The sequence below is a fragment of the Triticum urartu genome, chromosome 6A, assembly GCF_056163025.1.
Source record: "Triticum urartu cultivar PI428250 chromosome 6A, HENAU_Tu73, whole genome shotgun sequence".
In the NCBI taxonomy this organism is placed as follows: domain Eukaryota; kingdom Viridiplantae; phylum Streptophyta; class Magnoliopsida; order Poales; family Poaceae; genus Triticum; species Triticum urartu.
Genome location: NC_141878.1, coordinates 514,638,163 through 514,709,383, shown reverse-complemented (window position 1 = coordinate 514,709,383; position 71,221 = coordinate 514,638,163). Strand labels below are relative to the sequence as shown.

General features: G+C 52.0%; 3 protein-coding genes and 1 pseudogene across 3 annotated transcripts; 2 read left to right on the top strand and 2 right to left on the bottom strand.

Annotated features, from left to right (window-relative positions):
• The first annotated feature begins 15,408 nt into the window (after positions 1-15,408).
• On the top strand, positions 15,409-17,994 carry LOC125514549 (protein FAR1-RELATED SEQUENCE 5). The gene is made up of 2 exons (XM_048679888.2): positions 15,409-15,797; positions 16,285-17,994. Exon 2 carries the CDS (start codon positions 16,304-16,306, stop codon positions 17,714-17,716), a length of 1,413 nt encoding a protein of 470 aa, XP_048535845.1. The 5' UTR covers positions 15,409-15,797; positions 16,285-16,303; the 3' UTR covers positions 17,717-17,994.
• A 962-nt stretch (positions 17,995-18,956) lies between these two features.
• On the bottom strand, positions 18,957-58,666 carry LOC147966005 (uncharacterized). Its single transcript, XM_087530688.1, has 2 exons — positions 58,232-58,666; positions 18,957-19,145 (listed from the first exon to the last, which is right to left on the bottom strand). Exons 1-2 carry the CDS (start codon positions 58,664-58,666, stop codon positions 18,957-18,959), a joined length of 624 nt encoding a protein of 207 aa, XP_087386814.1.
• A 591-nt stretch (positions 58,667-59,257) lies between these two features.
• On the top strand, positions 59,258-59,782 carry LOC125516880 (protein NEN4 pseudogene; annotated as a pseudogene).
• A 1,293-nt stretch (positions 59,783-61,075) lies between these two features.
• On the bottom strand, positions 61,076-63,655 carry LOC125514548 (protein FAR1-RELATED SEQUENCE 5-like). Its single transcript, XM_048679887.2, has 2 exons — positions 63,261-63,655; positions 61,076-62,773 (listed from the first exon to the last, which is right to left on the bottom strand). The coding sequence occupies exon 2, from the start codon at positions 62,752-62,754 to the stop codon at positions 61,342-61,344; it is 1,413 nt and encodes a 470-aa protein (XP_048535844.1). The 5' UTR covers positions 62,755-62,773; positions 63,261-63,655; the 3' UTR covers positions 61,076-61,341.
• Between the last annotated feature and the right edge of the window lie 7,566 nt (positions 63,656-71,221).

Genomic DNA, 71,221 nt, shown 5'->3' with positions numbered 1-71,221 from the left:
CCACACCGCGCTCGCCAAGCAGCCCCTTCGTCTCCTTCCGCTACGATCATCGGAGCGCCCAGCATGAGCCGTCGTCGTCAACCCACCTCCTGCTGCTCCGACGCCATCTGTCCTCCCCGAGCATGCTGCCTAACCCTACAGCCGCGACGTGAGCCACATCCCTCGATTCCCCTTGTCTCTCCTTCCCTCCCCGACGCCTTAGGTCGCTGACCTCACTGGACCCGCGCTCACGGTGAGCGTGCGCTCACTTTGCGCTCCGCCAAAACCCCCGTCGTGCGCCTCACGCGCGCGTCCACCGCTCTCCCCCCGTTGCTGCCTGGCTGCCGAGCCGCGTCCCACTACTACCTCGCCGTTGCAGCCCCGCGACCTGCCGTGCACCCTGGCCCTTGCCCGCGACCGCCCAGGCCGGCCTCAACCCCCGCGTCCCCCTGTCGTTGCCGTTTTACGCTTGCCGCTGCTCATTGTTCACCCTGCCTGCTGCCATGGCCGCATCCTCCTGCCGCCCCGTCGCCGCGCATCTTGGCCACAGTCCGCGCCCGGACGCGCCCTCGCAACGCGCTCGCCGCGCCCGGTTGCGTGTGTCGCGCGCCCCTCGCACATCCAGGCCTAGCGCCCGGTCGCGCCTCTTCCCCCTGCCCCCTGTTGCGAACTGCGGCTGTTGCTGCTGTGTTTCACCGCTGCCGCTGGCAACTTGTCCCGGGCGCCTCCCCTGGCCTGCTGGCTCTAGCCGCCGCCCCCCCTTTTGTTGCTGCCGCAACGCGCTCACGAGCCCTCGTCAGCCACGAGCCCACTCACCCCAGCCGCTCCCCGCCGACCTGCTGCTGCCCCGCGGCGCAGCCTGGACCCGGCGCCCCCGGGGCTCCATTCGCCCGCCCCCTTTGCAACTGTTGACCCGGCTGGCCCCCTGGGCCACTTACGAGTGGGGCCCGCCCCCTGTTAAAATGAAAACGTAAAAAATGAATTAAAAAGAAATAAAAATAAATAAATAATAAAAATAAAAATACTTAGTTAATTAATTAATAATTAATTAACTAAAGAATTAATTAACTTAATTAATTTTTTACTTAAGCTAAACAACTAATTAAGCTTAACTAATTAACCTAAACCCTAATTAACCTAAACAGTCAATGACAATGGGACCCACATGTCAGTTTGACTAGGTCAACTGACTAGTTGACTGCTGACATCACCCTGACATCATGCTGACGTCATAATTGCATTTTCTAATTAAATTAATTCTGTTAATTCTAAAAATGGATTAAATCTTTAAAAATTAATATAAAATAATCCGTAGCTCGGATGGAAAAACTTTGTACATGAAAGTTGCTTAGAACGACGAGACGAATCCGGATACGCAACCCGTTCGTCCACCACACATCCCTAACCTATTGAGCTCGCAACTTTCCCCCTCCGGTTCATCTGTCCGAAAACGTGAAACACCGGGAATACTTTCCCGGATGTTTTCCCCCTTCGTCGGTATCACCTACTACCGCGTTAGGGCACACCAAGCATCACGCTTTGTCATGTCATGCATCGCTATGCATCTGTCTTCTTAATATTTATTGTTTCTTCCCCCCTCTTCTCTCGCTAGACACCGAGACCGATGCCGCTGCTACCCAGTACGACTACGGTGTTGACGACCCCTCTCTCTTGCTAGAGCAACCAGGCAAGCCCCCCCCCCCCATTTGATCACCAGATATCGCCTATTCTTCTCTCTACTGCTTGCATTAGAGTAGTGAAGTATGTTACTGCTTTTCGTTATCCTATCCTGATGCATAGCCTGTCCTTGCTACTAATGTTGTTACCTTTACCTGCAATCCTAAATGCTTAGTATAGGATACTAGTGTTCCATCAGTGGCCCTACACTCTTGTCCGTCTGTCATGCTATACTACTGGGTCGTGATCACTTCGGGAGGTGATCACGGGCATATGATATATACTTTATACTGTTACATTACTTATGATACTGTTCGGAGATGGGGGCTAGAGAGGCAGGTGGCTCCATCCAGTTAGTGGTGGGCCTGAGTTCTCGATGGCCCCCGACTGTTACTTTGAGGCGAAGCGACAGGGAAGGTTGAGACCACCTAGGACAGAGGTGGGCCTAGCCCTGGTCGGCATTCGCGGATACTTTAATTAACACCCTTACGAGATCTTGGTATTTGATCTGAGTCTGGCCACTGGCCTATACGCGCTAACCAACTACGCGGGAACAGTTATGGGCACTCAACGTCGTGGTATCAGCCGAAGCCTTTGTCGTCAGCGACTGAGCGGCGTGCGCCGGGTTGGACCGTGTAACGCAACTTACTTTGTAATAGAGGTTGCTAGGTCTGCTCTCCGGGCGCGTACGCAACGTGCAGGTGTGCAATGGGTGATGGGCCCAGACCCCTGCGCCATAGGATTTAGACCGGCGTGCTGACCTCTCTGTTGTGCTTAGGTAGGGCTGCGACGTGTTGATCTTCCGAGGCCGGGCATGACCCAGGAAAGTGTGTCCGGACAAAGGGGATCGAGCGTGTTGGGAAATGTGGTGCACCCCTGCAGGGAAGTTAATCTATTTGAATAGTCATGATCTTCGGTAACAGGATGACTTGGAGTTGTACCTTGACCTTATGACAACTAGAACCGGATACTTAATAAAATACATCCTTCCAAGTGATAGATACAACCGGTGATTGCTCTCCCACAGGGCGATGAGAGGAGGATCGCCGGGTAGGAGTATGCCATGTGATGCTACTTGGTGAATTTACCTTCTGCTCTCTTCTACATGCTGCAAGATGGAGGTGGCCAGAAGCGTAGTCTTTGATAGGACTTGCTATCCCCTCTTATTCTGGCATTCTGCAGTTCAGTCCACATATGATACCCTTATTCCATTTGATACCAATGCATATGTAGTGTAGCTCCTTGCTTGCGAGTACTTCGGATGAGTACTCACGATTGCTTTGCTCTCTCTTTTCCCCCTTTTTATACCTGATTGCTGCAACCAGACGATGAAGCCCAGGAGCCAGACGCCACTGTCGATGACGACTACTACTACTCGGGAGGTGCCTACTACTACGTGCAGCCCGCTGACGATGACCAGGAGTAGTTTAGGAGGATCCCAGGCAGGAGGCCTGCGCCTCTTTCGATCTGTACCACAGTTTGTGCTAGCCTTCTTAAGGCAAACTTGTTTAACTTATGTCTGTACTCAGATATTGTTGCTTCCGCTGTCTCGTCTATGATCGAGCTCTTGTATTCGAGCCCTCGAGGCCCCTGGCTTGTAATATGATGCTTGTATGACTTATTTTATTTGTAGAGTTGTGTTGTGATATTTTCCCGTGAGTCTCTGATCTTGATCGTACATGTTTGTGTGTATGATTAGTGTATGATTGAATCGGGGGCGTCACATGTCCTTTACCTCAAAAGGATTGGGTTACCTTGCTGCACTTTTGCTACTACTATCGTTACTTGCTCGTTACAAATTACCTTACTATCAAACTACTCTGTTACTTACAATTTCAGCACTTGCAGACATTACCTTACTGAAAACCACATGTCATTTCCTTCTGCTCCTCGTTGGGTTCGACACTCTTACTTATCTAAAAGAGCTACAATTGGTCCCCTATACTTGTGGGTCATCAGGCGCTTGTCGTGCTGCGAAGAAGAGAGAGGACCTGCGCCACATCGACGGTAGGCCTAATGGACCCAACTAGTTTAGTGCACATACCATGTGATTGATGCACAATGCAAATGGACTTGATTCCCCCATATACCCCTTCTGCAAGTTATCTACATTGAAAATGAAATGACAGCGAAGACAATAGCTCTATTTTAACTATATTATTACTTTATTTTATCAGTGGCACTAGCTATGCCAAAACATTGCTTCAAATTATTAGTGACATTAGATTAAGATGCAAAAAACGATATCATTATTGCATTCTCATAGCAGTGCCAAAATAGTAGCACAAGATTACTAGCCGAATTCAGAGTCAAAATCAACAAAAAAGGAACGTACCCAATCATGGGAATCATAACTGCAGACAATGCCATTGTAGACCGGTTGACACCAGTCACCAACATGGATGATTCAATTCATGCGATCTTTTTGTGCAGTTCACCTAAAATGAAGCAATGTTTGCATCATGCAGTTAGCAAGAAGTACTTGGTCCCATGAGCTGACAGCTAGCAAGAATCACTAAAATTGAGCAACATTGAGGTTGTTTGTCATGCTCATGGAAGGTGCAACTATACTTTACTTATGTTTTTGTGCAGTTCCGCTAAAAGCAAGTGCCATTGTGGTGACGGTTACGACTAATCTTGCAAAGGCTAATAAACTATTGCACGAGATAATCGACAGAGTTAGACGAAGAGGTTAGGAACTCCAATAATCCTTTGTGCAGTTCCACTAAAATTGAGAGACGTTGCCCATGTGACATTTTAGTAGAATTGCATAAGACACTTTAAAAAAACAAAATGTGTTTTGTATAGTTCACCAAATGGTCACAATAGCAACGAGGTGAAATGGATATCCCTATCTGCACAAAAAGATAGAAAAAAATAATTACTAGTCAATAACAAGATATGAAACATGCACGAAATGAAAAGAAGTATCTTCCTTATCTTCATGGCAATCGTGTAAGGACAGTAGAAACTTTTAAGCGGCACCATTGTTTCATATTACCGGAAACGTTATGATAAACAATGACATCGATCAAATATGTCATTACTTTAATGGTGGCATTGCTTTATTTTATCGGCTACATTAGATTAACAGCAGCTAAAGAGTTAGTATAAGGGCATGGGACAGTGGGGACACCAGGACATTCACCAACGTACAAAAGCAACTTACTTATCATAATGGAAAATATATCAGGAGAGTATCATTTGTAAAACGGTTTAATTACATCATATTACTAGAGGCATTAGATTAACAATTACATTGGTTAGACATGTCCTTACTTTAACAATTGGATTGCTTCATTTTACAATCATCATTACATTAACAGCAACAAAAAATTGGTATAAGGGCATGCGACAGTGGACGCATCAGCACCATGTACCTAGAAGGAGGCATAATGTGGTGAGGCCAAGTTTGTTGCCCCGAGCAACAAACATCCCATCAATAATAGATCTCTTTAACCACCTTTTACTATGTGAGGACATCAAATTTAATCCTGGACATACTCTTTTGACTTGTCCCCCAGCCGCTACTTTATTTCCTTTTTCAACCAATAATAGATATGTTCCTTATCCAGTTTGTACTGCGTTTGTTCCTTTATTTTCCTTTTCAATCAAGAGACCGGTTGGGTAGCTAGTCTCTACTACTCCCCCCTTTATTACCTCTTTGAATCAAGTCCTAGATTCATGCTACAACTCCCCTCCTTTCTTCCCTGTTTGAACCAAGTCATAGATTCGACTATATGAAGTAGCTTTACCTCTAATAGTAGTAAAAAATTAGGTGGCTCCACCTGCATACATGTGAGGAGATGGACCATTAGTGCAAGGCCATTTTTGAAGGAAGTTATACCTGAGGGTTGTCAGGATGTGGCTAGGAGGGCGGCGGGAGGCCAGATCTGGCCACAATACGGCAGGGGGAAAGAAGGGGTCGGAGGCCCTCCCGAGCCGGTGCTGTGTCGGAGAGAATGGCACGGGTAACCGATCGGGACGCGTTGGGAGTTGTCTGTCTCCTCCCTTGCCACTGACTACTGTATGAACGATGCACCTACTCCCCTACCCGGTCCGAAGGGATCTGGCCGGATCTGTGACCAGTGGTGAGCAGAGAGAGTGTGTGACCACCACTGCCTTGTTTAGATCTGGAGAGGGTGAGAGAGTGAAGAGAGCAACCCTAAAGCAAGTGTTGAGGCTCTTGCCTATATAGTTAGTGGAGTGAATTTATTTTTCTCTCCATAATAATCGTTTCAATTTGTGTACGTGACATTGAAAAAAAGAATCTCTATTTAACGTTACAGTACTACAATGAACAAAACTCCACGGCATCCAGGAGTACCCGTAGTATTATTCACTTGTGGACCCTGGCCCTCCATTCATTGAACAAACACACGAGTAGAGAACAAACAAGCTTGAACTCTTTTAGCTTTGAGATATCGATGGTACCCTTTGACCACATTGCATCAATGTACTCAGTACTTTGAAGTTGGCGTAATGCGTGGCTTCTGCAGTTCACATCTAAATGCAGGAATACCATACATTTTGTTTGATAACTACCCTGTACGTATAAACACATGCACAGTTTACATTCCGAATCGCTAACTAGAGCTTGAATTGTATTTGTTTTCAACATAGAGTGGAATCAAAATTTTGAACTCATGATCTTAGCGTTTGCAAAAAAACGTAAAGAGCCACCAATCTTTGTTCTACTTTTGATCATACTACGACATATGCAACCCTTTCGTGAAAATGGCCAGATCTATTATAAAAAGTTCACCAGGAGTACTACAAAGCATCTCAAACATAATAAAACTACATCGAGATTCCGAGACCACCGAACAATCTACTGCCGTCAGAATGAGTTGTCGACGCACCGTTGTTGCCGCCATCTTACCTGAGCTGGCTTGACCTCGTCGATAATAGTTGGGAAGTCTTCATGCACGTGCCCCTAAGGAGCAGGGAGCCAAAGCCATAGTAGTCGTAATTGATCTGAAGCACCTAATTGATATAACACAAAACTTTGCCACACGACAAGAAACCCTAACCTCACCTTCCCAAGGAGAAAACATGAATCTACACCGGAGTTTCGTCGACTATGTTTCGACAAGGATCCATGGTGCAAACCATCGATACAAAATTATATTTAAAAGTCGAGGATGGGCCTTTTCACGCGCGCTATTCGTGGCAGTTTTGCCTAGTCGGCTTGACAGAGAGGCAAGGATGGTGAGTGAGTAGTGGATTCAACTTACTACTGGAAGATGGGGCTGTGTGATTTGACGGCTTGTTATTGCTGTAAAGGTGGGACCTTCTGATTTTACTACTAATTATAGTCGTTATTACTGCGGCGCCACAACCAGGGTGAAGCTCCCCTTCCGTTCCCCACTCTAATCTGGTGCATGACACATTGACTCGGATGCTGGATGTCCCACATGTCAGCGAAAGGAAGAATAATTGTCGCGGACGACGTAACAAGGAGCAAAGAACCGTGCGGTATACTCTAGTTTAGCACTGGAGTACTAGTATATGTTGGAGGAGTGCGAAACACGGCAGCCCAATGAACCAGCAGGTGATAAAAAACAATATACTACAGTCCAGCCTTTAGCATGTAAAAACACGTCACTGCTTCCTCCTCCTCTCAGTTTATCGCCATTAGCGGAGTAAGAGCGTCGTCGCAGCTTAGCTAGTACAATACATAGGATCCTATTCCATAGGAATTTTTTCTATGTAATATTTTCTACTCCTCTCCAACCTTTTTTTACAATTCCTTTATTTTTCCTGTGGCTTTGAACACTCTTTGCTAATCCTATTGATTTAGCACTCCAGTCCCATACTTTCTCCATTCCTATATTTTCAGTATCCTGGTAATCAAAGAGGCCCTTAGGCTGCTCCCAATACACCGATGCTTAGATGAGGCGCTGCACACACTAAATAGCTTAGTAAGGTCATGTACAATGCTAGGTGCTTAGGGAGATGATTAGAAAAATAAACTGGATTTTCAAAAGCACTGGTGTCTATTTCTACAGGAAAAACGTCTATGGCCTTATACAATGCTAGGTGCTTAGGGAGGTGCTTAAAAAATAACCGGATTTTCTGAAGCACTAGTGCCTATTTTTATTGGAGAGACACCTAATTAAGCGTCTACTCTGTACAAATAAGCACCAATGTGTAAAGAAAGCTTGATTTATTTATTTAAGCACCTCTCCTAAGCACCTTGCATTATACAAGGCCTAATTAAGCGTCTACCATGTACAAATAAGTACCGGTGCTTAAGAAAAATTTGGTTTATTTCCATAAGCACCTTGCATTGTACAATGCATAGATGTTTAGCTTCTTGTAGTTAAGCTTTCTTCCTTTAATGATTTGGCAACTAAACTTCTTCATGCATTGGTGGGTTTCTTTCATTTAAATGTGTTGCCTAGGTTCATGTGTTTGGCATTATTTCTTCCTAGGGTCACCGCACTCATATTTCTCATCTTAATTAACTTGTCACATCGGATTTTTTTGCCTACATGGTAGGCTTAGCACATGTATAAGGTGGAGCACTGGTACGGGCCTATTGGTTTAGGTCCGGTCATTTTTTCAATGAAATATGTCCAAAATGTAATGAATGTGCTCCGGTTTCTATGAAAATTATCCGATTTGCATGTAGTAATTTATTTATTTATTTATTCTTTTGCCGGGGGGAGGGGGTCGCATGTAATTCGCCCGATTTGAAATGTACGCCAACATGGTTGGATGGCCCGCTCCCGCATCCCTGTCCGAGGACTCGTCTGTACCGCTTGGCACTCAGCGTTTGGAGATGCCTCGAGTGCTTGCACGTGGATCTAGATGCTCTATGTCCCACATGTCGGCGAAAGGAAGCACGTAGAAATATTCCGGTGACTGCGGAGCCGAGGAGTACATCTCAGCAAAGAGGAAGAATGCATGAAAAATATGTACTATGAAGCGTATCTGCGGTTCGAACATGAGACCTAAAGTGATGACAGTTATAGGTCGCACACACCCAACTAGTGGTACTAGTATGTACGAGTACAAACGAGTACGTAGTACTCTTGCTCTATCAACACGAGTCCCATCTGACAACGGCATCCATTCTACAACTAGCTCTTCTCCCTCCTTGTTTCTCTCTTCTAATTCTAATTCAGCCGACGCGTGGAGGGCGGGGTGGTGATTTGCCGATTGTCAGTTTGTTCAACTACGGTCCCACATGACAGTGAAAATGCTAGACAACACGCGTTCCCTAGATTGAGCGGCATGCCGGGCTGACCGAGGAGTACTCCCAACTGTGTGGGGGTGCGTCGCGAACGCGACAAGCTTTTTCTTTTAAACTTGTAAAAAATGTTAACATTTGGTTATGCTTCTGCTCCTTGGCATGATAGACCGATGGAAACAATGATTAAAAATGCCAGGGCAGGGATTCCCGCGCAATAAGTGGGGGAGTTTGCCAGTTTGGTGCATTGTTGGTTTTCTCACATCGGGCCCACATGTCAGTGATAATATGCCAAGCCCATGCGTGCTGAGCGGCGGGCCGAAACGACAGTGTGGGGTGCGACACGAACGGGACAGGCATGTTGTACTTGTTCCACTTTCTCGTTTTGAACATGTGACGTGCAACGCTTAGTTTTGAATTTATAAGTTTGGTTGTCGCGCCCATATATATAATATAGTTTGGTAGGTTGGGTCATGCATCATACGTAATTTTGAAACAACCAGTACAACTACACAAACATGTAAACATACAACATAAAAGGAGGGTCACATTACTAGTTGGCATCAAGCCGGTGAAGGGAGAAGGCATGGCGGTGATAGAGATGGTGGCGCGGTGGAGATGGCACTAGCCTGAAGACCGGTGCACACGGTGGTGGAGCCTCCTCTTCTTCCCTTGATCTTGTCCCTTCTTCTATGAAGTTGAAGTTGGAGCAACAATTGATCTTGGACGAATGATGGATGGTGATGGCGACTAGGGTTGGAAAGGTATTTATAAGAGCTTCTCCAAGCCTCCTCATAGATGTAGGTCCCCTCCTTTGATACCAGGGCTCAAGATGAGTCTAATCCTCTCCCAAACCCTTCCTTGTTGGCCAAAGGATCATGTGGGAACAAATGGCGACGAAATTGGTGAAGAATCCCGTCTAGAGAGGCAACTTTCAGAACTGCCCGGGCCAGGTATGAGTGGCAGCACGAACAACAATGCTCCTACTAGACGTCGTCTTCTGCTCTCTCCTCCTCCGGTAAAACGGTTGTCATTTCTTCATACGAACTCGGAATTTGACGTTCTTGGACTTGTTGGGATCGTATATGACGCCGATGCACCTGTGGCATTGGATATTGATTTAGAGCACTTTGATCTTAAGTTAGGTCGTACTCCCACTTAGCAGATGCATCAGTTGGTACCACATCACCCTGCCAAGTAGTAGTACTCTTGGCTATTCAAACCCATTTTGTTCACCAGTTAATTTGTTGGTAATGGGAAAACTAAGTTGATGCAAACGACCCAAGCCATCTGCTTCCTTAGAGCGTCTCCACGCAACAAGGGATTCCCGCCTCCTACTTGTGCCGCTACCCATTTGATTCATCTTTTGTGGCCTTAGGAACATGGAGGCGCAGTGGATCCTGGCCCTCATTGGCGAGATGGCTCTTGCTCCTTTTCTAGGTGTTTTATTGAGTTTTTTTAGGGTGTGTGTCCTACTCAAAAAGATGAGGTTGTGGCGGCGCCGTAAAGATGGAATAATGTTCTCGCGCGTCTTGCGTCATCGGAGGGCGTATGGAGGTGTATCTCCAGTGGATCTCGCGGGATTACGTCGGTGTTTGCCTTCGTGGGTTCTGTTTATGTTCATTTGCATTCATATATCTACTGGTTAGATCCTTCTGATCTATGATCTCTTCATCGGTCACGGTTATTATTCTGGTGCGTTGGCCAATAGAAATTTTTATATATTTTTAAAAAATGGGTGAATGGTGTCAATGTGTCAAAGATAAAAGAACACCTTTCATGTTGTTTTGTACTTTTGCTATGAATCAAAAGGCACTTAGTGTTTAGCCTTTCTTTTGTTTTTGTGGGCCATAAATGATCACATTGTTAGTTCGATTTGATAGGCCACTATATATATTTTTGCATGATTTCTAGAACTTTTGGATGGCGGATACACCCATATCGCCGAGATCACTAATTAAGGGATACACTTTGCAAATGCCATTCCCACCTTCTCAGGCAATGATAAGTGGTACATTGCATGCGCGTCACTTGTCGCAACATGCGAGTTTCTCCTTTTTTTTTATAGATTCGATTATTCAAAATGGTTTATCTCTTGAACCCTGCATCCAAATGCCAAACCGTTTTCATTGTTGGATTTGTCGCGTCGAGATCTTCGAAACTAAATCCCATGTTAACAGGTTTCGACAAAAAAATCATGAAAAAAGGGGGGGAAACGCATAGCCGGAAGCACCTTTTTCACTTTTTCCACTTTCTAAGAGGCACAGATGTGTTCTCGCGGAAGCAAATTTGTGCCTCACGTTGAAGCAAGTCTGTGCCTCCACGAGAAGCAAATATGTGGCTCTTATGACAGCAAAAAAAACGTGTTTTTCCCTTTTCCGAGAGGCACACATGGAAGCAAATATGTGTCTCCACAAGAAGCAAATCTGTGCCTCTCGTGACGTTTCTTTTTTCCTTTTTCGAGTGGCTCGTGAAAACAAACATGTGCCTCTCGTGGAAGCCAAAAAATGTGTTATTTTTCACGCATTTTTTAAATTGTTTTTTTCTCTAAAATCTAGGGGAAACCGGGCAAAAGTCGAAAACCCCCAAAAAAATCACAAAAATTAATCTAAACCTCAAAAACATGTAAAGGAAAAAAATCCCAAGGAAGCTCCTAGCACGCGACATGTGCAGCGGCCGAGAACGCGTCAAATGGCGTACTCTCAGCCCACCAAAAATGCCCCATGCGGGGCTCTCGCAAAGGGCACCCCTTAATTAGTAACTCTCCAATATCATGTGCACCCGCACACATATACTCATAACCTCCTCGCACAAACTAGCAGTACAATTCTAAATTTCAGACCACACGGTTGGTAAAAAATGATACCACACAATTCCTATAAATTCCGGAAGTCATATAGATTTATTCATGAGTTGCCTCGCATTATTCTCTAACTATCTCTTTAATTAATACTCCATCAAAATTCCTTTTGTTGAGTAGCTGTTTTATGGAACTAATGATTATTGATTATTGGCGCTCTGAATAAACATTCTCATGTTGCCTTTTCAGTCGGCAGCTATGCCTAATGTCAGTGTCATCGATCGGTACCAGTGAGTGCATGGGATTACTGTTCCCTGGTCTTCCCGGATCACACCCCAACTACGCCTAGCTAGCTACTGATGTGGATTTCTCTAGCCGGTAGTTAGCAAACACATCGGCCGGTACCTCATCACACTGCCATGCGGTACTCAACGACTATTCAAACCCATTTGTGAGCACCATTTTTTTCGAAGGGAGAAGGAGATGCCATTGCCATCACACTGTCATGGCTCTTTTTGGCGCGCATGTTGCTTTGCCGGTGGGCATGGGAGAGCAGTGTGGTGCACCGAGTTGTCCTTGTCGAAGAGCTAGCGTCGGGTTATTGTAATAGCAGTTAGCTAGCTCACTCGTGCCAAACCGGCGTTGGTGTCACGGCCCGGGACCGGGGTGGTGGATCGATCTGGTGTTGACGTTGTCGGAAGGAACGTACGGGAAGCTCAGCGCTTGGTGTGCACTGTGGCATACGAGTACGTTTTTGTGCGCGTGTTGCTGTCGATGCGTGTTTAGCCACGTACTAGTATGGAGGTTGTGTGCCGCTCAAGACACGTTCGTAGGGAAGAAAAGCCTGCATACTTACTAGGTCAAAGCTGGCAATGATGGCGCACTCGTGATTTGATTGGCCGTTCGTTAATTAGTCCATAAGTACCGTCTGATGAAAGCCCGGACTTTCCATTATGGATGATATCACCATCATGGGTCATGCATGGCTGCGTGTGTCGGTGTTATAGTGTGGCGGGATTAGGGGTGGAAACGGATCAGATGTTACTAGAATACAGATACATATCGGACGTTCCTCGATTCAGAAGGAATACGAATAATAGCGACATATATTGCTTAAGAAAGTTAGTCGATAGCTATGTGACATGAAATAATCTACTTGCAACACACAATAAGTCAATGGCAAATAGGTTTACGAATAAATACTACTTTAAGGGCAACGGCAACCCGCAAATTTTCTTCACATTCGTTTGCGGACAGGAGGAGACCAGTCCGCGGAAACAGATGCGAGAGGACGCCATCCAACCGTAGCCGCATACATTTTTACAACAACAACTCAAACCAATTGAACGAAATTCGTGCAAACACGGCTGGATTTCATATAAACATGACGGATTTCATATGAAAATGCCGGATTTTCATATAAACATGACGGATTTCAGTACATTTACATCGACTAAGCGGTGCTAGTTCGGCTCTGGAGGTATAATAATACCTAATCCAAATGGTCGCCCGCGGATCCCTTTGTCTTCCTCATGTCTGGCAGCCCGATCACCGACTGTCGGGAGCCTCGGAGGTATATGCTTCAGCGTAAAAGATGGCTCGCTTCCCCACCGCTCATCGGAGTGGAACCCCCGGCTGATGCTTCAGCGGAAGGGGAAGGCAACGCCTCCGCTTCCGTGGAGCCCATGTGGAATCGACGGAGGTCCTCGCAAGAGAAGAACTAGGCAAAACATCGGCTGTGTACGCCGGCGTCGCCTCGGTGGTGGCCTTCATGGGACCCAGAAGGCGGCGGCCTCCTATGTTCTACTTCTCCTTGATGATGGTGGCGGACGCGGAGGCGCTGGCCACCAACTCGTCACTCTCTGCGCACCCGGCTTCTGTCTCTGCCTGCATGGCGCGGTCGCAGCGCAGGCACGGGAGGCACAGTACGACGCGGTAGCAATGACACCCGTGTCGCCGTACTCCCCGTTGTCCCGGCTTGGCGCAACTCGCCACTCATCATCGAATGGGCCTAGAGCGGCAAGTTGCTAAACCACGCGCCGGCTTGGGACGACAACTTGCTCCGTCAGGTCAGGTGCGGGAGGTGGAGTAGCGAGCTGCCTCGCTTGTATCCGTCCGGCTCGGCAGGCCACCCAGCCGACTTATATGCCGGAGAACTGCTCTTCGGAAGCCATCAGAAGAATGGTGAAGGAGGAGGTGGGGGAGTGGCGGAGGATGAGATTCTTGCCGTGCGTCTGGCCTCGTTTAAATAGAGGGCGGATGGGAGAAGCTTGGCTGGTGTTGTGTTTAATACAGGCCCGCTCATGAACAGACATGTGCTCGAAGTAGGTTTCTCGCCTTCCACGTGGGTTTTAATGAAGGCGTATAAATACGACGAGGAGGCGTGTTCAGCCGGACGTGCAGCAGACGGCGCCCTCGGTCAGCGCGCCGCTTCAATGGCGGAGACAGTGTTAGGTCGCGTCTGCTCTAAGCTGCCTTCAATGCGGAGCGGCGCGCTCTACAGCGACATGAAGGCGGGCAGCTGGCGCCGGGCGGGCGCGCGCGGGAGGGCACAAGGTTTTTTGGTGGACCAAGGCGGTCAAAAGTGGGTTTGGGATATGTCCGGACTCCCGCAAACTTCTCTCACTTTTGTCTCCAATTTGTGGGAGAAATCGCGTCCGGACCACCCCGCGGACCGATACAGGTCGGCGTTGGATGGCGTCCATGGTCCGGACAGTGCGATCCAGACGGTTGACAGTGTGGTCCGAAGGGTTACGGGAGGTTTGAGGGTTGGCGTTGAAGATGCCCTAATGCATAATAATTTGATTTTTTTTGCAAGTAATAATTTGATATTTCAGCAAAGAATAAATTTGACCATTCATTTGGATTTTATGTTGGATAATTGGCCTATTGTGTCTAGAATTTTGAAAATTACCTTCTATAATCTTGTTCGGATATGTATTCACTTTCATATCCATATTTCATATTTGTGTCAAAATCTCATAACGTGTTTCTTTACTTTTTAAATAATTCCGGATACAGATAATTTTTGTTTTCCCTTTCACCCCACAAAAAAAAAGTTCAGTTGCGGATGTTTTGAATATGAATAGGCATTTTCTCGAATATGAATATCGGATATGTCAGATTATTCACTTCCAGTTTCCGCCCCTAGATGGTATCATGTCAGTTTGTTAGGATCCCCCATTGGTCCACATGATCGAGGTGGGTGGTCATATAATGGGAAAAGAACCCGAGAAATTAAGTGAGGTCGTGGATGGAGCCACTCTCAAGAAATTATGAAAGACAGGTCGAGCCAACTTCAAAGCGAGAGGTTGATATCAGGAAAGTTATAAAAGCTTCAAAGTCATGCTGCTCGTCTCACCCAGCCAGTCAGCCACAGGCAGTGCAACACATCGGCACGCTCGGCACGATACTTGAGCGACCAGATCACCCCAGCGCGGTGTCCAGTGCCCCGATCGAGAACGAGAAGAGAGAAAAGCGAGGCTACAAGGAGATCATGGGCAAAGGCGTTTCTCCACCGCAGCCCAACCCGATCGATCAGGGATTGCCGGTTGAAAAGTTGCACCATGTATCGACCGACACGACTCCCTCGAGGCCTCGATCGACTGCCTACCTTGTTATTCGTCGAGCTCCATCCATCACGCCCGGTCATGACCGAAGTAAAATCGGACGCAGCTTCAGTGACGTTGTGAAGCGAAGTCACGCAGCGCCTTAGCCCACTATATCAGCCACTCATTGTACATCTGATGGACAGGATTCACTCAAGGCAAAAAAGGCCCAGCTTCAGCAGTTTCAGCGGAAAAGACGAGGCGGGGCGAGGTGTTTTGGCGGGGCGTCATCCAGTTCTCCCGCGCGGCGGCGAGGGTTTGGCGGGAGCGCCACCTTCGAGAGCCTGAGAGAGACAGAGGCGAGAGGCGCCGCTGTGGAGGAGAGGTTGAGATTTGTTCCGTCCAGAGCAGAGGAGTTCGTCACGCCGCATTCATTGGAGAGAAAGTAGGGCGGCCTCGCGCCGCCGCGGAGGCGACGGGGAGGAGGGCCTCGCCGCACCGGAGCTTCTGAGAAGATACAGCGCGGCCGCAGATTTTCGTTCACCTGATCTGCCCCTGGATTCCACCGAGAAGATATAATCGTCGTTCGCCTGAGGTAATTCTGATTTTAGTTGAATTTTACTGCAGCCAAGCTCAGACCGTGAGCACCTAATTATTCAGAAGTTGAGATGATGCTTTCACTAGTAGTAATGCTTTGGATTTTTTTACGGGATTACATGGTTATGCAAGTTGTAGTAATTCTTTTGACCAGTCCGGATCACACACACCAGATATAAATACATGGTTGTGCAATTTCAGATCACTCACCACACACGCAACACCCCAGATATTCAGAAGTAGAATAATCTGAATTTTTGTTAGTATGTGAGTTTCAAATTGTAGTAATCTGGTGAAAGAACACTAACTAACACTACAAATTGTTTAGGGAGTTTCAAGTTCTGATTTGGTGAAAGAACACTAACTAATATTCAGATATACTAGTAGTGCAATATTAGTATTAGTAATTGTTTCAGATTTGCATCTAGACTATTAGTTGGTGTTGTGCAATTTAGTCGGCTGATTATATGTGTTGGCAATGGCAGATTAATAAGGTGGTGTGCAATGGCGCAATCTGATAAGGGGATGCCTCAAATTGGCATGATATTCAAAAGTCAAGTGGAGTCTTGGTTGTTTTGGGTAGCATATGGTGGTCGTGTAGGCTTTGATGTGAGGAAAAGGTACACCAATGTGAGCAAATTTGATGGTAAGGTAACTTCCTGTAGACATGTTTGTGCCAATGAAGGTCATCGGAAAAAAACGCAAAGAGAATCCATTCGGAAGTGCTTTAGAGCTGAGACAAGAACTGATTGTAAAGCTCGAACGACTCTTACATTGGATCGAGAGTCTGGAAATTTGGAAGTCACGGATGTAGTTATTGAACATAATCACTTGCTTCACTTGCCACAAACCCGCCACCTCATGGTGTCCCAAAGGAAAATTTCAGAATTTCAAGCATATGAAATTGAAGCCGCAGATGATTCTGGAATTAGGCCTAAAGCTGCATATGAGCTTGCTACTCGTCAGGTTGGCGGACCACTTAATCTCAGCTACACTTGTCGAGACCACAGAAATCTTTTGCAAAGCAAGAGGCAAAGAGAGCTTGCTTTTGGTCAGTCAGGCAGCATGTTAAAGTACTTTCGTGGAAAAGTTGCTGAAAATCCATCATTTCAATATACTTTGCAACTAGATTGCGAGGAGAATATATCAAACATTTTCTGGGCTGATGCTAAAATGATGTTAGACTATGCACACTTTGGCGATGTTGTCACATTTGACACTACTTTTGGTACAAACAAGGAATATAGGCCATTTGGTCTTTTTCTTGGGCTCAATCAGTTTAGGGAGACTACAGTTTTTGGTGCTGCACTAATGTTTGACGAAACATTTGCCTCATTCAAATGGCTCTTTGAAACCTTCCTAGGTGCGCATAATGGAAGGCAACCTAGAACTATTTATACCGATCAAGATTATGCAATGGGTAGAGCTGTAGAGGATGTGTTCACAGAAGCATATCATGGACTGTGTACATTTCACATAATGCAAAATGCTGTGAAACATCTATCTCCAATTAAGGGTGAAGATGAAGACGAGGGTGAAGAGAAAGAGGAGGGTGAAGGCAAAGATGAAGATGAAGAATCACATATTCTCACTGATTTTAGTGCTTGTATGTATGGCTATGAGGACAAGGTTGAGTTTGAAGAAGCATTTGCCAACATGAGGTTAAAGATGCATAAGCAAACTTGGTTCGATAGTATCTACAAGGTAAAAGAAAAGTGGGCTGAATGTTTTATGAGAGATGTCTTCAGTTTGGGAGTGAGAAGTACACAATTAAGTGAGAGCTTCAACAATTCATTGAAGAACCATTTGAAATCTGATTTTCATATTGTTAGATTTTTAAAGCATTTTGAAAGGATAGTGGAACAAAAAAGAAACAAAGAGCATTTTAAAGCATTTTCATATTGTTCTAATATGTAGAAGTTGGTTAGATGAAACTTTGGGGGTTAACTATAGTTATCCGATGGTATTTTGGTGGCTAACTATAGTCTTTTGTGGCCTAAGTGTACAAGTGAAATGGCCTATTATGTAACATACTTGGATGGTTATTCATCAATAGTACTTGTTGCTACAGAATTTGAATGGTATGGTTCAGACTATCAATCTCAAGTGCTTGAATATTTGTGCTACAGAGTTGTACGAATGCTAAGTGCTTGCAAATTTCAAGGTTGTGATACAGTGTTTCTTTCTCTGTTTGCTTCAGACTTCTGATATGTAGTGCTTGCAGTTTTCAATGTTGTATAGATTATACACTGAAGTTAATTGCTTGCAATTTTCAATGTTATACTGTAATACTTTCCCTTGTATAATGGGACTACTGTTCATTTCATATTATGCTCAACATCAGATATTTTCTGTGTGAAAATATTAAGTCTGGAGAGTGTCCAGTGCCTCACTGTTTTACTCACATCACTGTAAATGAAAACTACCAAGACTGGGCCTTTTTGCCTTGAGTGAATCCTGTCCATCAGATGTACAATGAGTGGCTGATATAGTGGGCTAAGGCGCTGCGTGACTTGGCTTCACAAAGTCACTGAAGCTGCGTCCAGTAAAATCACATGTACTACTACCTGGATTCGATCCGCGGCTGGCGCAACGACAATCGGGGCCTGGCGACAGGGGGGTCCGGCCGTCGGCACAGTGCCCTGATAGGCTGTGATAGTATATGGCTACAATCCGTTCTTCCTGTTTGCCGATAGGCGACGCGCGTGGTCCTGCATGTTGCATGGAGTGGTAGCTAGGGCCCACCCCTTGAAAATCAGGGGAGGAGAAGAGTTAGTTAGGAAGTTTAGGTAGATGCAGCATTATCGTAGCTAGGGAGCGGGAAGCCGCCAAGCCGGCCCCTCGAACTAGCATAAGAGCATCTCCAACAGCCGTGTAACAAGCCGCGCGCTAAAAACTCATTTGCCGTGTGCCGTTGGTCTGGTTTGACGCGGCCAGCGCTGCCTCCAGTAGCCACGTTAAAATTGAGCGCGCGCGCGTAGCTCCAGCGGCCGCGCAAAAATGCTGCACGCGATAAACATTGCGTGCATTTTTAAAACCATAAATAAAAATCATAGAAAAAAAACGACACATAGATATTTTACATAGTTCCATAGCATAGATAGATAAAAAAGCTACGGTGCAACGACATAAAACTACTGGATAGTGCAACTACAGCCTACTCCCAGTCGTCGTCACCATCATCATCATCTCCATCCTCGCTGGTCTGGTCCGAGGTATCGAGCCACATGTCCTCCCAACGATCATCATTAGACGTAAAGATCGTCTGCCCACCATTTTGAACGATATCGCACTGCAATATTGCCAGGGCCTTCCGCCGACGCCTGTCCAACTGCTCATCGCGGCGCTGAAAGGATCGATATGGTTGACTAGAGAGGGGGTGAATAGGCAACTACCAATTTTTTACTTTTTTTTACCAAATTAAACTTTGCATCAAAGTAGGTTGTCTAGATGTGCAACTAGGTGAGCAACCTATATGATGCAATAACAACAAGCATAGAAGCAAGCAAGAGAAGTAACACTAAAGAGCTTGCACAAGTAAAGGTAAGAGATAACCAAGAGTGGATCCGGTGAAGACGAGGATGTGTTACCGAAATTCCTTCCTTTTGAGGGGAAGTACGTCTCCGTTAGAGCGGTGTGGAGGCACAATGCTCCCCAAGAAGCCACTAGGGCCACCGTATTCTCCACACGCCCTCACACAATGCGAGATGCCGTGATTCCACTATTGGTGCCCTTGAAGGCGGCGACCGAACCTTTACAAACAAGGTTGGGGCAATCTCCACAATTTAATCGAAGGCTCCCAACAAAACCACGAAGCTTCACCACAATGGACTATGGCTCCGTGGTGACCTCAACCGTCTAGGGTGCTCAAACACCCAAGAGTAACAAGATCCGCTAGGGATGAGTGGGGGAATCGAAAATCCCTTGGTGGAAGTGTAGATCGGGGCCTTCTCAACCACTCCCGAGTAAATCAACAAGTTTGATTGGCTAGAGAGATAGATCTGGCGAAAATGGAGCTTGGAGCATTTAATGGAGTTTGAGCAATAAATGGAGCTTGAGGAGGAAGAGGTAGGTCAAAGAGAAAAAGAGGACCCCCTTTTATAGTGGGGGCAACAATCCAACCGTTGACCCTCACCAACCAGCCCCGTACAGGGCGGTACTATCGCTAGGTCAGCGGTACTGCCGCACCAGCCAGCGGCACTGCCGCGCAGAGGAGACTAGTAGGGAATAGGACCCAACGCGGTACTACCGCGGTGGTAGGGGCGGTACTACCGCTCCTGAAACGGTACTACCGCCTCTACAACCGCAACTAGTGCCGCAAAACCCAACACGAGAAAAAGACCCCTCGAGTCGAGGCGGTAGGAGCCAGACAGCCCAGCGGTACTACGGCAGCGGGGTCACGGGCGGTACTACCGCTGTGGAGCGGAACTGCCGCTTGTGACCCTTCGGCCGTACTACCGCTGGTAGTGCGGTACCACCGCTGGGACACAGAAGAGAGAGAGAAAGAGAGAGAGAGAGAGAGAGAGAGAATCTCTCCAAAGAGGCTGAGGACGAGGCGGTGGTGCCAGGCACCCCAGCGATACTACTGTTGTGGAGTCACGGGCGGTACTACCGCTATGGAGCGGTACTGCCGCTTGTGGCTCCTCAGCGGTACTACGGCTGGGTTGCGCGGTACTACCGCTGGGACCCAGACAAGGACAAAGAGAAGTGGAGAGATCTCTACAATGGAATGGAAAAGCTCGGAGGGTGAGAAGCTGATGTGTACGTGCTGATTCCACCCATGCAATACCCCAGCGGACCCCCTCTTGATAGTACGGTGCCCTCTACGCAACTAGTCCACCGAGAAAGAAACGAAAGAGCTACACCGTCTTGAAAGACACTTCAAAGGGAAGAAAACGTCTCGTGCCAGGGGTGAATCTGTGAACTATTCAAAGCACATGATTAGTCCGCAAACATGTTGTCATCAATCACCAAAACTACCTTGAGAGAAATATGCCGTAACAATCTCCCCCTTTTTGGTGGATTGATGACAACTAGGGATTTGCGCAAGGAAAAGAAATAAATGTAAGAAAACTAAGAACTACAAAATATAGACGGGCTCCCCCAGAATGTGTGCACCTAGTTAGAGGAGCATTTGGAAAGCAAGACACACACATCCGGATCAACACTCCCCTTATATTTTATAGTCCAACAATACTAAGCACAAGATATATGAGAGAAGAGTATAAAACAGGACAAGCATGCAACTCATAATAAACTACAGTACTGAATAGACATAAGTAATAAGGTAGCGATAGGGAGCATATGTCTCACACCATATGTCTAGAACTTAGGTCTCACAGGCACCAAACCAAACCAAACAAAGACACCGAGAGAACACACAAGAAAACACAAGACGACACACACACACTCAAAGCACGGCAACAACACAAATCCCTACACTCTCTCCCCCTTTGGCAGCGAGACACCAAAAAGGGCAAAGAGTGACGCTACGACTCCAAGTGATGGGAAGATGAGGAACTCGAACATCACATCTTAGCGTGATCGTCTGCATCTTCATCGTGGGTCGAAAACTGCTCGGCATCGGAGTCGGTCCAAGGGCAATGCTGATGAATCCATTCCTCCTCTTCAGTGATCTGACCCTCAGAACCACTGGCAACTGTCGCTCCCATCTGACGCATGAGCTCCTTGTGGCGCATCCTGGCATGCTTCTCCGCCACATGAGTCATGTACTGACCATGAGACTCCATGCAGAAAAGATTCTTCATCTTGCGTTTAAGCTTCTGTGCCCACGACGGTTCTGTACTAGAGGGCCCAAAGTCCTCCTCGTGATCATCAGTGGCAGCCCCACCCTCGGTCCCCATGGCAGCAGCAGCAGACAGACCCCCTGTTTGAGGCACTGGGGTGACCCAATTGTCCTTCTTCCTCGGACACTTGATCTCATGAGAAACCAAGTCTCCAGTTTCTAGCAACACTCTGGGATAGATCTGTGCCCAGGCCCTCTCAATGAGCCTCATGATGAATGGACCATATATCGGGCACTTGCGCTCAGACACGGCAAAGAGAAGTTCAGACCACATGACATGAGAAATATCCAGGCTCTCTCCAGTGTTTGCTTCCTTCTCATGCTGACAGAACAGAAGCATGTCCACGAGATAAGAGTGGACCATATCCAGATTCCCGATGCGAGGAAAGAGAGTCTCACGGAAGATACGATGAAGAATGTCTAGATACGGAGACAACTCATAGGTTTTCTTCTTAGTCACTAGGTGAACTTTCACAGTGCAGTAGGGCCAAAGGGCTTGCTTGTGGGTGGACGTATCATTGCGGTGAGGGCGGAAACCGACTGGAGTCTCAAGCCCGTGATCCACCACATCAAGTAACTCCATGAAAGCCTTCCACTTGACGGAAAGCAGCTTGCATTGGTCATCCATGTCAGAGTTCTGTTGACATCTGTCCCAAGATGAACGGTGGCAAAGAATTGGGCCACCAAATCTGCATCGAAATCCTTGTTGAATTGCATGATCCTGAGAATGTTCAGCTGAGTGCACATCTGAAGGGCTTCACCAAAGTACTCCGGGTCCTTCTCCATAGCATCAATGTCAATGGAGCGAACATCAACAAAGAGATTCTTCTTGGCCTTGATCACATCAAAATAGATGGCAAACTGAAAACGGTTCCAGAACGGGCGGTTGACCAAAGTGGGTTCTTGGTCCACCTCATAGGGATTGCGGCGACGCTTTTCCCAAAACTCCTTGTTGGTCATCTTAGTCACAATCTTCCCCTTTGCTTGTTGGCGGATCTCTTCGATTGCTGAGGAGGTGGAGGAACACTTGCGGATGCACTTGCTGGAGGCGGTTGGGTGCTCGAGGAACCACCGACTGGCTCAGAGGTGCGGTAGCATTTTGATGTTGCACGCCCGGGGTTGATACGGCGAGCTTGATGCTCAGAATGGTCATCACCTGGAGCCAAACACAAGAACACGCAAAACAACCAGAAAGCACGAGCATAAGCCAACAAACACAACAAAAAGGATCAAGGTAAGGCAGGAATATGATGGAATTTGGCATGCAGCGGTAGTACCGCACCAAAGAGAGCGGTAGTACCGCACCAAAGAGAGCGGTAGTACCGCTCGAGGTCAAGCGGTAGTACCGCTCCAACGAGAGCGGTAGTACTGCTTGAGGCGGAGAAACAGCGGTTTCCTACATCACGAGGCGGAAAAACAGCGGTTTCCTACTACCGTGGTCAAATCTGGCACTACCGGCCTGCCAAATTCAAAAATATTCCTACCAAACTCTAATTGAGATAGTCTAGTTGCCTTCTCCAACCAACTCAAGCCTAGATTTAGCCAAAAATCTAGAGATGCAACCACCATTGCCCCTAAGAAACAAGATCTGAAAACAAGACAAAAGGAGAGAAAGAACGGGGGCAATACCGGCATCCATGGCAAGAGAACAAGGTGGGGATCGACTCCACCAAAGGAAATGGAGAGGGACGCCCCGGAGATGGAGATCCGCCGGAGCCCTTCCGCGACGAGTTGAGGCTGGAGAGAGGAAGAGGAAAGAGGGGGCGAAGCGAATGGGTATGGGGGAGAAGAAACCTCCCCCTGCCCCGATATAACCCCCTGGTCCCGTCCCTCAGCGGTAGTACCGTGCTGGGGGGCGGCAGTACCGCTTATGAGCGGTAGTACCGCGCACCACCAGCGGTAGTACCGCCCAGCACGCCACGGCAACCTAACAACATGGCTTTTGCTCGAAGGAAAAACAAAAAAACGGCAAGAAAAGAGAGCACACCAGCAAACGACCAAGACACACCTCTTCAAAAGAGGGCGGTGGCCGAGGCCACCTATGTTTGAGTCAAGAGGTATGGCACCGCGAAGATTTTAACCTTGGGCCCATGACCAAAACTCGCCTTTGAAACACAAGTACCATCAACAATGGCTAAAGTGAAAGACTTGATCAATTTATGCATAATGGGGGGAGGGAGAGTTCATTGAGAGAACAACACTCCCCCTATGTCCATGCCTACACCTAAACTAGACAACAAATTGAGCGTGGTGGGGTGTGCAAGGGTTCAAGCCACATTGCTCGAATCAATGATATTTAGCTCATGCCTTAACTCGCGAAATCTTGCTTCATCCAAGGGCTTCGTGAAAATATCTGCAAGGTTGTCATGAGTGTTGACATAGTTGAGCTCGATCTCTCCTCGCCTAATGTGATCCCGGATGAAGTGATACCGAATCTCAATATGCTTCGTCTTGAAGTGTTGCACCGGGTTGAGAGAGATCTTGATGGCACTTTCATTGTCACACCAAAGAGGCACTTTGTCACAAGTGACACCATAATCCTTTAAAGTTTGCCTCATCCATAGGAGTTGTGCACAACAACTATCGGCTGCAACATACTCCGCCTCAGTGGACGAGAGAGACACACAACTTTGCTTTTTGGAAGACCAACTTACCAAAGAGCAACCAAGGAATTGGCACCCTCCGGAAGTGGACTTCCTATCCACTTTGTCTCCCGCCCAATCGGAATCCGAGTACCCTACAAGCTTGAAGTTTGATCCTCTTGGGTATCATAAGCCAAAGTTTGGGGTATGAGCCAAATATCGAAAGATTCGTTTGACCGCCACATAGTGACTTTCCTTAGGTGTGGCTTGAAACCGTGCACAAATTCCCACACTAAACATGATTTCCGGTCTAGATGCACAAAGGTAAAGCAAGGATCCAATCATGGAACGATATACCTTTTGATCCACCACTTTACCATTGAGATCTAAGTCAAGTTGGCACTTGGTGGGCATTGGAGTGGAGGCCGGCTTGACGTCACTTAGCTTGAATCTCTTGAGCATGTCTTGAGTGTATTTGGATTGATTGATGAAGGTTCCTTCTCTTCTTTGCTTCACTTCGAACCCTAGAAAGAACTTCAACTCTCCCATGGAGGACATCTCGAACTTTGAGGTCATGAGAGCGGCAAATTCCTCATTGAAAGCTTTGTTAGGAGAACCAAAGATAATGTCATCAACGTATAATTGGCACACAAACAACTCCCCTTTGACCTTCTTGGTAAAAAGAGTGGGGTCGATTAGCCCAACTTCAAAACCACGGTCTTGTAACAACTCGGTAAGGTGGTCATACCACGCACGTGGGGCTTGTTTAAGGCCAAAGAGTGCCTTATCGAGTTGATACACATGATCGGGAAAGTAGGGATCCTCGAACCCGGGGGGTTGCTTGACGTAAACCAACTCATTAATAGGACCATTAAGAAAAGCACTTTCCACATCCATTTGTTGTAACTTAAAGTTATGATGAGAAGCATATGCAATCAACATGCGAATGGATTCAAGACGAGCAACGGGAGCAAAGGTTTCACCGTAGTCGATACCCTCGACTTGGGAGTAGCCTTGTGCTACCAAACGAGCCTTGTTGCGAATGATAATCCCATGGGCATCTTGCTTATTCTTAAATATCCACTTGGTTCCTATGACATTGTGATTCCCGGTTGGTCTTGGCACCAATCTCCACACTTTTTTGCGCTCGAAGTTGTTGAGTTCTTCATGCATGGCATTGAGCCAATCCGGATCTTCTAGCGCTTCATAGACCTTGTGGGGTTCCACACAAGAGACAAACGCGTGATGCTCACAATAATTTGCTAATTGTCTATGAGTGCTTACCCCCTTTCTTAAGCTTCCAAGCACATTCGTCATGAGATGATCCTTGGTGGAGAGCTTGGAAGCAACCTTGGCGGCACGACGCTCTAATTCCTCCTCAGGGGTGAGATGAGGAGTAGTCACTTGATCATCTTGAGCGTCGTCTTGGGCTTGTTCTTGTTCTTGAACTTGCTCGGAGGAGAGAACTTGACCTTGGGCATCACTTGATGAGTCAACACCGTCTTGAGCGTGATCTTGCCCTTGGTCATGTTCTTGAGGATGAGGGCCTTCATGCTGTTCTTCGGAAGCGTGTGGGCCTTGGGTTGGTGATGGCTCCACTTGAGTGGAGCTTTGTCCTTCTCCTTCGGCCACAAGGGGTTCCTCAATGGGTAGGATAAAGCCAACACCCATTCTTCTTATGGCTTGGGGAGGAATTTCATCACCTACATCACAAGTGCCACTTTGCTCCACTTGGGAGCCGTTATTCTCATCAAACTCCACGTTACACGTCTCCTCAATAAGTCCCGTGGATTTATTGAGGACACGGTAAGCATGAGAGTTTGTAGCATAGCCAACAAATATGCCTTCATAAGCTCTAGCCTCAAATTTAGACAACCGAACACCTTTCTTGAGAATGAAACACTTACACCCGAATACCCGGAAGTACTTGAGATTGGGCTTGTTATCGGTGAGTATCTCATATGGAGTCTTGTTCAAGCCCTTGCAGAGGTAGAGCCGATTGGATGCATGACACGCGGTGTTGATGGCTTCGGCCCAAAAGTTGTACGGAGACTTGAACTCTGCCATCATGGTCCTTGCCACACCCATCAACGTCCGGTTCTTCCTCTCCGCAACACCGTTTTGTTGAGGGGTGTAGGGTGCGGAATATTGATGCTTGATTCCCTCATCACTAAGAAATTCATCCAAGGTGTAGTTCTTGAACTCGGTGCCGTTGTCACTTCTTATTGTCAAGATCTTTGCATTGTGTTGATGTTGTGCTTCATTTGCAAAGTCAATGACGGTTTGTTGGGTCTCGCTCTTCCTCTTGAAGAAATACACCCACGTGTACCTTGAGTAGTCATCCACAATCACCAAGCAATACTTCCTACCTCCAAGACTATGGAAGGAAGGAGGCCCAAAGAGATCCATGTGAAGGAGCTCCAAAGGCCTCTTCGAATAAATGACAGTCATGGGAGGGTGAGCCTTCTCATGTAGCTTTCCTTCGATACAGGCACTGCAAGCTCGATCTTTAGCAAAACTGACATTCGTTGTCCACGGACATGGTCCCCCTTGAGGAGACTTTGCAAAGATCTCATATTGACATGGGCTAAACGGCGATGCCAAAGCCACCCCACATCAACTTTAGCCATTAGGCATGTCACGGTTTTAGTGGGTTGCTCCGAAAAGTTAATCATGTATAGACCGTTCTCGACATGCCCAACAAAGGCTACTTTAAGAGTCTTGCTCCACAAGAGGGCCACGATATCGATATCAAAGAAAGTGGCAAAGCCCATGATTGCAAGTTGACGAACCGAAAGTAAATTGTATGCAAGGGACTCAACAAGCATGACCTTCTCGATCGTGAGATCATGAGAGATGACCACCTTGCCAAGTCCCAATACCTTAGAAGATGAGGCGTCACCCCACTCGACATTGGTGGGCATATATAGAACCTTGTGCACATCCACCACCAAGTCCTTGCTTCCGGTCATATGATTTGTAGCTCCGCTATCGAGCAACCATGATCCCCCACCGGAAGCAAACACCTACAAGAGATCAATACTTGGTTTTAGGTACCCATTTTGTAATGGGTCCTTTGATGTTAGTAACAAGGGTCTTTGGAACCCAAATAGACCATTCAATGTACTCATGAAGAGAACCAACAAATTTGGCATAAACATGTCCATCACTAGCACGGCATAACACATAAGAAGGGTTAAAATCGCCGGCTTTATTGGGAGGGGTGGCATTGCCCTTCTTGACATTGCCGCCCCTTGTAGTGTTCTTTTTCTTCTCCTCGGAGGCACTCTCTCCCTCCTTCACAAAGGTTTGCATGAGAGGAGGTGGTCTTTTGGTCTTGTCATTCTTCTTCTTGTTCCTGGAGTCGGGCACGTACCCAACCCCTTCCTTGGCCACAACTCCCTTTTGGTTGATCAAGAGATCGTTGAGGTTCTTCTTGCCTTGTATGCAAGTCGCAAGACCTCTCTCAAGTTGCTCCTTCAACTTAGCATTTTCCTCAACAAGATGTATATGCTCACAACACGGGTTAGTAGCATTTGCATTGTCAATTAAAACCATATGAGGAAATGTTGCTTTCTCCTTAGTTAGCTTCACTTGGAGTTGATCATGAGACTCCTTGAGACTAGCGTGAATACCCTTCAAGGCCTTGTGGGCCTTGTCAAGTATATCAAACTCCTCTTTGAGTCTAGGAAGATCAACCCCGAGTTTGGCCTTCTCGGAATTTAGCACACGAGAACCAATGAGGACATGATCATAATCTTTCTTTAATTTAGCATGATCAACGTTGTGTGACTCCTCAAGAGCCAAACGAAGACCACGCTCTTCCTCAAGAGCATTGGAAAGATCCGAAATCTCATCGGCATATTCACGACTATGCCCTTCCATCTTAGTGATGGTGTTTTCGTGAGCCTCGATCATGTCATTGGCTTCACCAAGTTGTTCCAAGAGAGCAACAAAGTGCTTCTTGGATTTTCCCTTGAGTTTGCCCATAAAGGCCTCAAACTCATTAGCCTCCACATTATCTTCATCAAGTTCATTAATGCTATCCGCCGGAGAAGGATGATTAATGATGGTAGTTTTGATGTTGCAGGTTACCTTGTTGGTGGCTTTAGCCATGAGACACTTGGCGGTGATGCTCTCATTGGGTGAGTCGAAGAGAGATACCCGTGGAGTCGTCGCAATGGCAACGGAGGGCATGGCAACTGACTCATCACTTTCATCATCATCATCATCCTCATTGTACTCTTCTTGTACCACCAATGCCTTGGGAGGAGTCTTCTTGGTGAAGTTGCTCTTGTTGGGGAACGACTTAGCCTTGTCCTTTCGGATGAGCTTGCCACCATTGTCTTCCCTCTTCTCATATAGGCATTCCGCAACAAAATGACTCACGTTGCCACAATTGTAGCAAGTCCTTACACGTTGCTTGCTTTTTGTGCCACTTGAGTTGTTTTTGCTAAAGTTTGGCCTCGAGTTTTTCTTGCTCCAAAATTGCCTTGAAGCAAGTGCCATGTGTTCATGATATGCATACTTCGTATCTTCGGGTTGCTCTCCTCTTCTTCTTCTTCAACGGTGAGCTTGGCCTTCAATGCAAGGCTAGGCCTATTTGCCCTTTGAGAACGAAGCACCGCATTGTTGGCGGTCTTGTCCAAAATGTTCATGGCCACAAACTCATCCAACACTTCGCTTGAGGTCAAAGTGTGGAAGTCCGGTCTTTGACGAATGACGGAGGACATGGCCTTGTGATAGGGCATCATTGCCTTGAGGAATTTTTGCTTGATCCAATTGTCATCCGTGTCCTTGCTCCCGTGATCTCGTAGTGAGACCGCGAGTTTGGTTACTCTCCGATAAAGCTCACGAGGTTCTTCATCTTCTTTCATTGCAAACTCATCGGCCTCATCTTGTACCACTTCATAGTTGGAGCGTTGAATTCTTGCGCTTCCCCGGTAGAGAGAGACAACACAATGCCATGCATCTTTGGCCAAGGCGAAGGGACGAAGATGAGGTAGGTCTTCGGGTGGAATTGCATCTTGAATGATGAAGAGAGCATTCTCATTGAATTGATTGTCCGTGGCTTCTCGAGGAGTGAAGTTGCTTGGATCATGTCGGAGTAAATAGCCATGGGTAGCCTAGCCGGCTTCCCCTGGCCCTTCTGAAAAAATTACGAGCCCGTCCGGCTCTCAAGAATCCAAGACATGGTGCCGCCTTCCCCTTGCTGGCTTTCACCCAGGCCGGCTTTCGGAAGGCGGCCCGACTTTAGCCCTCATGAAGAAAGCCATGGGAGGGCCGACTTCGAGAAGCCGGCCGCGAGAAGGCCGACTCCAAGAAGCCGGCTCCCATAAAGCGGTCGAGACCGTACCCTCAAAGTTTGCATCCACCTAGCGGCGATGTGACGGGGCGTGGCTACAGTGAAGCCTGCCACCCCCGAATCCCGGAGCACGCCTGGCACAGTGCGCCATACGGAGTGGGCATGACCCGTCCGGCGCGGCACTATTGCCATGTTGACCCTGATGTCACCCACAACGGGCCGCCAGCGCGGCCCACGGGCGGTGGGCCCCTTCGGGCAGAGAGACGCCCGAAGGCGGCCAGGCCTCCCCCAGTCGGCCCGAGACGGGGCCGGCTCCCCGCAGCCGGCTCGCTTCCCCCCTCATGGGAGACGCCCCATTAAGGAGACAAGACGCGGTAAGGCTACAGCGATCGCCCGCCGGACGGCGGCACTGTAGCCACGCTTACCTCGACGAAGCCCTCGTCATCAGGTTGAGGCAACAGTAACCAGCCACCGACAAGACCCTTGGCAGTGGGGCCTGCCTGTTGCTAAGGAGTTGGCAGCCGGCGGGACCCACCAGCCGGCGGGCCCCAGCAGTCAGCGCAGAAGCCGGCGAGCGCAGTCACAGACGGCTGGGCCCCGCGCCCAGTCGGATTACCATTGTACCCCCGGGGGGTAGGCCTATATAAACCCCCCGGGGCGCCCATGCAAAGGGTTGGACCCCCAGCTAGTTTTAGACACCACACAAGGAGAAGAAGCAAGCTAGCCGTGCCCTTCTTCCTCCTCCCACCGAACAGCTCAAGGAGCATTGTGTAGCTACTTGTCCATCTAGTGATCATGCGGAGACCCCGCAGAGCAGCAGTAGGGGTGTTATCTCCATGGAGAGCCCCGAAGCTGGGTAAGATTCGCCGGCGTGCATGTCTTCGCCTCATCCCGTTTCCAGGCACCGGCGACGTCTTACTGGCTCCCACAATGATAAGCCACCCGTTGGCATATGTCGCACCTACCACCCGACATTTGGCGCCCACCGTGGGGCCAGGTGCACCGTCGTCCAGAGACCTGTTCTGGACGGGAACCCTCTTCCTCCCCAGCGAGCGTAGCCAGCCCGGCACGCCCGATGGCGCTTGCCACGACGCGCTACAAGGTGTCACTAGCATCTGCGCGGCGAGCAGCCTCGCCAATATCCTCGACGAAACCCTCACCTCCGACGAGCTCGCCTCCGATGCGGGCACCGACCACCTCGCCAACCTCCTCGGCCAGCTCCATGTCTCCAGCGAGCCCGCTGTGGATCTGGAGTCAGTTGGCTCCACCGACCCGATGCCTGTCGACTCCGGCACGGTCTCCTTCGACACCTTCCCCACCAACGTCGCGATCTACAACGACCCGCTTCCTCGGACTGATGGCCGCGATGCTGTCACCACCGAAGTGATGGTCGTCGGCCACGGCGGCCCGGCCAACGAGAGCGCCCACGACGCCCCGCACGCGGCGGCCCATGACTTGTCCACCCCCCTCCCGGCTGATGCCGACGACGAAGCACTGGAGGCGCGCCGCCTCGCCCTCCTCGCAGAGGGCCGGAGGCTGGCTTCCGTGAGACGCCTCACTGAGGCCTACCAGCGCGAAGCTGACCGCGCCGCCTTCGGCACGCCGGCCCCGGGCGGGCCAAGCCGGGCCGGCATTGTCAAGCAACGCGGCGCTGTCATCGCCGACACGCTGGGAATCGACCGCTCGGTCTATGCTACTCCGCTCGAGAACTTGCGTGCCGCCCAGGCGGCCATGGACGAGTTGGACGGCTTGGAGGCCGAAGAACTCCCCCACATGACCCAGCGCATCCAGCAACTGATTGACGCGGCCGCACGGCGGCACGAAGCCGACGCCCGCGTGGGAAGCCCTCCCCCGCGCCGAGATCATGGCGCGACGTCCCGGACACCGACTACGAGCAACGCCCGCGCGCGGCGCGAGAAAGAGCCGGCGGCCAGCCGAAGCCGGACCCGAATCTCCATCGAGCGAGACGCGGACGGCCATCCCCGAGCCATGGAATGGCGGGGCAACCCGCCCCCGCCTCGACCCCGTGGAGAGAGAAATCCCACCCCGCCGCCAATGGCGCACCCGACTCTCAGCGGCTGACTAGGTCGCCGCGAAGGAGTCGGCGAGAACGACGCCCGCCATCGGATCGACCGCCAGGCGCGATCCCTGGCGCTGGAAGAAGAAGACGATGTCGGCCCGCCTTGTTTCGGCCCCCGCATCCGCGACGAGCCTTTCCCCAAAGGGTTCTCGCTCCCAAGAGACACGCCCAAGTACAACGGCTCCGTGAAGCCGGAAGATTGGTTGATCGACTACTCCACGGCGGTCAGCATAGCCAACGGCAACCGGCGCGTTGCCGTGAAGTACGTGCCCCTCATGCTGCAAGGCACGGCGCGGACCTGGCTCAACAGCCTCAAGCCTCTCAGCATCAACAGCTGGCTAGATTTCACCGAAGCTTTCATCCGCAACTTCACCAGCACCTACAAGCGGGCCCCCAAGCCCAGGCAGCTCTCCCTGTGCGTACAGGGCCCAGCCGAGTCCACTCGCAACTACCTCACGCGTTGGGCCGAGCTCCGCAATTCTTGCGAGGGGGTGCACGAAGTGCAAGCCATCGAATACTTCACTGCCGGGTGCCGAGAAGGTACCCTCCTCAAGCACAAGCTCCTCTGCGACGAGCCGACTACCCTCGACGAGCTTCTGGACATAGCAGACAAATACACCACCGCCGACTCTTCGATGAAGACCGAGCTCCGGGTAGACGCGTCCGGGAGAGTACTCAACCCGGCGCCCAAGACGCCGGCAGGGGATTCCGACCGACGCCCACACCCGAACGACCACAAGCGCAAGGGCCCTGCGCCGCCTCCCGCCAGTCAGCAGGTGGCCACGGTCGAAGACGCGCTGCCTGAAGGGCGACCCGCGCCCAAGAAGCCCAAGGGCGGCCGGCCGGCTTGGCAGACGGCTTTCTCCTACGAGCAAACTCTCGACGCCCTGTGCAAATTCCATAGCGGCGCGAAGTCGTCCAACCACACAACCTGGAAGTGCCATTGGCTCACCCGAATCTCTAAAGGCGAGGGGCTCGCGCCGCCTCCGCCTGCCGACCCGCCGCCTCCGGCTCCGCCGCCTCCGGCCGCTCGGCCCACAGTCGGAGCCGTGCACGACGAATTCCCCGACGAGCAAGCAACCTACATCGTATTTACAAGCCAGCTCGAAGACCGGCGCGGCAAACGCCGAGAGCACCAGGAAGTCAGCGTGGTCGCTGCCAACCCCGCCGGACACATGCATTGGTCAGAAAAACCCATCAGCTGGAGCCAGGCCGACCATCCAGAGGTGATGCCGTCTCCCGGATCTTATGCATTGGTCCTGGAAGCCACCCTCGCGACGGACAGACGTGCTGCCCGCTTCTCCCGCGTGCTGATAGACGGCGGGAGCAGCATCAACATCCTGTACCGTGACACCCTAGAGAAGCTAAATGTCAAGACGAAGCAGCTCATGCCTACTCGGACAGTGTTTCATGGCATCGTACCCGGCTTGTCCTGCGCCCTCATTGGCAAGATCAAGATTGATGTACTCTTTGGGGACAAGGAGCATTTCCACCGGGAAGCAATCTGGTTTGAAGTGGTGGACCTGGAGAGCCCCTACCACGCGTTGCTTGGCCGACCCGCCTTGGCCAGGTTCATGGCATGTGACGCCCCCGATTCAATCGTACACTAATCATACACACAAACGTGTACGATCAAGATCAGGGACTCACGGGAAGATATCACAACACAACTCTACAAATAAAATAAGTCATACAAGCATCATATTACAAGCCAGGGGCCTCGAAGGCTCGAATACAAGAGCTCGATCATAGACGAGTCAGCGGAAGCAACAATATCTGAGTACAGACATAAGTTAAACAAATTTGCCTTAAGAAGGCTAGCACAAACTGGGATACAGATCGAAAGAGGCGCAGGCCTCCTGCCTGGGATCCTCCTAACTACTCCTGGTCGTCGTTAGCGGGCATCACGTAGTAGTAGGCACCTCCGGTGTAGTAGGAGTCATCGTTGAAGGTGGCTTCTGGCTCCTGGGCTCCAACATCTGGTTGCGACAACCAGGTAGAAGGGATAGGGGGAAAAGAGGGAGAAAGCAACCGTGAGTACTCATCCAAAGTACTCGCAAGCAAGGAACTATACTACATATGTATGCATTGGTATCAAATGGAATAAGGGTTTCATATGTGGACTGAACTGCAGAAAGCCGGAATAAGGGGGGGGGGTAACTAATCCTGTCGAAGACTACGCTTCTGGCAGCCTCCGTCTTGCAGCATGTAGAAGGGAGTAGACTGAAGTCCTCCAAGTATCATCGCATAACAATAGTCCTACCCGGCGATCCCCTCCTCGTAACCCTGAGAGAGAGCGACCACCGGTTGTATCTGGCACTTGGAAGGGTGTGTTTTATTAAGTATCCGGTTCTAGTTGTCATAAGGTCAAGGTACAACTCCAAGTCGTCCTGTTACCGAAGATCACGGCTATTCGAATAGATTAACTTCCCTGCAGGGGTGCACCACATACCCCAACACGCTCGATCCCATTTGGCCGGACACACTTTCCTGGGTCATGCCCGGCCTCGAAAGATCAACACGTCGCAGCCCCACCTAGGCACAACAGAGAGGTCAGCACGCCGGTCTAAACCTAAGCGCACAGGGGTCTGGGCCCATCGCCCTTAGCACACCTGCACGTTGCGTACGCGGCCGGAAGCAGAACTAGCCCCCTTAATACAAGAGCAGGCTTACGTTCCAATCCGGCGCGCGCCACTCAGTCGCTGACGTCACGAAGGCTTCGGCTGATACCACGACGCCGGGATACCCATAACTACTCCCGCGTAGATGGTTAGTGCGTATAGACCAAATGGCCAGACTTGGATTAAATATCCAGATCTCGTTAAGCGTGTTAAGTATTCGCGAACGTCGACCAGGGCCAGGCCCACCTCTCTCCTAGGTGGTCGGAACCTGCCCTGTCGCTCCGCCTCAAAGATCCACTCGCGGGTGCTCCTCAAGCCGACCCGTCTTTAGTCACCACATGTATCATGTATAAAGTATATAGTATATACCCGTGATCAACTCCCGAGTGATCACGGCCCGATAGTATAGCATGGCAGACGGACAAGGATGTAGGGCCACTGATGGAACACTAGCATCCTATACTAAGCAGTAGGATAGCAGGTAAAGGTAACAACAGTAGTAGCAAGGACAGGCTATGCAGCAGTATAGGATTAACTGTAAGCAGTAACATGCTACACTACGCTAATGCAAGCAGTATAGAGAAGAGTAGGCGATATCTGGTGATCAAAGGGGGGGCTTGCCTGGTTGCTCTGGCAAGAGAGAGGGGTCGTCAACACCGTAGTCGTACGGGGTAGCAGCGGCGTCAGTCTCGGTGTCTAGCGAGAGAAGAGGGGGAAGAAACAATAAATATAATGCAAGCATATGCATAGTGATGCATGACATGACAAGTAGCGGTGCTAGGGGTGCCCTATCGCGGTATGAGGTGATACCGGTGAAGGGGGAAAACATCCGGGAAAGTATTCCCGGTGTTTCGTGATTTCGGGCAGAGGAGCCGGAGGGGGAAAGTTGCGGGTTCGATAGGTTAGGGGTGTGTGGCGGACGAACGGACTGCGTATCCGGATTCGTCTCGTCGTTCTGAGCAACTTTCATGTTGAAAATATTTTAATCCGAGTTACGGATTAAAAGATATGATTTTCTAAAGATTTTATTAATTTCTGGGATTCAATTAATTAATTATTTAATTCGAAAAATGAATTTATGACGTCAGCATGATGTCATGCTGACGTCAGCAGTCAACAGGGTTGACTTGGTCAACCTGACGTGTGGGTCCAGCGGGGCCCACCTGTCATACCCTGTTTAGGCTAATCAGGTTTTAGCTAAACTAATCACAGTTTAATTAGACTAATTAGTTAATTTGATTAATCTAATTATGATTAATTAACTTAATTAATTCCTTAATTAATTAATTAATTAATTATTTTTATTATTATTAATTTTAATTCCCTTTTTTTTATAAAATGTTCTGGGCCGTGGGGCCACCCGGTCAGTGACCCAGGGGCATAACGGGCGCGCGGGCGTGCGGGCGCTGGCGCCCAGCCCGAACGGGCGCACACCCAGGGGCGGCCAGATCCGGCGCGGCACCGGGCGGGGACGCAGCACCAGGGGGGTCGCGGGCGGCCAAGCGCGTGCTCGCGCGGCGAGGCACGGGCGAGGCCAGGAGAGCGCGGGGGCGACCGGAGGCGAGGTCAGGGGGGCTAGCGTCGGCGGTGGCGGACAGCAAGGGCAGGGGCGGGAGCTCGTGACGCGGGGAGCAGGGGAGCGGCCAACGCGAGCGCGCGCGTCGCGCGGGACGCAGCCAACGCGTGCGGTGAAGGGCAAAGCAGGGCTTGGTCGACGCGGGGCACGCCGGCCGAACGCAGCACGGGCGAGGCGAGCGCCGGCGAGAGGGGACGGGGAGAAGGAGGACCGGGGTCCTCACCGAGGGAGCATAGGGCACGGGGCAGCGGTGGTCGAGGGGGGGCGACGGGGACGAGCGGCGGAGCGGGAGGCAGTCCGGCGGGGGAGCGTGCCGGCGCGGTCCAGGCGGCGTGGGGGCGGCGCAGTCGTCGCCGCAGGGTCCGTTCCCCCGATCCGATCTGGATCGGGGAGGAGGGGGAAGAGCGAGGGGGGGCGCGAGTGGGTGGCGGTTCCCGGCGCCGGCGGGCGGCGGCCTCAGGGGTGCGGCGGCTCGGGTGCCCGCACCACCGAGTGTGCGTGCGTGCGTGTGTGGCGGCGGAGTGGGAGGATGAGGGAGACGTGGGGAGAGGAAGTGGGGATCGTGGGATGGGTTAGGTCACGGTGGGAGGGATAAGGAGAGAGAGGAGGGGCCGGCTGGGCCGGCCTGATTGGCCCCGAGGCCATCTGGGCCGAGGCCCAGCGAGGGGGGGGGGCTTCTCCCCCCTTTTGTTTTTTTTGTTTTGTCTTCTGTTTTTGTAGTTTCCTTTTCTTTATTTCCTCTTCTGTTTTAAATCATTTTAAATTATTTAGGCATTTTATAAAATTGTGAACCTTACACCATAATTATCTTGGTAATATTTGGCAACCACCGAACATTTTTGTTTTAATTTTTGAAAACTTTTATTGTTTTCTTTTATTTAAATTTTGAACTTGTTTCGGTTCTGAACTATCGAGAGTTTACCACAGTAAGAGTGGTGACGAGGCATCATTAGCAGAGGTTACTGTAGCTTAATTATCCGGGCGTTACAAAACTCCTCCACTACAAGAAATCTCGTCCCGAGATTTAGGAGGTAGAAGGAAACAACGCGGGGTATTCATCACGCAGGCGATCCTCGCGTTCCCAAGTGGCTTCGTCTTCAGAGTGATTCGACCACTGGACTTTGAGGAATTTGATCGCCTTCTGACGTGTGCGGCATTCAGCTTGGTCGAGAATGCGGACCGGATGCTCTTTATAGGAGAGGTCCTGTTGCAATTCAAGAACTTCATGATCCACTGCTCGAATTGGGTCCTTGAAGCAGCGTCGGAGTTGTGACACATGGAACAGATCGTGAACCTGAGAAAGGTTCGGCGGAAGCTCCAGTTGATATGCCACTTTACCACACCTTTCGAGAATAGTGAAAGGACCAATATAGCGGGGAGCTAGCTTTCCCTTGATCCCGAAGCGGTGAGCACCCTTCATTGGTGTAACTCGAAGATAAGCCTTTTCGCCAGGTTGATAGACCATGTCTTGGTGATGACGGTCATACTGACTTTTCTGACGTGACTGAGCAGTCTTGAGATTCTCGCGAATAATGCGAACTTGTTCTTCGGCCTGTTGTATAATATCCGGACCAAAGAGTGGACGTTCCCCAGTTTCTGACCAGTTCAGAGGGGTTCGACACTTTCGTCCATATAGCACTTCGAAGGGGGACATCTTTAGACTAGCTTGATAGCTATTATTATAAGAGAACTCGGCATATGGAAGAGATTCCTCCCATTTCTTGCCGAATGAGATTACACAAGCTCGAAGCATGTCTTCGAGAACTTGGTTGACACGTTCAACCTGTCCTTGCGACTGAGGATGGAACGCAGTACTGAACGACAGATGAGTCCCCATAGCTTCTTGGAAACTCGCCCAAAACCTTGAAGTGAATAAGCTGCCACGGTCTGAATTGATAACCAGTGGGATACCGTGAAGTGAAACAATTCTAGCCATGTAGAGAGTAGCAAGCTGACTAGCAGTGATTGTCTCTTTGACCGCCAGGAAATGGGCAACTTTGGAAAGCCGGTCAATGACGACAAGAATAGCATCATTACCTTTCTGCGATTTGGGAAATCCAGTGACGAAGTCCATTTCAACATGGTCCCATTTCCATTCAGGAATAGAGATAGGTTGCAGAGTTCCAGCAGGCCTTTGATGCTCTGCTTTGATTCGGCGACAAACGTCACACTCAGCAACATAACGAGCAATGTCCTGCTTCATATTAGACCACCAGAATCTTTGACGAATATCCTGGTACATCTTTGTACTACCAGGATGGATGGACAGAGGCGTATCATGGGCTTCTTGCATAACCCTTTTAGTCTTATCCAGGTTTTTCTTCGAACATGGTACCACTAGGCGGCCTTTGAAATACAAGGCGCCATCGTCGGCGATCGTGAAGAATGAGGGCTTTCCTCTTTTGAGGTCGCGCTTAATCTTGAGGACTTCATCGTCACATTTCTGTATCCATTTGATGGTGTCCACAAGATCTGGTTTCGCAACCAGGGTATTGAGAGAACCCTTGGAAACAACATGGAGGTTCCATTTGGGAAAACCTTCGGGAGGGGGAGCGAGTGATCCCGGGGGAACAATATGGAGGTTCAGCCTTCTAAATTCTTCGGTAAGCGAGGGCTGAACTTTGTGGACCTGGAGGTGGTTGCAGTAAGACTTGCGGCTCAGGGCATCAGCCATTACATTAGCCTTGCCGGGGGTATATGATATATCCACGTCAAAGTCTGCAACAGTCTCCATCCATCTTTGCTGACGGAGGTTCAGGTCTGGCTGAGTAAACAGATACTTCAGACTTTGATGGTCGGTGAAGATCTCGCAACGATTACCGAGAAGGTAATGTCGCCACTGCTTCAGTGCATGAATGACAGCAGCAAGCTCGAGGTCATGAACCGGGTAGTTTTCTTCGTGAGGGCGCAGTTGACGAGAGGCATAAGCAATCACTCTGCGCTCCTGCATTAGGACACAGCCTAATCCTTGGCGGGAAGCGTCGCAGTAAATGACGAAGTCCTTCTTAGTATCAGGTGGTGCAAGCACAGGGGCAGAAGTCAACTTGTCTTTGAGCGCCTGGAAACTTTCCTGACACTTGTCTGTCCAGTCAAACTTGACACCCTTATGCAACAGATTAGTCAGGGGCCTGGCAATCTTGGAGAAGTTCTCGACGAATCGACGGCAGTAGCTGGCGAGACCGAGGAAACTTCGGACTTGCTTGACGTTCTTCGGAGGAGTCCAATCGAGAATAGCTTGAACTCGTTCAGGGTTGACGGCAATACCATCCTTGGAGATGACATGCCCAAGATAGGTTACTTCGGGGAGCCAGAATTCACACTTGGAATACTTAGCATACAGTTGATGTTCTCGAAGCTTCTCTAGCACAAGACGCAGATGTCCAGCATGTTCTTCCTTGTTCTTGGAAAATACAAGGATATCGTCCAGATAAACCACGACGAACTTGTCGAGGTAATCCATGAATATATAATTCATCAGACGAGAGAAGGTGGCTGGAGCATTCGTTAAACCGAATGACATGACGGTGTACTCGTATGATCCATACCGAGTCACGAAGGCAGTTTTTGGGATGTCCTCTTCACGAACACGGATCTGGTGGTAACCCAACCTCAAGTCGAGTTTCGAGAACACTGATGAACCAGCCAGTTGATCATAAAGATCATTGATCCGAGGAAGAGGGTATTTATTCTGAATGGTAGCTTGGTTTATAGGACGGTAGTCTTGGACCAATCGGTTTGTCCCATCCTTCTTCCTAACAAAAAGAGAAGGTGCTCCCCAAGGAGAGCAACTAGGACGAATGAAACCTTTGACAAGAGATTTGTCGATTTCCTCCTTAAGTTCAATGAGTTCATGCGGCGGCATCTTATAGGGTCGTTTGGCTATAGGGGTGGTGCCGGGTTTCAAGTCGATGATGAATTCGACAGCTCTAGCAGGGGGAATCCCTGGAAGTTCTTCTGGGAAGACATCTTGGAATTCACGAACGACGGGAATGTTTTCAATGCCCTCGAGTGGTGCAGCGTTCAACGCATTCAAGGCATAAAGACGTGCCTCGGCGTTCTGAACTAGATGAGCTTGGTAAGCTATTATTTCGTCAGAAGGGTGTAGCAGATGGACGACCTTAGTGGCGCAAACTATAGAAGCAGTATGCGCTTTCAACCAATCCATTCCCAGAATGAGGTCGATGTTAGACGACTTCAGGATAATGGGAGAGGCATAGAATTCCAGCCCTTCGATTTCCACGGGGACATCGATGCCAACCAGTGAGGTTTGACATTGTCCCACGGGGGTTTTTACCAATACCGAAGCGTTCATCTCCTCACATTTAACGTCGTGCTTGTATGCAAAATCTTCTGACATGAATGAATGCGATGCCCCTGAATCAAATAAAACAGATGCAGGTACTGAGTTTACGAGGAGTGTACCCATCACGGTAGCAGGCTGGTCTAGAACTTCATTGAGATCAACATGGTTGGCATGAACACGACCATAAGACTTGGCACTGTTGTTGCGAGGCTGGTTGCTTCCACGGCCAGTTGCTGGGAGGGCCAGTTGATTCTGGTTTTGATTGCAATCCCTAGCACGGTGACCTGGCTGACCACACTTGTAGCAGAGGCCATTATTGGGAGTGGGAACAGGAGCTTGTGGTGGTGGAGCTGGAAGTCTTGTCTGCCTAGTTGGAGGAGCAGGCAGACGAGGTGCAGCATAGGACTGCCTTGGGGCAGGTGCATCCGGCTGGTACATGCTGTTGGGGATCCATATCTTGCGCTTCTGCGAGGACGGGCCCGAAGATGAGCCCGTGTCACGGCTGCGCTTGTGAGAGCTCTGGTATTCCTGCAGACCAGTTTCGACGTTGATGGCTTTGTTCACCAGAGTGGCGAAATCAGCAAAGTCGTGCACTAGAAGTGCGAGCTTGATGTCAGCTTGAAGGCCATCACGGAACTTCTCCTGTCTGCGTGCATCAGTTGCGATGTCTTCTTCAGCATAGCGGGACAAGTCAAGAAACTCCCGCTGGTAAGCTTCCATAGTTTTATTGCCTTGGGTGAGGTTGCGGAACTCACGCTTCTTCCGGTCCATAACTCCCTGAGGAATGAAGCGAGCACGGAAGGCAGCTTGGAAGTCTGGCCAGGTGATGATTGTTCCAGCTGGCAGAGTACGCCTGTGGCTATCCCACCATTGAGCTGCGGGTCCCTTCAGGAAGAAGGAAGCAAAGGTGACATAGCTGGCAGGGGCTACATCAGCAGACTCCATCTCATAGGTGATGTCTCGGAGCCAGTCATCAGCATCCAGAGGCTGAGTTGAGCTGCGGTACACCGTTGGGTTCAGGCGCATGAAATCCTGCAGAGTTACTGGGGCTGGCTGCTGGTTCATATTGGGGCGAGGAAACTGAGCCATAATATTCTCCATGAACTGACGATTCAGCTCAAACTGTTGCATCATCCCAGCCATGTACTCAGGTGGTGGTGGGGCGTTGCCACCACGACCACGACCACGACCACCTGGTCTAACCATCCTGCTAATATATAACAGGGGTAGTTCAGTATTGAGAAATGTGCAAAGACGAGAATCATTCATGATGAAACATGCACAACGAAAGCAGCACGATAGATACTACATAGTAGTCGGCATATCTTACAAAAGAGATCATGCATGGAGTTCGTTACACAGAGTCTGGTACATAGACTAAGACATCATAGGCGGCACACAGGCTCGCGGCGAATGCAGCTAACACTAACAAGCAAGTCTACGTCAGTCCCATGCGGTACTGCGGAGGTAGGTGTAGCCCGACAGCTGGTAGTGACGCGAAGGGAAGACCTCCACGCGAGTAGCCTGGGGCCCACGGATACTCTGGTGCGGAACCCGATGCGCAGGTGGCAGGAGAGGACCCAATGCAGGAGAGTAGCCTCCCACATCTGGCCAGCCGACGCCCTGGGGCATCACGGTCCGGGCAGGGTAGATCGCAGAACGCGACAGCTCCCCAGATCCGACGAAGGGGTGCAACATCGTCAGAGCACGGTAGAGGTGCTGACGAGTGGTGTACAACTCGTGGCGAAGAGCTCGGTTAGCTCGATCCAGCCCATCAGCATGCAGAACCAGGTTCTGATGGTAGAAGGGCTCTCGGGTGACAGTGGAGTAGGCAGCAGTGTAGTATCCCTCCGCACCAACATCGGATGCGATAGCAATGTGCCTGAAGGGGGAGGTATCCAACTCCTGATACTCTCCACGGAGACGTGTCAGAGCAGCATAAGCAGCATCGTGGACCGCCATATCGATAGTCACTCCAACACCATGAGCAGTGTGCAGCACGGTAGTGGAGTCATACTCCCGAGAGTAGAGGTGGACGATGGCACGGTACTGCTCCTGGTTGAAGTCCTGATACTCCTCATAGACGGTGTACTCAGGGTGCCAGCGATAACCCAGATAGGTCATCATCTCAACCAACACAGCAGGTGATCCTGAGGCACCAATGGCCGTCGTGTGGCGCACGACCTGCCCCGTGGGTTCCATCTGAAAACAAAGATGTTTTCACAGGAGTCAAATGACAATGTGGATAATGTTCAAGTACTACTCTAAAGAATAACTAGGGCTTATCCAACTTTGGGGTGAGCGTGGTCACGGGAACCTAGTGTTAGAGTTAGTAAAATCGTTTAACCCGAGTAAAAGAGGGTTCAGAGTCCCAGAGTAAGGATCGAGGAGTAAAAGATCCAAATACCACCCAGATGGCGACGTGGGCCCGTAAGGCACAACGTCATGTTAGTAAAAGGGTTTTGTAATGTCTAGACTCGACTTCGGCCAAGGAGTGTGGAAGGGGGGTTCCTTCAGGCAGTCGGCTCTGATACCAACTTGTGACGCCCCCGATTCAATCGTACACTAATCATACACACAAACGTGTACGATCAAGATCAGGGACTCACGGGAAGATATCACAACACAACTCTACAAATAAAATAAGTCATACAAGCATCATATTACAAGCCAGGGGCCTCGAAGGCTCGAATACAAGAGCTCGATCATAGACGAGTCAGCGGAAGCAACAATATCTGAGTACAGACATAAGTTAAACAAATTTGCCTTAAGAAGGCTAGCACAAACTGGGATACAGATCGAAAGAGGCGCAGGCCTCCTGCCTGGGATCCTCCTAACTACTCCTGGTCGTCGTCAGCGGGCATCACGTAGTAGTAGGCACCTCCGGTGTAGTAGGAGTCGTCGTTGAAGGTGGCTTCTGGCTCCTGGGCTCCAACATCTGGTTGCGACAACCAGGTAGAAGGGATAGGGGGAAAAGAGGGAGAAAGCAACCGTGAGTACTCATCCAAAGTACTCGCAAGCAAGGAACTATACTACATATGTATGCATTGGTATCAAATGGAATAAGGGTTTCATATGTGGACTGAACTGCAGAAACCGGAATAAGGGGGGGTAACTAATCCTGTCGAAGACTACGCTTCTGGCAGCCTCCGTCTTGCAGCATGTAGAAGGGAGTAGACTGAAGTCCTCCAAGTATCATCGCATAACAATAGTCCTACCCGGCGATCCCCTCCTCGTAACCCTGAGAGAGAGCGACCACCGGTTGTATCTGGCACTTGGAAGGGTGTGTTTTATTAAGTATCCGGTTCTAGTTGTCATAAGGTCAAGGTACAACTCCAAGTCGTCCTGTTACCGAAGATCACGGCTATTCGAATAGATTAACTTCCCTGCAGGGGTGCACCACATACCCCAACACACTCGATCCCATTTGGCCGGACACACTTTCCTGGGTCATGCCCGGCCTCGAAAGATCAACACGTCGCAGCCCCACCTAGGCACAACAGAGAGGTCAGCACGCCGGTCTAAACCTAAGCGCACAGGGGTCTGGGCCCATCGCCCTTAGCACACCTGCACGTTGCGTACGCGGCCGGAAGCAGAACTAGCCCCCTTAATACAAGAGCAGGCTTACGTTCCAATCCGGCGCGCGCCACTCAGTCGCTGACGTCACGAAGGCTTCGGCTGATACCACGACGCCGGGATACCCATAACTACTCCCGCGTAGATGGTTAGTGCGTATAGACCAAATGGCCAGACTCGGATTAAATATCCAGATCTCGTTAAGCGTGTTAAGTATTCGCGAACGTCGACCAGGGCCAGGCCCACCTCTCTCCTAGGTGGTCGGAACCTGCCCTGTCGCTCCGCCTCAAAGATCCACTCGCGGGTGCTCCTCAAGCCGACCCGTCTTTAGTCACCACATGTATCATGTATAAAGTATATAGTATATACCCGTGATCAACTCCCGAGTGATCACGGCCCGATAGTATAGCATGGCAGACGGACAAGGATGTAGGGCCACTGATGGAACACTAGCATCCTATACTAAGCAGTAGGATAGCAGGTAAAGGTAACAACAGTAGTAGCAAGGACAGGCTATGCAGCAGTATAGGATTAACTGTAAGCAGTAACATGCTACACTACGCTAATGCAAGCAGTATAGAGAAGAGTAGGCGATATCTGGTGATCAAAGGGGGGGCTTGCCTGGTTGCTCTGGCAAGAGAGAGGGGTCGTCAACACCGTAGTCGTACGGGGTAGCAGCGGCGTCAGTCTCGGTGTCTAGCGAGAGAAGAGGGGGAAGAAACAATAAATATAATGCAAGCATATGCATAGTGATGCATGACATGACAAGTAGCGGTGCTAGGGGTGCCCTATCGCGGTATGAGGTGATACCGGTGAAGGGGGAAAACATCCGGGAAAGTATTCCCGGTGTTTCGTGATTTCGGGCAGAGGAGCCGGAGGGGGAAAGTTGCGGGTTCGATAGGTTAGGGGTGTGTGGCGGACGAACGGACTGCGTATCCGGATTCGTCTCGTCGTTCTGAGCAACTTTCATGTTGAAAATATTTTAATCCGAGTTACGGATTAAAAGATATGATTTTCTAAAGATTTTATTAATTTCTGGGATTCAATTAATTAATTATTTAATTCGAAAAATGAATTTATGACGTCAGCATGATGTCATGCTGACGTCAGCAGTCAACAGGGTTGACTTGGTCAACCTGACGTGTGGGTCCAGCGGGGCCCACCTGTCATACCCTGTTTAGGCTAATTAGGTTTTAGCTAAACTAATCACAGTTTAATTAGACTAATTAGTTAATTTGATTAATCTAATTATGATTAATTAACTTAATTAATTCCTTAATTAATTAATTAATTAATTAATTTTATTATTATTAATTTTAATTCCCTTTTTTTATAAAACGTTCTGGGCCGTGGGGCCACCCGGTCAGTGACCCAGGGGCATAACGGGCGCGCGGGCGTGCGGGCGCTGGCGCCCAGCCCGAACGGGCGCACACCCAGGGGCGGCCAGATCCGGCGCGGCACCGGGCGGGGACGCAGCACCAGGGGGGGTCGCGGGCGGCCAAGCGCGTGCTCGCGCGGCGAGGCACGGGCGAGGCCAGGAGAGCGCGGGGGCGACCGGAGGCGAGGTCAGGGGGGCCAGCGTCGGCGGTGGCGGACAGCAAGGGCAGGGGCGGGAGCTCGTGACGCGGGGAGCAGGGGAGCGGCCAACGCGAGCGCGCGCGTCGCGCGGGACGCAGCCAACGCGTGCGGTGAAGGGCAAAGCAGGGCTTGGTCGACGCGGGGCACGCCGGCCGAACGCAGCACGGGCGAGGCGAGCGCCGGCGAGAGGGGACGGGGAGAAGGAGGACCGGGGTCCTCACCGAGGGAGCGTAGGGCACGGGGCAGCGGTGGTCGAGGGGGGGCGACGGGGACGAGCGGCGGAGCGGGAGGCAGTCCGGCGGGGGAGCGTGCCGGCGCGGTCCAGGCGGCGTGGGGGCGGCGCAGTCGTCGCCGCAGGGTCCGTTCCCCCGATCCGATCTGGATCGGGGAGGAGGGGGAAGAGCGAGGGGGGGCGCGAGTGGGTGGCGGTTCCCGGCGCCGGCGGGCGGCGGCCTCAGGGGTGCGGCGGCTCGGGTGCCCGCACCACCGAGTGTGCGTGCGTGCGTGTGTGGCGGCGGAGTGGGAGGATGAGGGAGACGTGGGGAGAGGAAGTGGGGATCGTGGGATGGGTTAGGTCACGGTGGGAGGGATAAGGAGAGAGAGGAGGGGCCGGCTGGGCCGGCCTGATTGGCCCCGAGGCCATCTGGGCCGAGGCCCAGCGAGGGGGGGGGCTTCTCCCCCCTTTTGTTTTTTTTGTTTTGTCTTCTGTTTTTGTAGTTTCCTTTTCTTTATTTCCTCTTCTGTTTTAAATCATTTTAAATTATTTAGGCATTTTATAAAATTGTGAACCTTACACCATAATTATCTTGGTAATATTTGGCAACCACCGAACATTTTTGTTTTAATTTTTGAAAACTTTTATTGTTTTCTTTTATTTAAATTTTGAACTTGTTTCGGTTCTGAACTATCGAGAGTTTACCACAGTAAGAGTGGTGACGAGGCATCATTAGCAGAGGTTACTGTAGCTTAATTATCCGGGCGTTACATGGCAGTTCCCCACTATGCATACCTCAAGATGAAGATACCAAGTTCCAAGGGCGTCATCACCGTAGCCGGCGATTACAAGAAGTCTTCCGAGTGCGCCGCCGCCAGCAGCCGGCTGGCCGAGTCCCTTGTGATTGCCGAAGAGAAGAAGATGTTGGACCGGGTCGTGGCCATGGCCAGCAAGCAGCCGAACCAGTCCCCCGACCCCAAGGAGTATGATGCCCAAGGATCTTTCCAGCCGGCCAAAGAAACCAAGAAGATACCCCTTGACCCCGAGCACCCCGAGAGGTTCGCCGTCATCGGGGCAAGCCTGAACGGCAAATAGGAAGGCGAGCTTGCCGATTTCCTCCATGAGAATCGGGACATCTTTGCATGGTCCCCCAAGGACATGTCGGGTGTTCCGAAGGAATTCGCCGAGCACAAACTACACGTCCGAAAAGACGCGAAACCAGTCAAGCAGCCCCTCCGCCGACTATCAGAGGAAAAGAGAAGGATTGTAGGGGAGGAGATAGCCCGGCTTCTGGCAGCCGGCTTCATTATGGAAGTCTTCTTTCCAGAGTGGCTTGCCAACCCGGTCCTCATGTTAAAGAAGAACAACAAGTGGCGCATGTGTATAGACTACACAAGCCTCAACAAGGCCTGCCCTAAAGATCCCTTTGCCCTGCCGAGGATTGACCAAGTGATAGACTCCATGGCCGGATGCGATCTGTTGAGTTTCTTGGATGCTTACTCAGGATATCACCAGATAAAGCTAGAGCCGGACGACCGCCTTCATCACGACATTTGGAGCCTTCTGCTACCTGACTATGACATTCGGCTTAAGAAATGCCGGTGCCACTTTTCAGCGTTGCATGCAGAAGTGCCTCCTCAAGCAACTCGGCAGAAACGCTCATGTCTACGTGGACGACATTGTGGTGAAGACAGAGAAGCGCGGCACCTTGCTGGAAGACCTCAAAGAAACGTTTGAGAACCTACGCCGGTTCCAAATCAAGCTCAACCCCGAGAAATGCATGTTCGGAGTGCCAGCCGGCCAGCTCCTAGGCTTCCTGGTCTCCGAACGCGGCATCGAATGCAACCCGGTGAAGATCAAGGCCATCGAGAGAATGGCGATCCCCACCAAGCTTCGAGACATCCAAAAGTTCACCGGATGCTTGGCCTCCTTGAACCGCTTCATCAACCGGCTCGGAGAGAAAGCTCTCCCCCTCTACCGCCTCATGAAGAAGAGCACTCACTTCGAGTGGAATGACCAGGCCGACCAAGCTTTTCACGAGCTGAAGAAGATGCTGGCCACGCCGCCCGTCCTAGCGGCGCCGACTGAGAAAGAGCCCATGCTCCTTTACATTGCCGCAACCAGCCGGGTGGTCAGCACCGTCATCGTAGTCCAATGCCTAGAAGAAGGCCGAGCCCAGCCGGTCCAGAGGCCGGTGTATTATTTGAGCGAGGTGTTGTCCGCTTCAAAGCAGAACTACCCGCACTACCAGAAGATGTGTTACGGCGTGTACTTCACCGCCAAGAAGCTGAAGCCCTACTTTCAAGAGTATCCCATCACGGTTGTATGCACCGCCCCGCTGGCCGAGATCATAGGCAGCCGGGACGCATCCAGCCTGGTGGCGAAATGGGCCATCGAGCTGGCCCCTTACACAATCTTCTACCAGCCCCGCACCGCCATCAAGTCCCAAGCACTGGCCGACTTCCTCGTCGACTGGGCCGAGACCCAGTACCTGCCGCCGGCTCCCGACTCCACCCATTGGCGCATGCACTTTGACGGGTCCAAGATGCGCACCGGCTTGGGAGCTGGCGTTGTCCTTACCTCTCCCAAAGGCGACAAGCTCAGATACACGCTGCAAATTCACTTTGCCGCCTCCAACAATGTAGCCGAGTACGAGGCACTCATACACGGGCTCCGGCTTGCCAAGGAACTCGGCATCCGCCGGATCCTATGTTATGGCGACTCAGACTTGGTGGTTCAGCAATCATCCGGCGACTGGGACGCCAAGGACGCAAATATGGCAAGCTACCGCTTCCTGGTTCAACAACTCAGCGGATACTTTAAAGGATGCGAGTTCCTCCATGTACCGCGAGCCGACAACGAGCCAGCCGATGCCCTGGCTCGAATAGGCTCAACTCGGCAAGCAATACCAACCGGCGTCGCTCTACAACGCCTCCTCAAGCCGTCCATCAAGCCGTCTCCAGAGTCTGATTCCATCTTCGTACCGCCTGACCCCGACGCGGCCGGGTCCGACTCGAAGAACCAAGCAGGCGACCTCGGGACTTCAGTAGTCGGCCCGGGGACTTCGGCAACCGGCTCGGGGACTGCCACACCCGGCTCGGGGACTGCAGTAGCCGGCCCGGGGACTGCACCAACACAACAGCCGGCGGCCGACTCCAGCATTTCACCACCCAGCCCGCCCACCCTGGTGGCAGTAGCCACATTGGCAGTAGGAGAAGTCGCGGCTCCGTCTTGGGCTCAGTCCATCCTCAACTTCCTAGTAAACCAAGATCTGCCGGCTGACGAAACAGAGGCAAGACAAGTCCAACGTCGAGCCGGAGCATACACAATCGTCAACAGAGAACTCATCAAGCGCAGTGTCACTGGAGTCCTCCAACGGTGCGTCGAGCAAGAGAAGGGCATTGCAATCCTCAGAGACATTCACCAAGGAGAATGCGGCCACCATGCGGCTTCAAGATCACTCGTCGCCAAAGCTTTCCGCCATGGTTTCTTCTGGCCGACTGCTTTGGATGACGCCAAAGAATTAGTTAAATATTGCAAAGGGTGCCAACTCTTCAGCTCCAAGCAACACATGCCGGCTTCGGCACTCAAGACCATTCCCCTCACCTGGCCCTTCGCCGTTTGGGGACTGGACATGGTGGGCCCATTCAAGACGGCGCGCGGCGGCATGACGCATTTGCTCGTCGCCGTGGACAAATTCACCAGGTGGATTGAGGCAAAGCCGATCAAGAAGCTGAATGGGCCGACTGCTGTAACATTCATCGCAGACATAACAACTCGGTACGGCGTGCCACACAGCATCATCACCGACAATGGCACGAATTTTGCCAAAGGAGCCTTGGCACGTTTCTGCGCAGCCCAAGGTATCCGGCTGGACTTAGCGTCCGTCGCCCACCCGCAGTCAAACAGCCAGGTCGAGCGAGCCAACGGCCTCATCCTCTCCGGCATCAAGCCCAGACTGGTCGTACCACTGGAGCGTTCAGCCGGCTGTTGGCTCGATGAGCTGCCGGCTATCCTCTGGAGTCTGCGCACTACCCCAAACAAGTCAACCGGCTTCACTCCTTTCTTCCTCGTGTACGGTGCCGAGGCGATCATCCCAACCAACATCTAGTTCGACTCGCCCCGGGTAACCATGTACACGGAGGCGGAGGCCAAGGAAGCACGAGAAGACGGCGTCGACCTGCTGGAAGAAGGCCGGCTGTTAGCCCTCAGCCGGTCTGCCATCTACCAGCAGGGTTTGCGCCGCTACCACAGTCGGAAGGTCAGGCCAAGATCTTTCCAAGAGGGCGATCTTGTGCTCCGGCTGATCCAGCGAACAGCCGGCCAGCACAAGCTCTCGGCCCCTTGGGAGGGCCCCTTCGTCATCAGTAGAGCTTTAGGCAACGACTCCTACTACCTAATCGATGCGCAGAAGCCGAAGGCACGAAAGAGAGACGACTCCGGCAAGGAGTCGGAACGACCATGGAACGCCAACCTCCTTCGAAGATTTTACAGTTGAAATGCAGTATGTATCACGCTAACTTTTGTACTAAATACGAGACAATAGGCCCCCCGAGGAGGGCTCGGGGACTGCCATCTTTTATCTATGAATGAAAAGTATCATGCTTATGACCTTGTCATTTCATTTACTTGTTCCGTCCGGCACCGGGTTCGACTAGTCGGCCCGGGGACTGGCCGACTAGAGTTATATTAGAAGTCCTACCCGCGGTCAGACAAGTAGTGTGCCGACACCCAGGCTTAGCTCTTGCCAAAGTCGCAGTTCAAAGAACCGGCTGTCCGGCTGGCAAGAGCCAAAAGCAGGAAAGGATGCCCACATGAAAAATGGCCAGGGACCAACGGACTAATATAACGAAAGCCGGTTTGCCGCCTACCACCGACCGACTACCAGAGTAGCCGGCCAGCCGGTTTCCATTCACTTCACTTCAATCCAAGAAAGCTCAAGTACTTGCCTCCCCAAAGAGGGAAGGCGGCAAAGGAAAAAGCCTAAGGATAAAAAGCATACGCGAATGGAAACCAAACATGCACATAATAATATTTACATAAAAGACCTCCAAGAGGCCAGCATTCAACATAGTTTGGATACACCCCCAGTGGGGGGAACTGCGAAAGCTTAATAAAGATTGTTCAAAAGGCAACAAGCAGGAAAAATAAGGACGGCAGGTCAAGCTCGCGGAGCGACCGACGAGCCGGGCTGGTCGGCGGAGACGGTTGTGCCGGTTGAAGGAGTGGCCGGCTGGCAAACCTCGGCTTGATCACCGCCTCCCGCAGAGGGTGCGCTTCCACCCGCCTCGTTGCTGGAGGCACGGTCAGCCTGAGGCCGGCCGGTTGTTCCACTAGCCGGCTCGACGTCTTCGCCGTCCTCTTCTTCGTCATCCTCGCCCTCGTCGCTGGAGGCGATCTCCTCTGCCGAGTCCTCGCCCACCGCCGGGTTCAGCCCGAACCACTCCTCCGGCTGGGCAACGCCGTCATCATTGATTTCAGGTGCAAAAACGCTGATGTCGGTGCACTCAGCGATCGTCGAAGCACGTTGGGCGATAGCCGGCCGCACCTCCTCCAGCTCCGCGTCGGCCTCCAGCCGCCAAGTCCGCAGCTGGTCCAGGTTCAGCCCTGGGTACCAAGCTCGAACGAACTCCAACGCCCGCCCGGCTCCAAGACGGGCCGCCGACGCCTTCCAAGCTTCAAAGCGACCGACTGCGACCTCCAGCCAGTCGGCAGTCCGGCTTGGGGTGCGGGGGATCGTCTCGCCGGGCCAGAGGGCGGCCAACACCTGCGCCCCGGCATGTTGGAGCCGGCGAAGCATCCGGTGAGCCGGCTGCAGCCGCGCTTGGATAGCCAAGAGTTGCTCCTCAAGCGTCTGATTCGCGTCCGGCGCGATGTTGACCCCCGCCTGATGGCGCGCCTCGCGATGGGCCTCGATGGTTTGGGCGGCAAAGGCGGAGTAGCCAGGAAAGTAGTCTGCACAAGAAAATAGGCAGCAGCACAAGTCAGGCCAAAAACCAGGCGGCAAGGGGCAGGAAAGGAGCGAGGAAGGCGGCTTACTGTCGATCAAGTCCTCGATGCGGCCGAAGCCTTCATCCAGCACTCGTCGGGTCTCAGCCCAGCTCGCCGCCTCGGTCTCAAACTCTGCCTTCAGGGCGGCCTCGCTATCCTGCGCTTTCTGCAGGGCCGCCTTGTGGCTCTCCTCCTGGTCAGCCAGCTTCTTGGCCAGGCGGTCACGCTCCTGGACCAAGGCAGCGTACTCAGCATCCTTGGTATGAAGGGCGGCCTGCGCTTCGCTGAGCTCCCTCCTCAAGTCGGCGTTGGCCCCTGAAAGCACGAAGGAAAAAGTCGTCAAGGAAGATCCGACCCGACTGCTCAGCAGTCGGCCCGAATCTCGGGGACTACACCCAGTGGGTGCGCTGACGCGCCCCCACAGGAGACAGACAAGATCAAGCACTTACTTCGGCTGTTGACCAGGTCGTCGGTCTTCCGACCCAACTCCTGAGCCTGGGAGTTGAAGGCGGCAGCACGGGAGTTATGATATTCCTGGAAGTTCAGACAGGAAGCAAAAAATAAGGTAGTCGTCAAGAAAGATCTGACCCGACTGCTCAGCAGTCGGCCCGAATCTCGGGGACTACACCAAGTGGGTGCGCTGACGCGCCCCCACGGAAGAAATCAAGAGACCAAAGCGGCCAAGAATGGAAGACTCACCCGGATGGCAGCCCGCGTCAACAGGAACTCCTGGGTGTACTGCTGCAGCAGGGCGGCCTGATCTTGAAGCCGGCTCCGAACCTCTTTAGCCGCCGCATTCAGCTCGCCAGTCCCCCCGCTGGGAGTCCACTCGGACGAGGCGGTGCTGGCCGCCTCCAGAGCCTCCGCTGACTGGCCGGCGCCCGCAACTCGGCGCGACTCCGGCGGAGCGGCGCCTCCCCCTGCGCGCCGACGCGTCACCGGCTGCACCTCGAAGCCGGCTCCGTCCTCCGGCTCACCCCCGGCCGGCTCCTCTGGTGCCGCTGACGATTGGCCGCCTTGGCCCGCTCCGGTTGGCGCTGCCGGCGGCGCTCTCCCCGCAAAGACCGCGAGGTCCTCCCTCCTCTCCATCAGCGGCGGGTCTTGGACGATTTCCTCTGCCAGGTGCAATGGGGTGTCAGGGGCCACGGCTCGGAGGGGAATGGCGAGCAGCGGAGGCTGGTCACGCGAACCCTCCGCCTCCGTTTCCGCGGTCGCCGCCTCCACCTGGGCCTTGGCTGCCGCGTCGGCCTGCTCCCTCGCCGCCCGGGCGGCCGCTCTTTCCGCCGCCTCACGCTCCTCCCGCGCCTCACGGGCGTTCCGCTCCGTGGCCTCCCTGAGGTCGGCGCGGGGGTCCACGCGGCGGGAGCCCGAAGACCCTCCGGTCGGCCCAACTACGGAGCCGCCCGGACCCCGCTCAAGGGAAAGCGGCGCCCTGTCCAGCGAGCGGGGAAAGGTTAGGAAGAATGTTCGAACAAGAGAGAACGATGAAAAGCATGCGACCAGGCAATCGACGACTTACGCTGAGACCGCCTGAGGCTGCTTCACCGCCTTGCGGAAGCGGGCCGCTTTCGCGGCCGCCTCATCTCGTCTGGTCGACGCGGTGGAAGCTTTGGACTTCTTCGGCCGACTACCGAAGAGGATTGACGGGGCCCGGCGCTTCTGTGTGCCGCCGCTGGCAGCCGGCGCGATGGACAAGCCCGCGCCCTGATGGTCGGCCGCCGGCTGGCGACGTGGGGCGACTTCGGCTTCGGCATCATCCGGCCAGTCCTCGAAGCTGGCGGTAAGCCCTGTGCCTCCGGGCTCGGCGTCGTCCCCCACGACGGCGTCTTCCATGGCGGCCGCCCCCAAATCTGGGTCACCGACGTCGTCCACCGTGCGGTCGGGGACGTACTGGCGTTCTATCCCTGCTGCCCCGGTCGTCGGCGGAAGAAGGGGGTTCTGCTAAGAAGAACCGACCGATCAGAAGCCGGCCATCATAAAGCCGGCTACCAACAAAAAGAAGAAAGAGAGGAAAGCTTACCACGGGCGGAGGGTTGGCGCGAGAATATGGCACCTTGCCGTATCGCCAGTCCTCGGCGAGCTTGCAATTGGAGATATAATTTACCATGTATGACACCTCCGCATGAGGCATCTCCCTGGTGCTCAGCCGGCTTGGGTCGAAGCGGCCGCTCATCTGACACATCATGTGGGGCCGGCTTTGGAGAGGAACTATCCGGCGCTCCGCGAAGGCGGCCACCAAGTCGGCCCCGCACAGGCCTTCCGACTGGATCATCACCCGAAGCCGGGAGACGGCAGCGTTCCCGTCCTGAGACAGTGACCTGGACCGGAAACTCCATGAGGGCTGCCTCCCAGCCGGCGGGCCGGCTACGTAAGCCGGCAGGTTGACGTGGTCTCCTTGTTGGGCGACGTTCTTCACGTAGAAGTACGACTTCTGCCAGATCTTCACCGACTGGATCAGGGGGATGGACGGGAACGGGTTGTTCTTGCCCGACCTCCTCATGGCGATGAAGGCCCCGCAGGGGGCGGGCACGCCTGCGACGACGGTGCCGAGTTTGCTCTGGAAGAATTCCCCCCAGAGCTCCAGCGTGGGGAGCAGCCCCAAGAAACCTTCGCAGAGAGAGACGAAGGCCGACAGCAGCATCACCGCGTTGGGCGTGAGGTGATGCGGCTGAAGATTGTAGAACTCGAGGAAGGAGCGCAGGAATCCGCTCGCCGGAAGGCCGAAGCCGCGCAGGAAGTGCGAGCGGAAGACAACCCGCTCGCCCTCCTCCGGTGCCGGCGAGATCTCCATCTCTGGGGCCAGGCGGACCCGCATGAGGTTGGCGTCGGGCAGGCGCCGAGTCCGGCAGAGGAACTCAACATGGTCCTCATGGACGTTGGAGCCATCCCACGAGCTCAACAGCGCCATGGGAGCAAGACAATGTGGCGGCGCGGCGGCGCTGAGATGGGAGGCTGCGGCGACAACGAGAGGAAGAAAGGAGGACGAGAAGGGGCGGAGCGAGAGAGAGCGTGCGAACCTCTGTCTCTCCCCCTCCTCCCCCTACTTATAGGCTCGCGTGGCGGAGCCGAGGAGGTGCGGCGTGGGGAAACGTGGGGATCGATCGTGCCCACTCCCCCACGTCCCGCGTTTACTGCGCCCTAACGGCGAAATAAAATCGCCACGGGAAGGCGAGCGGTCCAGCTGGGCCGCAGAAGATCAGCGTTCGGGCCGAGGCCTAGGAGTGGCGGGCCCGGGCCTGCGGCGGCGTCCCGTCGCGCGCGTGCGCTGGCAGGGTCTCGCTGCCACGTGGCCCGCGGGAGAGCCCGCGGTCAGCACGCGGGTCGACCACTTTCCCGCCTGCAAGACGCAGGGCTCCCCGAAATCGGCATACACCAGCAAAGCCGGCTCTTCAGGGTAGGAAGCTGACCAAGCTTCTCGTCCCTTTGTCCGCCTCGAAGCTCGATCAGCTTCGGGGACTACTGTCGGAGTAAATAGCCATGGGTAGCCTAGCCGGCTTCCCCTGGCCCTTCTGAAAAAATTACGAGCCCGTCCGGCTCTCAAGAATCCAAGACATGGTGCCGCCTTTCCCTTGCTGGTTGTCACCCAGGCCGGCTTTCGGAAGGCGGCCCGACTTTAGCCCTCATGAAGAAAGCCATGGGAGGGCCGACTTCGAGAAGCCGGCCGCGAGAAGGCCGACTCCAAGAAGCCGGCTCCCATAAAGCGGTCGAGACCGTACCCTCAAAGTTTGCATCCACCTAGCGGCGATGTGACGGGGCGTGGCTACAGTGAAGCCTGCCACCCCCGAATCCCGGAGCACGCCTGGCACAGTGCACCGTACGGAGTGGGCATGACCCGTCCGGCGCGGCACTGTTGCCATGTTGACCCTGATGTCACCCACGACGAGCCGCCAGTGCGGCCCACGGGCGGTGGGCCCCTTCAAGCAAAGAGACGCCCGAAGGCGGCCAGGCCTCCCCCAGTTGGCCCGAGACGGGGCCGGCTCCCCGCAGCCGGCTCGCTTCCCCCCTCACGGGAGACGCCCCATTAAGGAGACAAGACGCCGTAAGGCTACAGCGATCGCCCGCCGGACGGCGGCACTGTAGCCACGCTTACCTCGACGAAGCCCTCGTCATCAGGTTGAGGCAACAGTAACCAGCCACCGACAAGACCCTTGGCAGTGGGGCCTGCCTGTTGCCAAGGAGTTGGCAGCCGGCGGGACCCACCAGCCGGCGGGCCCCAGCAGTCGGCGCAGAAGCCGGCGAGCGCAGTCACAGACGGCTAGGCCCCGCGCCCAGTCGGATTACCATTGTACCCCCGGGGGGTAGGCCTATATAAACCCCCCGGGGCGCCCATGCAAAGGGTTGGACCCCCAGCTAGTTTTAGACACCACACAAGGAGAAGAAGCAAGCTAGCCGTGCCCTTCTTCCTCCTCCCACCGAACAGCTCAAGGAGCACTGTGTAGCTACTTGTCCATCTAGTGATCATGCGGAGACCCCGCAGAGCAGCAGTAGGGGTGTTATCTCCACGGAGAGCCCCGAAGCTGGGTAAGATTCGCCGGCGTGCATGTCTTCGCCTCATCCCGTTTCCAGGCACCGGCGACGTCTTACTGGCTCCCACAATGATAAGCCACCCGTTGGCATATGTCGCACCTACCACCCGACAGATCATGTGGATAGAAACCTTCTTCAATGATTCTCCAAAGGTTAGTGTTCACATGATTTAAATGACGTTTAAAGCGGTAAACCCAAGAATCAAAGTCCTCATTTTTCACAATCTTAGGGGGAGGACCGGCATGATTCAAATGAGTGGAAGGAACCGGTCCACCATAAACAAGTGGTGGTTCCACATGGGCAAAGATGCCGGTGCCATTCTTACCACTAGAAGAAGGAGCCTTTTCACTACTAGATTCCCCTTGTCGGGGATAGCATCCGTCACCTTGTTGGCGGGGTCACCCACTTTCAACGGTGCGGTGGATAGTTTAAACCCCTCAAGAAATTTAGTAAACATGCTTTCAACTTCGCGTCATGGAGGTTTTTAATGTCTCCAAGGCCACATTGAACTCCTCACGAGAGACCGAGGTTCCCCCATCGCCCATATACGAGATCGGATTCACACCGGAGTGTTCCTCCACACCGTCTATGGTATCAACCATACTCTTTGGACGGTGAAGTCCTTAATAAAGAGACGAGGCTCTGATACCAATTGAAAGGATCGATATGGTTGACTAGAGGGGGGTGAATAGGCAACTACCAATTTTTTATTTTTCTTTAACAAATTAAACTTTGCATCAAAGTAGGTTGTCTAGATGTGCAACTAGGTGAGCAACCTATATGATGCAATAACAACAAGCATACAAGCAAGCAAGAGAAGTAACACTAAAGAGTTTGCACAAGTAAAGGTAAGAGATAACCAAGAGTGGATCCGGTGAAGACGAGGATGTGTTACCGAAGTTCCTTCCTTTTGAGGGGAAGTACGTCTCCGTTAGAGCGGTGTGAAGGCACAATGCTCCCCAAGAAGCCACTTGGGCCACCATATTCTCCTCACGCCCTCACACAATGCGAGATGCCGTGATTCCACTATTGGTGCCCTTGAAGGCGGCGAACGAACCTTTACAAACAAGGTTGGGGCAATCTCCACAACTTAATCGGAGGCTCCCAACAAAACCACGAAGCTTCGCCACAAATGGACTATGGCTCCGTGGTGACCTCAACCGTCTAGGGTGCTCAAACACCCAAGAGTAACAAGATCCGCTAGGGATGAGTGGGGGAATTGAAAATCCCTTGGTGGAAGTGTAGATCGGGGCCTTCTCAACCACTCCCGAGCAAATCAACAAGTTTGATTGGTTAGAGAGATAGATCGGGAAAAAATGGAGCTTGGAGCATTTAATGGAGCTTGAGCAATAAATGGAGCTTGAGGAGGAAGAGGTAGGTCAAAGGAAAGAAGAGGACCCTCTTTTATAGTGGGGGCAACAATCCAACCGTTGCCCCTCACCAACCAGCCCCGCATAGGGCGGTACTACCGCTAGGTCAGCGGTACTGCCGCACCAGCCAGCGGCACTGCCGCGCAGAGGAGACTAGTAGGGAATAGGACCCAACGTGGTACTACCACGGTGGTAGGGGCGGTACTACCGCTCCTGAACGGTACTACCGCCTCTACAACCGCAACTAGTGCCGCAAAACCCGACACGAGAAAAAGACCCCTCGAGTCGAGGCGGTAGGAGCCAGACAGCCCAGCGGTACTACGGCAGCGGGGTCACGGGTGGTACTACCGCTGTGGAGCGGAACTGCCGCTTGTGACCCTTCGGCCGTACTACCACTGGTAGTGCGGTACCACCGCTGGGACACAGAAGAGAGAGAGAGAGAGAGAGAGAGAATCTCTCCAAAGAGGCTGAGGACGAGGCGGTGGTGCCAGGCACCCCAGCGGTACTACTGTTGTGGAGTCACGGGCGGTACTACCGTTGTGGAGCGGTACTGCCGCTTGTGGCTCCTCAGCGGTACTACGGCTGGGTTGCGCGGTACTACCGCTGGGACCCAGACAAGGACAAAGAGAAGTGGAGAGATCTCTACAATGGAATGGAAAAGCTCGGAGGGTGAGAAGATGATGTGTACGTGTTGATTCCACCCATGCAATACCCCAGCGGACCCCCTCTTGATAGTACGGTGCCCTCTACGCAACTAGTCCACCGAGAAAGAAACCAAAAAGCTACACCGTCTTGAAAGACACTCCGAAGGGAAGAAAACGTCTCGTGCCAGGGGTGAATCTGTGAACTATTCAAAGCACATGATTAGTCTGCAAACATGTTGTCATCAATCACCAAAACTACCTTGAGAGAGATATGCCGTAACATGCGCCTTTGCGTCTCCTGCTCGCGGCGCCTTGCCCAGTAGGTTTGCTCGTAGGTGACGTCCTTCGGATGGCGCCGGCGCCACTCCGCCATGACACGCTCGTCCTCCTGGGCGACGAGGAGGCGGCGCTGCCGCTGAACGTGCTCTGCATGGTCTTGTGCCGTGTTAAGATGAGGCGGCGGGGCGACGTCCAGTGCCTGCTGGAGCGTGTCCACGTCCTGGAAGTTCATCTGCGGGCTCGGCCTGCCTAGGCGCCACGCCGCCGCGTCGTACGCGTGGGCTGCCTCGTGCGCCGTCTCGAAGGTGCCGAGGCCGAGCTGGAGTTTGCCGGACCGTATCTCGGAGTAGTACCCGTCGTTGGGGCGCTGGCGGACGCCGCGGTAGCCCGACGCTCCTCGGTGGCGCGACGGCATGGTGGCGCGTCGGTGGCGGGGCGCTGGAGCGGTGGAGGCGCGCGTGGCAGCGGCGGCAACGAGGAAGCGATGGAGGCGCGCGTGACAGTGGAAGAGGAAGTGTGTGGAATAGGTGCGTGGCGAGCGCCGCAATTTAAAGGCACACCGGAAGCGGTGCGCCAAAAATAGCGCACGAGCTGACGCCTTTTCCCGCGCGCGCCCAAACGATTCCCCCGCGCGCGAGTTTACCTCCACCGCTGAAGCGCGCCAAAATGTCCCGCGCGCACTAAAAATTCGATTTACCACGCGCGTGCGCCTTTTGAGACGGCCGTTGGAGATGCTCTAAGAGCATCTCCAGCCGTTGGCCTCCCCAGGAGGCGTTTTTTTCGCCTCCTGGGGGGCTGCCGGCGAAAACTTCGGCCTGGGGGTGGAATTTTTTCCACTCGTTGCGCCCCCAGAGCTCCATCGACAGGCTCCTCTGACAAGACAGGGATCATCCATTCTCCCATCCCTCCTCTCCTCCATTCCTTCAAGCAAGAAACAAACAAACAAAGCTCCATCGCCAAGAAACCACCACCGAGTTGCTTGCCGGAACCAATGGCGACCACCAAGAAGAGGGAGATGGTGTTCTTCGACGTGGAGGCTGCGCAGTCCCTGTCGCTGCCTGGCTAGTGCAGCCTGCTGGAGTTCGCCGCCATCCTCGTCTGCCCGCGCCGCCTCGTCGAGGTCTCCAGCTACTCCACCCTCATCCGCCCGGACGACGCCGGCGCCGACGGTGGCGTCCTCTCCGCCTCCTCCGGCGCACCCTCGTTCGAGGATGTCTTCCCGGACATCTTCGAGCTGCTGGAAGGCCGCGTGTGGGCGGGCCACGTCATCCGGCGCGCCGGCTGCCCGCGCATGCGCGAGGCCTTCGCCGCCTTCGGCCTGGGCGCGCCGGAGCCCGTGGGCGTCGTCGACTCGCTCGACGTGCTCCTCGCGCAGGGCGAGCAGGGGTGCTTCGGGCCGGCCGCCCCCGGGGACGACGGCCAGGAGGAGGACGAGGAGGCGGTGGCGGCGGCCCTGGCGGAGCACTTCGGGATCGGCGCGCGGCGGGCGCGGGGGCTCCGGTGCCTGGATGGCGCGCGCGTGAGCCTCTAGGTGCTGGGACACCACGAAGGAATGGAATTTTTTCCACGGCGGCGGCGGCCCCCCGCGCCCGCGCGGGGACAGCGACGGCGGCAGCGAGGGCCAAGCGCGAGGAGGATGCGGGGCGGCAAGCTCGGCGGGTCCGGCGCAGCTGGACGTCGTCGGCGAGGCGTTCTGTGCAGGCGGGAGTTGGTGGGGGGGAGAAAGAGAAAAGAGATCACGTGGGTGGGCCCGAAGGAAAAGCAAGGAGAGAGAGGGAGTGGGAGGCTGACAATGGGCCCAAAGCAACTAAAGTAGTCTCTCTCCTCCCCCAGCTGCCCCTCGGGATCCTGGGAATGGGATGAGAGCGCCGACCGTAGTTTTGACCAAATCCGGCGATATTTGTGCTCCTGGGGACGCGAGTGCAAACTTTTTTAACCACCGGCGCTGGAAAAGTGCTTTTGGGGGCCTTCTGGGAGACGGGTGGAGATGCCCTAACGTCCAGACGCCGTAAACCACGTAGTACGTGCGCGCGGGACCTTCCGATCCGTTCCCCATACGTACGTACTAAGTAGTACGTTGCACGTAATATAGCCGCATCGTCCAGCATGCATGGTCCAAGCGCGCCGGCGATGCCTCCGCCGCATTTACACGGGGGTCGCCGTCGCCGCCGCTGGTGTTGCCTGCGCATCATGCATGGAGCTGTGCGTCTGACTGAATGTATGACGGTGACAGCTCCATGCATGGAGTACGTACCCTGTTCCGAGAACACATGCTTGGCGTCTTGGCCTGCGGCGGCCGCTGCACCTCGCCGTCCCCGGTGCCGCTGTCTAGAGCCGCGGCCAGATGCACGCAGCATGCATCATGCCTCGCGCGCCATGCGAGCGAGCGAGGCTCGGGCCGTGACCAGTGGAGGACATCCGTCCGTCCGTCCGTTGGTTGTTGTCCGCGCAGCAGGACCAGACGGACGCAGCTTCAGTGACTTTGTGAAGCCAAGTCACGCAGCGCCTTAGCCCACTATATCAGCCACTCATTGTACATCTGATGGACAGGATTCACTCAAGGCAAAAAGGCCCAGTCTTGGTAGTTTTCATTTACAGTGATGTGAGTAAAACAGTGAGGCACTGGACACTCTCCAGACTTAATATTTTCACACAGAAAATATCTGATGTTGAGCATAATATGAAATGAACAGTAATCCCATTATACAAGGGAAAGTATTACAGTATAACATTGAAAATTGCAAGCAATTAACTTCAGTGTATAATCTATACAACATTGAAAACTGCAAGCACTACATATCAGAAGTCTGAAGCAAACAGAGAAAGAAACACTGTATCACAACCTTGAAATTTGCAAGCACTTAGCATTCGTACAACTCTGTAGCACAAATATTCAAGCACTTGAGATTGATAGTCTGAACCATACCATTCAAATTCTGTAGCAACAAGTACTATTGATGAATAACCATCCAAGTATGTTACATAATAGGCCATTTCACTTGTACACTTAGGCCACAAAAGACTATAGTTAGCCACCAAAATACCATCGGATAACTATAGTTAACCCCCAAAGTTTCATCTAACCAACTTCTACATATTAGAACAATATGAAAATGCTTTAAAATGCTCTTTGTTTCTTTTTTGTTCCACTATCCTTTCAAAATGCTTTAAAAATCTAACAATATGAAAATCAGATTTCAAATGGTTCTTCAATGAATTGTTGAAGCTCTCACTTAATTGTGTACTTCTCACTCCCAAACTGAAGACATCTCTCATAAAACATTCAGCCCACTTTTCTTTTACCTTGTAGATACTATCGAACCAAGTTTGCTTATGCATCTTTAACCTCATGTTGGCAAATGCTTCTTCAAACTCAACCTTGTCCTCATAGCCATACATACAAGCACTAAAATCAGTGAGAATATGTGATTCTTCATCTTCATCTTTGCCTTCACCCTCCTCTTTCTCTTCACCCTCGTCTTCATCTTCACCCTTAATTGGAGATAGATGTTTCACAGCATTTTGCATTATGTGAAATGTACACAGTCCATGATATGCTTCTGTGAACACATCCTCTACAGCTCTACCCATTGCATAATCTTGATCGGTATAAATAGTTCTAGGTTGCCTTCCATTATGCGCACCTAGGAAGGTTTCAAAGAGCCATTTGAATGAGGCAAATGTTTCGTCAAACATTAGTGCAGCACCAAAAACTGTAGTCTCCCTAAACTGATTGAGCCCAAGAAAAAGACCAAATGGCCTATATTCCTTGTTTGTACCAAAAGTAGTGTCAAATGTGACAACATCGCCAAAGTGTGCATAGTCTAACATCATTTTAGCATCAGCCCAGAAAATGTTTGATATATTCTCCTCGCAATCTAGTTGCAAAGTATATTGAAATGATGGATTTTCAGCAACTTTTCCACGAAAGTACTTTAACATGCTGCCTGACTGACCAAAAGCAAGCTCTCTTTGCCTCTTGCTTTGCAAAAGATTTCTGTGGTCTCGACAAGTGTAGCTGAGATTAAGTGGTCCGCCAACCTGACGAGTAGCAAGCTCATATGCAGCTTTAGGCCTAATTCCAGAATCATCTGCGGCTTCAATTTCATATGCTTGAAATTCTGAAATTTTCCTTTGGGACACCATGAGGTGGCGGGTTTGTGGCAAGTGAAGCAAGTGATTATGTTCAATAACTACATCCGTGACTTCCAAATTTCCAGACTCTCGATCCAATGTAAGAGTCGTTCGAGCTTTACAATCAGTTCTTGTCTCAGCTCTAAAGCACTTCCGAATGGATTCTCTTTGCGTTTTTTTCCGATGACCTTCATTGGCACAAACATGTCTACAGGAAGTTACCTTACCATCAAATTTGCTCACATTGGTGTACCTTTTCCTCACATCAAAGCCTACACGACCACCATATGCTACCCAAAACAACCAAGACTCCACTTGACTTTTGAATATCATGCCAATTTGAGGCATCCCCTTATCAGATTGCGCCATTGCACACCACCTTATTAATCTGCCATTGCCAACACATATAATCAGCCGACTAAATTGCACAACACCAACTAATAGTCTAGATGCAAATCTGAAACAATTACTAATACTAATATTGCACTACTAGTATATCTGAATATTAGTTAGTGTTCTTTCACCAAATCAGAACTTGAAACTCCCTAAACAATTTGTAGTGTTAGTTAGTGTTCTTTCACCAGATTACTACAATTTGAAACTCACATACTAACAAAAATTCAGATTATTCTACTTCTGAATATCTGGGGTGTTGCGTGTGTGGTGAGTGATCTGAAATTGCACAACCATGTATTTATATCTGGTGTGTGTGATCCGGACTGGTCAAAAGAATTACTACAACTTGCATAACCATGTAATCCCGTAAAAAAATCCAAAGCATTACTACTAGTGAAAGCATCATCTCAACTTCTGAATAATTAGGTGCTCACGGTCTGAGCTTGGCTGCAGTAAAATTCAACTAAAATCAGAATTACCTCAGGCGAACGACGATTATATCTTCTCGGTGGAATCCAGGGGCAGATCAGGTGAACGAAAATCTGCGGCCGCGCTGTATCTTCTCAGAAGCTCCGGTGCGGCGAGGCCCTCCTCCCCGTCGCCTCCGCGGCGGCGCGAGGCCGCCCTACTTTCTCTCCAATGAATGCGGCGTGACGAACTCCTCTGCTCTGGACGGAACAAATCTCAACCTCTCCTCCACAGCGGCGCCTCTCGCCTCTGTCTCTCTCAGGCTCTCGAAGGTGGCGCTCCCGCCAAACCCTCGCCGCCGCGCGGGAGAACTGGATGACGCCCCGCCAAAACACCTCGCCCCGCCTCGTCTTTTCCGCTGAAACTGCTGAAGCTGGGCCTTTTTTGCCTTGAGTGAATCCTGTCCATCAGATGTACAATGAGTGGCTGATATAGTGGGCTAAGGCGCTGCGTGACTTCGCTTCACAACGTCACTGAAGCTGCGTCCGGACCAGACCACGACCACCACAAAGGTCACGGTTCGGACGGCGTCGCCGGCAAACACGTGACGTCTGGCACCGACCGATCGATCGATCGCACACACGCTTCATCAACAGGACCCGGCTTTGTAGTACAAACTCGAGAAAAGCACCTGTCCGTGTGCTCTGCTTAGAGCAGCTTCAACGGGGCTGATCCAAACGAACGGCGTTTTTATTTGCTTTTTTTCATTTGGATCGATAACCTGCCCGCCGTCCGTTTTTTTTTAGTTTTGGGTTGGCAGTGTGACCAACGGGCCGACCCATTTTTTGACCGTGCGTGCTTTAGATCATGCTAGCGGCCATGCCGTCGCCCTGGTTTTGGCGCTCCAGCGCGGGGAAAAGCGGCCTAACGCGCGCTGGTTTTGGCGCTCCAGTACGTGAGAAAGGTTCGCGCGCGCGCCGCGGCCGGCGCCTCATTCTGTCACTAGCCTCGCCGCCTCTGCGCCACCATGTCGATGCGCCGCTTAGGCGCTTCGGATTTTCGCGGAGTCCGCGAGCGCCGCTCCGGCGCCTTCTCTTCTGAGATCTGGTTTCTTTAGAAACGCCTCATCCTCGACACCTTCGACACCGCAGAGGAGGCGGCCCCACGACGCGGCGGCGTGGCGCCTTCTGAGGCCTCGTCGGGATATGAATTTTCCTCACGTGTCGAGCTAGCGGACGTAGGATCTCGAAGACGAGCAGTATGCTGACGCCTACATTCAGACGTCGGAGGAGGACATTACCGAGTCGGAGTCGGAAAGCGACGAGTAGTTGATCTTTTCTTTTATCTGTCTACACTAAAACTATCTTTTTATCGGAAAAAATGGCCGGTGGCGTCGGCGACGAAGCAGGCGGGCGAGGATGTGCTGTTTGATGTGGAGAGGCCAATACAATGTGCCACCGACCAACGGGTCCGGTGAGGAAAGAGGACGAGCGTGCGCGTCTGTCTTGTGTCCGCGCCAACGCAAAACTGGCTAAGAAATGGGCCGAAAATGGGTCGGCAGGCGGACGAAAGCGGATGCGCGTCCGTTTAGGTTGGTGCGTTGGGCAGACCTTTTTATCCACGCCGATCTAAACGAATGACCGCAGACGAAATGGATCGCTCCATTAAAGTTGCTCTTAGTTGTTTCTTTTACCTTCTTGCATAAAGGGCCGTTTTTTAATGATCCGGTACATGTTTTGCATGTCTGGTACTATCTTTTTTTTTGCGGGAGTGTCTGGTACTATCTCTCTAAAGAAATATAAGAATGTTTAGATCGCTATTTCTTTACGGAGGAAGTAACATTTTAAAGGAGATGGATTTAAGTGTTTGATTTTTTTGAAGCGCTATATCTTCATCCAACGGCCACCAATTGCCCGCGCATTGTTCTTCTTCTTCCCCCTTAGGCCATCAATGGACGCTGGCCTAATCGCCGGCATCCCGTGGCCAGCCGCGTTATCACGCTTGCCTCGCCGCCCCGCACACCCTGAACCGCCATCCATCGTCATGTTGCCACCGCACCCATCCATCCCTCTAACCTCCTCCCCCATCTACAGCGTGGGGGACGACCCCACATCCCAACATGAGCAGTCAAACCTCGAACTCGTTGTGGCGTTGCCGGCTCCCACTCATGCACAACTTATGTCACCGTAGAGAGTCCACGGCCTCCCCGCGCTCAGGTCAAGCTAAAAATCGACAGACGCTTCGAATTTTCCAGGTGCATGATGCTTGGCAAAGGGAAGCAAAGGCATGTAAATTTGTACTTTCTCTATCTCAAAATAAGTGACTCAAATTTGTACTAACTTTATAGTAAAGTTAGTATAAAATTAAGTCACTTATTTTAAGGCGGAGGGAGTAGAGCGTTACGAATTTACTGACAGCAACAGAATAAAATCCTGTCTGTTGCTTCAAGTTACTACAACAACTGAAGCTCCCCCAAAGCAGAATGCAAGTGCCCACCCGGCCAGCCATCCCGTGTGGACCCGTGCAACAACGACGATCGATCTGCAGAGCTGCGCAGCTCAGAGAAGGAGAGCATCCGAGGCGTGGACGCCTAAAGCAGGATCGAGTCACATCATCAGCAGAAGAGTACCACCAAATCATCCCTCCTATAGACATAGCCAGGTCCTGATTAAAGTGAGGCGTTAGAGCATCTAGAGTCACTTGTCAAATTCAATCTTTCAAACGGTCATAGACGCGTTTCGGATGTGTCCACAGACAGTGACGGGACATGCCTCAAAAAATGCATTCCATATTCGGATATCTCAAATTAGAAACATAAACTCCATATTATTACATGCAACGTAAAACTTAATTTAAGCGGGGCTCGTCTGGTTGCGCTCCCCGCTCGCCCGGTTCCGCCCTGGCCATGTCCAGCGGCCGTCTGTACTCCTCAGAGTGTTGGTCCGGTCGCCGGTAAGATAGAGTAGGGCATGGACACGAGCCGGCTCACGGGACTCGAGGTGTCGCTGTCTCTCATTCCCTACTCTTCCTCATCGGAGCCTGGAACCCAAAAGGTGTGGTGGACGTCAGATAGATGACGGATCCGTCCAGGGACGAGCCGACAACATCCACCACGATGCGGTTGCGGCGCTCGAACTGCTGCGCCATACGGGGCACCGGAGAATAGGACTCCGCCTCGCCGACGTCCGCCGCTGCGAGGGCTGCCGCCGCCTTCCGTGCCCGGTGCCTTGCACAACGGGCATGTCGTGCCATGGCCTCATGAGACAATGGTGCGTCCCGAATATCAGCGCGCCACCCGAGGGGTTGCGCGTCCACCAGCGTGTTCGGACTCCAGACGGGCCGCATGGCCTCCGGTGAGGCAGCTACGACCAGCCTACCGTCGGATCCATGCGCCATTTGGGCTGACGCAATGGATTTACGACGGATGGAGTCCAAGGCAGCCGTGCACGGGCCTCCTTCCAGGCGCGGCGGAGCGCAAGCCAGACGGCCATCTCCTCTTTGGAACCGCGTGAGATGAGTTCAGGATCGACAAATCTGAAGGTGAAGGAGACAGATCTACTAGCCTCCATGTTGGAGACGATCGGAAGGAGTCGGAGACAAGGTTGGGTGGTAGAGAGAAGTGGAGGGGAGGGGAGTGCAGTGGTTAGGGTTTGGTCTGGCAAGCGAATGGGAAGGATTTTATGTGGGGTTGGATGGGTCAGGATGGGCCGGGTCTGACGTGATGGAGTGAGGCGCCTCCATATCCGCCTCATATTTGAGCTGGATATGGAGGGTGCCGACCAGCCCGGATGTTTGAGGGCCGTTTGAGGGATTCATTTAAATCAAAAAATCATAACCGGATAGTGATCGAATGACCCGTCCGAGCGTATAAAACGGGTTTAAAACGCTCGGCTGTAGATGTTCCTATCTAAGCTTCCTGTGAAATCGACGTACGCGCCATGTGTAACTAGCGTGGTCGCTGCTCTCAATCTTTCAGGTGCACGTTACCGTTGTTGGCCCGTGTTTGGCTGCACAGTGCACGCCCTGCCTGGTGATCGATACCACTCGCCACCAATTTCTCAACTTGTCATTTTCTACTCCCAAAAGTTGCGGTCAGCGTTGCCGAGAATGAGCAAGTCGTTGGGCTCCTTGTCTACAAACAACAGTGTACCGCATATATATTTGAATTTCTCTTGCTCTTAGATTGCGTAATATAGTGCGCCCGCGCTTTTCGAGATTTAACTTTAACCATAAATTTAACTAACGAGACCAACTACGGCGGAAGAAAAAATAATATAATTAAAACTTATTTCAAATACGAATTCACTGATATAATTTTTGTTCCCGCCACAATCGGTCTTGGTAGTTAAATTTACGGTCAAAGTCGAAACACATGGATAGAGAAAGCACTACATTGTGGAATGGAGGGAGTACATAAGGGCATGGCCAATGCATGACCTCAGGGTGATGCCTCACATGCCATGTAGGATCGGATATGACGTAAAGTAGGTTCGGATAGGGAAGCGGGATCCTCTCCAGGAGGCGGGTGCTTAAAGAGAAAAAGTGTGGTCAGGTGACAAAAACTGAAAAGGTTGGAGTGAAAAGTAGAGATGCATGTGTACTAGAGTCTTTATTTTCTATTTCTTAATAAGACCCACAGGTGATAGCTTGCATTGGAGAGAAAAAATTAATGTAAATGCCTTAAATTATTTTTTATCATGGAGCATATGTATCCATATGCCACCATTGTACATGCCCTAATGGAATGATGATGAAATTAGTTGTTTGGTAAACAACTTTTCCTCTTGATTAGATTGCTTGCTCTTAGATTGCGTGGTCCCGTAGGTGATGGGACTACCCACTCCCTAGCTAGCTAGGTAGCTAGCCACATGCACCAAAAGTTCAAGCCAGTAGGACAGTTGGCATCACAAATCAGTCATTAGTGACAGCACAAACCACGAATCAGCCCTTAGTGACAGCACAAACCACATTCTTCCAGCTCCCTAATCCAGTGTCGTCATAGGTGGGCCCAAGCAACGTGATATAACTTAAACAAAAGAGAGATGGGGAGTTGGACACATCACGCATGATGTGCTTGGGTTTTGTCGGAAAAATAAAACACAAGTATACCTGTAGAACGAATAGGGAGGGGATCGGTGGAATTGATTAAGGACTAAGAGGGATCGGTAAAATTGATTGTTTATTGTTTGAGCTTTGTGGGCATATATATGGGGTATGTCATCATCTTGGAGTATACAGTGACGTTCGTTGGACGGTGGCGTTCCCATATCAAGGGAGGTAGTGCGGCGCATACCACATATTAGTCAACGCGTGGGGATAGTGAAATGGACCGCGTGGTGCGGCACTACGACCCGAAGGGGTGACATACTGGCAGCACGTGGATCGGTGCAACCGCAAAGGCGGCCTTGGGGCGGCAGCGTGGATAGCGCGCAGCAGTGCTACAACCCGAAGGGGCGACGCATCGGCAAAGTGCGGGTCGGTGCAACCTCAGGGATGACCTCGGGGCAGCGGCGCGGACCACGCGTTGCGGCGCTACGACCCGAAAAGGCGATTCAACGACAGTGTGTAGGTCGGTGCAGCAGCGGGGAGAACCACCGGATGGTGGCGCTATGGCGCGATGGGGCAACACAGTGGTGCCCCGTTGCTCGATCGGTGGAGAGCGCACTGCACTCAGGGACGATCTTCACGGGACCCGCGGATGTGCGCGCAAGTGACTGGCCAGGTCGGTCGCTCGGCGTGGATGGGACGAAGCACGAGCAGGCGGGTGATCAATCCGGTCGCTCGCGATGTCGGGGACGCCGTTGGGTGATGAAGTGGCCGAGTCACCGAGGCTACGCACGAATAGTTGGCACGTGCACGCGGCACACGCCCGAGCGGGGCGCAAGCCGGTCAACGCATCACATGGGTGACGGTGCCAAGGGCCGCAGGAGTGATGCAGCTGAGCCGGGTGGATGTGTGGTTAGTGCAGGATCATGATAGGATGAAGGTGATGATGGGCGGACAGATGCACGCACAACGGCCGTCGGGCAGCCGCGTCACGTGAGGCCGCCTAGTCGATGAAGTGGCCAGGTAGTCATGCTGGTGTCGGAGTAGAGATGCGTGCTCACGTCGGGCGGCCGTGTGCGACGGCGCAAACCAATCTTAGATCGGGAAACTAAAAAAACACCGTTTAAGATGACCAGCGCGCGAGAAAAAACCTCGATCTAAGGATCAGGAAAAAGACACTTTAGGGCAGCTGATTAACAGGACCGGCGGACGAACCCTAGATGCGGGCAACGCGGCCCCCGGTGGCGTTCACGGAGATCAACTGCCCTAGGGTGGCATGGTGTGGAAGCGGCGGCTAGGGTTGTGGATCAGGGTTATGTTAATACCATGTAGAAGGAATAGAGAGAAATTGTTGAAATTGATTATTTATTGTTTGAGCCTCGTGGGCATATATATAAAAATACATAATCATGTTGAAATATTAGACAAGTTAGAACAAATTCTAGTTTATTATATACTCCCACCGTCCCAAAATATAAAAACGTTTTTAACACTATGATAGTATCAAAAACGTTCTTATATTTCGGAAACAGAGAGAGTACTTTTTAAATAATCATGATACTCGACAGTATCAACAGCCTGAATGTTAGATGCAGGTGGGGGAGGGTATTGCATGGCTCGACATTAGCAGACATGAGGAAGTGTTCTTGTCAAGCTTTGCTTGGATGGATATGTGGTATGTGCTTGTCTCCGGACTGGGGCAAAGCTACCCACGACCACTGCACCCATCGATCAAAAGGCACCGGCCAGCCAGCGTACACAACGGCGCACGACGACGGGTGCAGCAAAGGAACCCCCACTTTCTCCGGCCACCAGCTAGCAGTGGCAGCTCAAGTTCATGTGATTGAGCCACCGTCCATGAGAGCAGAGACGAGCAATGACCAGCGCTGTAGCAAGCACGAGAGAATCCACCGGCCGGTCAGTGAGCAACTGAGCATGTTATCATTACCAGCAAGATATCACCGCAATAATTTGATTCCGATGGCAGGAGTACGCACGCACGCGCGCACGGCCGCCTTGCCAGGGCCGCGTGTACAGCTCGGGGCATCTCGACACCCGCGATGCAAATGTCGGCGGTCAAGAGTCAAGGCCTGTCAGCGACGGCAACCGCCCACATGCACTACAATGCACAATGCCTGACAGGCCTTTAACTTCCACCCAGATCCGTCAGGAAGCCAGGCAGGCAGTCAGTGGTTAATCAATTGCTAACAGTTCGCCGGCCGGTTGGCGGTGCAGGATTCCAGGCTTGTTCTTGGCGCAAAAGCCTCTCCCCCCCTCGCTGTGCGCATCGACGGTCGAGGACAGGGCATCCATGCATGCATGCATGCGCGCGCGCGGCTCCACCGCTCCGGGCCACCGGCTAGCTGCTGCTCAGCTAGCGGCAGTAGCGACACTTTTGGAAAAAGATGGCGCTCCATCCATGTGTGTGCTAGCAGTTGTCGATGACCGCCAGAGCTTGCGTCGCCGTCGCCAGGGAATCCTATGCCGCGGCGTGGTGGCGTGGTGCTGGTGCTGGTGGCTTGGGATGGTCCACCTGGTGGAGACGTGGAGTACGTGCTCCGCTGAACTTGGCCTGATGCGTGCGCCGGGAAGACGTTGGGCGTGGTAGACGCTTGACGGCGACAGGCATCGGCAAGGTATGGCAGGGCGGGTCGCTGGCGCACGCGAGGACGACGTCGTGCCGCTCTGCCGTCGTGTGGCCGGGCGCGGGCGGCCGATCGTTCTTCTCCTTGGGCATGAAGCAAGAGCAAGCGCGTGTGCGCTTTGGGAGAGTGGCGGTCAGAGGCAGTACAAGGCAAGTCACCGTCGCAGCCAGTGCGCGCGGCTATGGCATTGGCACCTACCGCAACCGTAAAGCGCACAATCAAGGCTGCTTGATTGCACGCGACGCCCTGCGTTGCGGACGGCCACGGCGATGCGGGCGCGCGCGCGCTCTCGTTCTTGTCATCTTGTGCATGCGGCCGTGGTCTCGTTCCGTATTTCTTGT

Bases quoted from the DNA above. Each gene is read 5' to 3' on its own strand.
- LOC125514548 (XM_048679887.2), bottom strand. From the start codon at position 62,754: ATGGCGCAATCTGATAAGGGGATGCCTCAAATTGGCATGATATTCAAA.
- LOC125514549 (XM_048679888.2), top strand. From the start codon at position 16,304: ATGGCGCAATCTGATAAGGGGATGCCTCAAATTGGCATGATATTCAAA.
- LOC147966005 (XM_087530688.1), bottom strand. From the start codon at position 58,666: ATGCCGTCGCGCCACCGAGGAGCGTCGGGCTACCGCGGCGTCCGCCAG. The intron at 19,146-58,231 runs GTAGTTTTGGTG...CGATCCTTTCAG, and splicing joins TACGGCATATCTCTCTCAAG to CGCCGCGATGAGCAGTTGGA.